We start from the raw sequence: 72,089 nt of genomic DNA on the forward strand, positions 1-72,089 counted from the left end.
TTATCATAGATCAGCCTCAAAGATTGGATTATTAATTATGTATTACTGTCCCGAAATAACCCAACAAGGAGAAATGGTTTCTGCCGTGATTGTCTCAAATCACAAGGTTGAATGAATCTCCGAATATTTTCAGATTTAGTAGGAATTCAGTGGACATCGAGCAAAGCTATTGAGAACTTAATTAGCGCAATAAGTGCTCCAAAGGGCAATAAATTGGGGATGACATTAAACATTGTCGAAGACTTTTAAATCTAAATGGTCGGAAATGAAGCCAGCCTCGGATCCGATGGGCATCTGAAGTTTTCAAAGGTTTCACGGACAACTGCGAAGTGCCAACTGAAGTGAAAGGAGTTTCTTGAGATCAAAACAACTATTTTGCAACATTCAAAATACCGGCACATGACATCACCTTAATTGACTTACTAATCAATGATACGACTGGTGCTGATCATATCAGGACAAATGCAGTCAGTGCATAGATGTAATTTGGAATGGAAAACGTAGGGTTCCCATCATCGCCTCTTCACACATTTAGGGCAATTGGTATGCCAGATATCAATGCATCACTATCGTGAACACAGTTTTCAAATGGTGGCCCCTTTTACTCTCACTCTCTCTCACTCTCTCTCACTCTCTCTCACTCTCTCTCACTCTCTCTCTCTCACTCTCTCTCTCTCTCACTCTCTCTCACTCTCTCTCACTCTCTCTCACTCTCTCTCACTCTCTCTCACTCTCTCTCACTCGAAAGAGCTCTTTAAATTCCCGTTGGCACTTTCAATACAACCAGCCAATATACAGCAGGTGTATCACTTCTGTATTACTAAATGCGTTTGCCAACCCCGCCCAATTAAAGATCGGACATTTATTCGGAAACAGGCCGCAACATTGCATTAATTTGTTCCCTCATTTGAGACATAGAAAGAAGGCGGATGAGGAGTGGTTTAGAGGTTTCATATAAATAGTAGAAATTTTAGCAAACAACAAATCAAATGGTTTACTGGTTTGCTTATCTAGTCCAAGGCTCACAAAAAAGTCTGTGCATTTTGAATTTTACACTGTATCTAAATGCTTAACATTACAAGGGCCTTTTCAGCACGGCCCTTTCCCATAATTCATTCACTCAACTAAGGCAGGACACTTTATTTTCATGTTCTTTGAGCTTCAGAGAAATAACAAGATGAACATCTTCACTTGCTCTCCAGTGGACTATGATAGCTCAAAAATGACTCCAATTCAAACTTCAAAACAATGTACATTCATTATTAAAGTTTGTACATAATACTGTATACATCCTTGAGATTCAAAGAAACCCAATAGAATCCATTAAAAAGCCACAAAACAAAGAAAGACTTTCAGACACTCAATGTACAAAAACAGAACAAACCATGCAAACAATAAACATTAAGCAAATAACATTCAGAACTAAAGTTCACGGCCACGAAAGCCATCATCGTTGTAGTCGGTCCAGGAGCCAATTAATTGCAGGCCACAGCCTCAGTTCAGCGCAGAGACGAGTAAACGTCGCCGAGCAGCAAGCTGAGCCCCGGCCCGTCCTCCTGCCCCGACACCCTGACCTTTACAATTTGGCTCGGCGCTTAACTTGGTCAAACATCGGCTCGTTCCTCGCACCGGGGCCCGCAGACGACCCGCACCTTCGAGACTCACAGCGCAAAAATGCTCAGTTTCGAAAGACAAGTTACAGGCTATTTATTGGTCGTAGTCAATTGCAACCTGCAAATAACTCAATCTCCATCCTCATTGTAGTCGGTTGAGATTAGTTCCAATGACTCGAGTTATTAGAGTGACTAACGTGGAAAACAACACGTTTCTGTGGGAGCAGGTGTGACCTTAATACAACGTGCACCTTTCCGGGAGAATTCGGTTTTCCTCGGAATAGCTTCAGCTGCACAGTAATATTTCGGCGTCTCTAGGCGGAAAGTTTATTTCAAACAAGAAAAGCAACACAAACAAAATGCTGAAGGAACTCAGCAGGCTAGGCAGCATCTACGGGAAAAGGTACGGTCGACGTTTCGGGCCGAGACCGTCTGGCAGTCATTTATCTATTTACTTCAACTCTAAAGCAAAGCCCTGTGTTCCTGAGTGTGGGCACTGGGCCCCCTTTGGTGTGTGAAAGGCAAGAAGATTATAAATACAATATTCAGTTTATCTCTCACCCCCAGTGCGCAAACTATTGACCATTTCTCTTATCCTGTCAGGATCATAAAATCTGCCTGTTGAAATTACGCTGAAAATTACCTAAATTTTCTTTTGGGTTTTAAGAGAGGAACTTCAAATTGCAGATGAAAGGGACCTATCCAACGTGTTGTCTGCACGGTCGAAATTGTGCTTCGTTTTATTGAGCCAAACTTTCCATGTCGTGATGTTAGGACCGAATCTCCCATATTCGATTGACATTTAGCTCGCATTCACTGGAGAATGGCTTGGGACTCAGTCTAAGCTGAACTGTTAGGATTCATGCCTCCGAGTCAGTCCATGACAAGTGCATGTCCCATATCAGCCACTTCCACAGCAATCTCGGTGCTCTGCTGGGGAAATGGAGTTACGGTAACATAACGGCAGACATCCCGAATCCAGCCGCCTTGCTCGTATGGGCATGATGATTCCAGGCTCGCTCCATCTGGAATTTTACCTCGGTGGTTCAGGCCAGATTTCATTTCAGTGGATCGTTTGGCTCATTTAACACTTCGCCGACTCCGGGGGCTCGCCCTGTGAAAATTACCTACAGAGTTTCTTACCTCCCAATAGTTACCACCCATCAATTGCAGTAAAAATGCTTTGGAACGCTCTGAAAGACGCTATTTAAATGCAAGTTTATTCCTTCTCGTTAATACCTTTATTCCCTTTCAGGACTTGAATGAGCTGGCAACAAACTTCCATGATCTTTTGTGATAAAACGCACACTGCGAAGCTGGGGGAAATGCGGGCTCAATGGGAACGAACTTGATTCAAGAGAAGTTTAATGTGCAGAGGTTACTGGAAAACGTGGACTAAAAGTAATCTGCGCCTTTTCTTTCCGGCGTTTCCCGAGAAACAAATTAATCGTCTCCATTACAAAATCTGGCATTTGTCGAGGACCTCGGAGCTCTAAATTTTTAAAATAAGGTGTCATCCTATTCAAATGCTACCCTTGAAATGGCGCTTGTTTGGTATTTGCACGGTGTCGATTTATTGGGTGAAGCAGGCATCAATAGAAGGAACTCCCAGAATATGCAAACGTTGATACAAAAAGGCAGGGGTAGCGGAGCGGAGCCCACTTCCATCTCAGTGGATGGTGACTTTGAGATGTCATTGACGCTATGTAGATGAGAGTGTCAGGCTGGGCGCCGCACGCTACGTTGTTGCTGGAGTTATTAGCCAGTTGCGCGGGAGTCTCGATGCTCCCTTCCCCTCTCTGCTCCGTTCTCCACATACTCGGAGACGAGCTGTGTGGGGAGAAACTGCGCCGTCTCATCTCTTGAGCTCGTGGAGGACAAAAAGCAACGGCGGTAACAAAGCAAAGATCTGCTTCTCGACGTCAACTTCCAGCAGTAAACATCACCAGCTTCTGTCACCGGGGGCTTGAAACAGTAAGTGTGTGGTTTATCTGTGTAACATTTCCAGAGAGCAAGCAAGGCTCTTGACAAAATAGGCAGGAAACAGAGGCGATATGCCTGTAAGCTTTTTGAAACTGGGAAACAATCGCACTACTTCGAAAGAATTTTAGGATGGTCTTACAACAATGCCCCCCCCCCCCCCCGTACTGTCAGCGATAAAATACAAGTTTGAATCGTGTAGTGTGGGAATGTGATGGAGCGGTGGACTGGAGGAAAATCAGACGTAGATATCTCTTATTTTAAAAGAAATTATTCTCTAGGTTCAAGACGTCAGGCTGTCTCTTCTTTAGAAATTATGCAAGCGACTTTGATCAATGGAAAGCGACACGAGATATTTTTATGCACACCGGGAATAGACAGTCTGACGGATAAGGCTCAGAGCTTGAGACGACGAGTTCGCGCGAATCTGCCGATGCTCTCTGTTTAAATGTGATCGCTATCACATCGTGACCGTGTTCGAAAGTGTGCACCGGGATTAAGGAAAAGACAGGTCTGTTGCACAGTGGCGCAGCTGCTTCGAAGCGGGTGTCAGTTCTGGTTTTCGGTACTGTGTGTGTGGAGTCTGCACGCTCCTCCCATGACCGTATGTGTTTCCTCCGGGTGCTCCGGTTCCGTTAAACATCCCAAAGACGCGCAGATTGGTAGGTCAATTGGCCTCTTCAAAATGCTCCTAGTGTATTGACAAGTGGTGGAATCTGGGGGGCGAGGGTGACGATGAGAATCTGGGGTGAATGAAAACATGGTTGATATTTTGCTTGAAATCAGTGGGGTCGAAGTGTATTTCTCTGTGACTGTTCTACTTGATACCAAACGGACCTACTTCATTGCATGAAGTGTTGTGTGTGTGCCGAGAAGTGATCAACAGTTGTATTAACTTCTATATTTTCCATTTCTTTATAAAGGTGATATTTACATCGAGATTTTCTTGTAAGCAAAGTTAAAGCCGTCAATACTTAGCCGGAGTGAGATGGTCGTGCGCGGTGCTGGGGAATCATAGATGTGTTGATTTTAACCTAAGTCGAAAAATGACGTGACATGTCCCAATTCCATCAATAGGACCAAGTCAATCGCGGAATGAAAGCACGTGCCTTTGGGTGTTTCTATCGTTACCAAAGCTAGCCTGCATATCCTTATCTCTTTGCAGCATCTTTCCCCCTGGTTAAATACGAACCCTTGCCTGATCCAACACGAGCTGACAACTACCCCCATAGCAGGACCATCGTGCGCCGACTCTCCACATATTTTTTTCTGCCTGCGCCGGTCTGACTGAACCGCAAAGCTGCTTTCCACGTGGTCTGGTGCTGAAAATTTCCGATCAACTCCCAGGCGCTGGGCGCCTAAATTTAAAATTATGGCCACCAACGGAGCAAAAACGCCCGACGGGCAAATTTCCACCGAACTACACGACGCCCCCACTTCGAACGATAAACCGAAAACGCTCGTGGTGAAGGTGCAGAAGACCAGGAAGATTCCCGAGAGAGAGAAATGGGGAGGAAGATTTGACTTCCTGCTTTCCTGTGTTGGATATGCAATAGGTCTGGGGAATGTGTGGCGCTTTCCGTACCTTTGTGGGAAGAACGGCGGAGGTAAAAAAAATAACTTTAAAATATACTTGATATGTGCTGTACACGATAAAACAACAGTTTAAACAACGGCGAAATCAGAATGTTTCCCGCGTACCCCTTTTGGATTTCAAATTGCTAAAGTCAATCGCGCGTTAAAGATCAATTGCTCCAGTGATGCTAATGTGGAATACGAGCGGATGATTGCAAAATTGTTTTTTTCTGCTTTTAAAGTTCGAATAATGAACAACCATAATTTTTAAAAGAATACAATGGATTTTATCGGGTCCATTGTGATAAATGACTTGCTTAGTCCCTGCACTTGACATGTAACTCAATGCATTCATTACACCGATCTGTCGATTTCGCCTGGATTTAATGAACCTGAACTTCCCATGAATTTCTAACATGCTGCTTATTGTTCTCTCCAAGGGGCCTTTCTCATTCCTTATTTCATGACACTGATCTTTGCTGGAATGCCCATCTTTCTGCTGGAATGCTCCTTGGGTCAGTACACCTCTGTCGGTGGGCTCGGCATCTGGAGGCTGGCACCAATGTTCAAAGGTATGGTGTAGAGTCAGCACCGTGAGCGGGGCCGCCGCACGTCTCTCGGCGGGCAATGGTATACAGCATAATAAACATTGTCACAAGGCGCAATCTTCGCCGTGTAGAGACTTCCTAGCCTTTTGAGATCTGTACAGATAGTGGCCGTATCAAATATTCGCTTACAAGCACTGTCATGTGACTTTGCATGTTCATTTTGAACGGGGTTTTATAAACGTATTGCAATTCCTCGGTGAATATTCAGTCTTAGATCTAGGTCGCAAGCATTAGGGTCAATATAGCTTGGGTATCCACAGATCTGGGCGCGGCTGGGAGGGGGCGGAATGTCTTGTGGACGGTCATGTCCAAGAAGGCATGACAAGCGGAATTAACACCAGGCTTCACAAAATAAGCAGTAAGAGTCCCGTTGACAGAGGTGACATTTGTTAACGTGCCTTTAAGTTGATACTCTTTGAAACCTAATCGGTGTAACGCTCTGGGTTCTTGGATATTCCCTCTGTTTACAGGTGTGGGTCTGGCAGCCGCCGTCCTGTCTTTCTGGCTAAACATCTATTACGTCGTCATTATTGCTTGGGCCATTTATTACTTGTACAATTCTTTCACATCAGTAAGTTCCCTTTTTTTCTGCCTATTTGCGTAATGCGTAATTAACGTAATTCGTTCTCGAAAACGGTGATCAAAACGATAAAGCCCTCTACGTAAATCAATAAACTGCTACTATCGTGACAGGCCGAGACACGAACACCAAATGCATCTATGATGCTGTGTGTCTGCACCTGTTTGGTTCGAAGTGGCAAATAATGGAAATACGCACAATAAAGAATAGTAGATTAGTAAAGGAGATCGAGTGAAAATTACAAAATAATTGTAATTTTTCACAAACAGGAACTTCCCTGGCAACGCTGTGGAAATTCATGGAATACGGAGAGGTGCTTCTCAAACTACAGTATGACCAATTCAACCAACCTCAGCAGCCCAATCGTGGAATTCTGGGAGTAAGATGGTTTTTATCTCTTTCCATTTGTTTGCCTTATTTTGTGAGCTAATACTTAAATTAACAACCGTTGGACCGGAAACAGCGTGTATTACTGATAGAAATGTGACTATCCACAGACGGAACATGCATCAGTTAACGGACGGGCTGGATAAACCGGGGCATATCCGAGCGCCGCTTGCAGTAACACTGGCTATCGCCTGGGTTCTTGTCTACTTCTGTATTTGGAAGGGCGTCAAGTGGACGGGAAAGGTAAAGTCCTAACACATTTCATGAGAACAGTCGTCGGACGCTCGAATCGTGTGACGGTACAGCGGCTCGAGTTTTCAGCGAATCCAGAGTCGCTCTTTAGAGTCCCGGACTTCCCGCTTTGGTTTTGGCCAATGACATGGAACGTGCGGGAAGCTAACTGTGTAATCATATGCACCATTTCACAGAGCGAGATTATTCAGCCCATCGTATCCGGTAATATTTTGGTTTTGGTAAAATAAGTGTCCAGCGTTCTCTTTGTACCTAATTCCCCTCCCCTCACTACCCCCACCCCCTCCCGTTGATTTTAATAGATGCACTGGACTCAACTAACCCGGTGGCAAAGTACATCCTGTTCACACAGAGTCTTAGAAAAGTGCGGCCGAGAAACACGCCCCTCGGCCGATCTAGTCCGTGCCAGATCGTTTAAACTGCCTACTCCAAATCGACGTGCACCGGGAACATAGTAATTAGAGAGGAATAATCAATGGCTCAATGGGCCATACCAAAACTTGAACTCTGGAAACTATCGCCTGGCACTGGGAGGCTGAATGCATGCATGGTTGTGGGGTGTTATTTACTTAAGTTCCGACCATATTCTTCTTAATACTAAAGGTATACAGGTGGCCTGGCAAATGATGATAGTCTAATAAAGAAGCTTGTTAGAACACTTCAGCTTAAAGAAAATTGTGCGAACAAGTTATCCATGTCTTTGTGCACCAAGTTAAGCCTTCATAATCCTTTTCAAATGATCGATCATATCCTCGGTGTGCCAAGTGTATACAGGACAGAATCCAATATTGTAATCTGTCCGCGCTTTCCCCCCCAACAGGTAGTTTACTTTTCTGCAATCTACCCGTACATCATGCTCCTTACCTTGTTTTTCCGTGGAGTGACACTGCCGGGCGCTAAAGAAGGAATCCTGTTCTACATCACCCCCGATTTCAGCCGCCTTTCTGATTCGGAGGTACGTCATTAGCGGCCGTTTATGGTCGGGGCTGATAACACGTGTGTGAATGAAACCGCATTCGTTGCCGCTGCTCATGGACCGTCTCAATCCCTTCTTCCTCAGGTTTGGCTGGACGCCGCCACGCAGATATTTTTCTCCTACGGTCTGGGTCTCGGCTCCCTGGTGGCACTCGGCAGCTACAACACATTCCACAACAATATTTACAGGTAATCATTGCCTTCGCATGCCACCTTCGCGTATCCCACTTGTGCTGGCGGTGCTCTTCCTCCCAAACCTGAAAGGCTTCAGGGTAATCTGGGCGCGAGGCCGATCGGCCCGTCGCATCTGTGGTTCCTCTTCATCCAAATGAAACCTGCAAAGTCCTGAAAGACTCATCGGGTCAGACAGCACACACATGGAGAGGGAAAGATACGTGGAGTTAGCATTTCAGGTCGGGGCCCCATCGACTTCATCAACAAGAAGTTCTGATTAAAAGTCTTTGATCAGAAATGTTAACTCTTTCTGTAGATGCTGCCTGGCCAGCTGAGTGTTACCGGCAATTTTCTGTTTTTATTTCAGATTTCCATCAGCTGCATTTTTATTGCATTAATTCTGGCTCTTATCCCTTTTTTTTCCATTTGATAACAAAGGCAATCTTTATTTTGTAGCTTTAGGTAAACCCTTTCCTTTTTAGTTTGAGTCATCCAAGTTTGATAATGGCATTTAAATGTAGCAATACTCCTGAACTCTCATTACTTGTTGACCGAAGATAATGGGTGTGTTGTAGAAGGGAGAGTGTAAACTGATTACGTGCTTTACATAATCACCTGCTGAATTAATCATGCTCTGTGATAAGTCTAATTACAATTAACTAGGCATTGACAACTTTCCTCAGTAGGGTAACGTCCAGTGCCACTTATGGCTATACATTGAAACTTGCTTTAATATTTGACACTGCATGGGCATTGTAGGAGAGGAGGATGCATGCTCTTTTAATCCACTGGAGATTCAAATATAAGACCAGAATCGAGAGGAGCAATATTAGGTCATTGTTCCATCTAAATGATGAGTATGTTTTCAAAATGAGAAAATCTAACAATCCATCCATAAAACACACCAGGACTTGGTTTAACAACATAGGCACCATTGCATGTTTCACCCATAAATGTAACAAAATATAATAGATAGTTCAATTTTTGAGGTTGGGATTCACCTCTATGCAGCCTATTTTTGGAAGCTTATGGTGTATTATTTCTTGTCAAACTGTCCCATTGCATTAATTTGGATTTTGTAGGTGATTTATATTTGAAAATTAAAGCCATCTAATATCAACCCATCCATTTCCTTCTTCCCACGAGTTATCTTGCCGACTATGCATTTTCAAAATAAGTCGGCACCAGACATCAAATTAGAGGAGAGAAGAGATGTGGAATTGCTGCTCTGCTTCAGTCACTAGGTGTACCCACTAGCTCTCAGGAGGTGCACAGGCTGAGTGAGACCTGCCCATGCTGGGATGCTAAGAGGAAATGCATACCTTCCCAGATACTGACACCACATATCAAAAACTCAGCATCAAGCGTGTGAATCCAAATCTCACCTGGTGCTCAAGAAACGAGTCCAATTAGGCACCACAGACAAGACAACCTGGCTTAGAAACATAGAAATTCTACAGCACAGTACAGGCCCTTCAGCCCACAATGCTGTGCCAAACATGTACTTTAGAAATTACCTGGAGTTACCCATAGCCCTTTATTTTTCTGAGCTCCATGTACCTATCCAAGAGTTTCTTACAAGACCCTATTGTATGCACCTCCACAACCATCGCCGGCAGTCCATTCCATGCACTCACCACTCTCTGCATGAAAACCTTGCCCCTGACATCTCCTCTGTATCTGTTTCCAAACACCTTAAAACTGTGCCCTCTCATGTTAGCCATTTCAGCCTTGGGAAAAAGCCTCTGACTACCCACACTCTCATCATCTTGTACACCTTTATCAGGTCACCTCTCATCCTCCATCACTCCAAGGAGAAAAGGCCAAGTTCACTCAAGCTGTTCCCATAAGGCATGCTCCCCAATCCAGGCAACATCCTTGTAAATCTCCTCTGTACTCTGTGTATGGTTTCCGCGTCCTTCCTGTAGTGAGGTGACCAGAACTGAGCACAATTCTCCAAGTGGGGGCTGACCATGGTCCTATATAGCTGTAACACAGAGAGTTTCTTCTTCTTTATTTCAGAGACTCGATCATTGTCTGCTGTATAAACTCCACCACCAGTATGTTCGCTGGGTTTGTCATCTTCTCCATCGTTGGCTTCATGGCCCATGTAACAAATAAGCCTATCGCTGATGTGGCTGCTTCAGGTAGGTCCTGCCTTTCATTGGATTAAAGTGAAACACCTAATGCCTACATTCAGCACCCTTCATACAAACTCTTCTCCCTCCTGCCATCTGGGAAAAGGCACCGAAGCATTCGGTCTCTCACGACCAGACTGTGTAACAGTTTCTTCCCCCAAGCCATCAGACTCCGCAATACTCAGAGCCTGGACTGACACCTTACTGCCCTATTGTCTTGTTTATTATTTATTGTAATGCCCGCACTGTTTTGTACACTTTATGCAGTCCTGGGTAGGTCTGTAGTCTAGTGTAGTTTTTTGTGTTATTTTACGTAGTTCAGTGTAGCTTTTGTACTGTTTCAAGTAGCACCATGGTCCTGAAAAACATTGTCTCATTTTTACTGTGTACTGTGCCGGCAGTTTTGATCGAAATGACAATAAAAAGTGACTTGACTTGACTTGACAGACTTGTTTGTATTTGCACAGTGTGATGTTTTTCGCCTCACCTCTGAATAATATTAGCATTTTTCCAAACATCGCATCCTTTAAACAAAATTTGGAGCATTTGATGCAGCTGACATGTTTAATTGGCCCCTGTTAGATCACAAAAAAACTTAGATGTTTGTTTCTCTAACACAAAACATTACTCCCGAAAGCATACATTACTTAAGAGCTATTCTTGTGAGTTGCAGCCTACATTGTGCCAAAAGTAGATAAAGACATTGTCCTAGCACATGCATACTCTGACTCACACAGATGTAGGTCTACAGTACACTGCAGGATGATCTGTAAAGTGTATCTGGAGTGATTTTGCCACACAATTAACCTGAATAGCTTAGATGTAATCTGCCAGCCTCTCCTCAGCAACAGAACCATGCCTACACTGGAATCTGACTTTACTGATGGACCACTATTCAATATTCAGTATGGAAAAATGGACCAAGATATGTGCAGCTGAATGGAGAACTAACATCGAAGTCCTTCGCTCTGCTGTGAACAAAAGTGCCAAATGTTCAAATATAAATTTGCCCAATATATAAGGTAGTTATAGCTTGTCCAATGCGCTAGGAAAGTTTCACGTGCCATATTTCTACACCATTCCTTGTAGCAAGTAACTTGCTGTGAATCAGACATTGTGGGTCATCACAAGGGGGGGTATTGGGGTAGTTGGCTTATTTGCTGGTTGAAAGCCGCTTCTGTTATGTTAGTCATTCATTGATTGGCCTGTTTAAATGTTGCGGCTGCTCTTTCCCATTGGTTGGCTTGCGTGCCACAGCACCAACCTTCAGTTCTGGGTGCCTCGGGTGTATAAGAAGGAGACTTGTCCCCCAGGGCTCGCTTCACAGAACCTCTGTCGAGGTAAGCTCCAGGCGGGCTCTCTTGGCTAAGTATCTGTTTATTGAATATTTAGTTTTGTAGTTGTTGTAACTTGGGGAAACTTAAATGTTTGGTCGAATCTTTTACTGCTTGTGATTAATATGCTTATTCATAGTGTTTTCTATCTCACTCTCCAAGCCTGTGAACCTGCTTCCCCATTATGCTGGTAGAGAAGCAAATGCCTCTATTGGCCAATGTTGCTGAACAAGTTGCTCCTGAGGGGCTGGAATTTATTCTAAAGTGAGCTGAAAGAAGGGAAGTTTTCCCTTGATGGGAAGAAGGGAAGAGTTTCTCTGATGGTTAGGCAAGATCAAGCAACTGTAGCATGAGCATAGTTTGCCATTAGAATATTTTGCAACACATATGTTTGTGGAGGGATCTGAGCAGCTCAGTTTATTATCCCAAGGCTAAGTGAAAACATTACAGTTGGCATTATAAACACACTTAGATTAGCATGATGATACAATTACTGGCCCAGATTTTGTATATTGGTGGTGTAGTCACATGCTGCTACTTGTAGGGCAATCTGTGGTGTCCAATAACCTCAGTGAAATGTTTCTGGACAGCAGAACAGTGAGAGAACAGAAGTATTGCGAATAACTTTTTAATGTCTCACAGAGAGTAAAATTGGAACTCACACAAGGATGAAAGTCAATGTGGAAATATGATAAATGGATTCTTAAAAATAGACTTTTGAAATAAGCAATTTGTGGTACATTGAGCTTAGAAAAATTAGAAAAATAGAGGGCTATGGTAACCCTAAGTAATTTCGAAATTAAGTACATGTTCGGCACAGTATTGTGGGCCAAAGGGCCTGTATTGTACTCTAGTTTTTCTATGTTTCTATAACAGTCGTATGTTAAATGTTGCCTTTTCAAGGCTGGAGAACCTGTCCAGCAATAGTTAAACACCATTTAAAACTCATGAATTAGCAGTGTATTTTAACAGTGCAAATAGTTCATTAAAATTTTAAGTTCTTAACAATCCACTGATTCTACACTGATTGACTTGGCGAAAAGGGCAACAATTTACCCTCAGAAGGAGCAGCAACATCAAGATTTCCATATTTGACTTCTAGAAGCCACTGGCAGATTACATTAACTGTACACTGAACTGACAGTTTCTTCATGGTTCCCATTATAAATTCCACATCTTTAATTCTTTTAATTAAAACTTGGCAAGTGTATGCATGAAACATGCACTTAGACCCATGTGCTGAATTTGGACACATACAGAATTGTATTTCCACCAAGAGAAAGAGTGGGAAGAAGCCCAGTTGATTTTTGATAGAAATACAAAATGTAACCATTCCTAAAATCCTACTGACAGCAACTTAGAATGAATCATATAAAAGCATTTTGAAAACTATCAGAGTTTTAAGCTCAGAGTATATTAACACAGAAGGTCAAGAGAACGCAAAATCATGTACTTTAAATGAGTACAGTATTTGCCACATATAAAAAATATAATTTAATATATTTATTCAAACTAATACTATGATATAAAAATAAGTGCATTACTAATTAGGCAAATGAAATAAAATACAAATAAATTATTGACAGAATAACAGTAAAAAAAATGGCATATTTTCTCTCTATTTTCATATTTTCTGTAAATATTTCCAATTAACTCTCTAAAATCTGTTACTGGTGGTTAAAAAGGGAAAGGCCAGAGAATTATGCCATTCTGTAGGGTCGTGGATATGCCATGTCAAAACAAGACAATAAAGCAAGGAAGGGTAATGTAAGATGTTTAACGCCATGTAGAGACCTTTGCACCACTTTATCGGGTGATGTTGAAATAGACATTGATTTTGGAAGGATAACCTTTTCACATTTATTACTTTTGTATGCCTCCTGTACTGAAAATATAGTTCATAAATTAGCATGTCACTTTGCTTACTATTGTAACACTTGTTTTTATACATAACAAAAAAGATCTAATATTTCATCCCAAGTCATATTTCGACAAATGTGTTTTTTTAAAGGTCCTGGCCTGGCATTTTTGGCATACCCTGAAGCAGTGACACAATTACCAATATCTCCATTATGGTCTATTCTATTCTTTTCCATGTTACTTATGCTGGGAATCGACAGCCAAGTAAGTAAACATCGTTGTTGCTGTATGGTGTTTGGTGCAGGGGTGGCTGCTGTTCATTTCTTGTATTGATCTAATCATTGGTTCTTTAGTTTTGCTGAATAACATTTCATCAATATCTTTAAGAAAAATAAAACAAGTGTGGCATGACTTTTTGGGAGTGGTTATAATCAGAATTTTTCGTATCAGTTATTGAAAGCACTTAAAATTCAATATAATTCGTATTCTAAATGTGTTCAATATAGTTGAATATTTTTAAAAGCCAATTAAATGAAACAGAATTTTAAAGATTACAGTTTATGGAACATTTTGTATTATACATGAGCAAAAATGCTTTAATGCAACACAGAATTGCGAGGTTACAGTTACAGAACAAATGGGTTTAGCTAGAAATGTGTTCTGCCACTTTTAATCTAGCACCGTAAATCTAATAGTTTAAGGACTGAAATAAAACCTTTCAAGAACGCCATTATTGATTGCATCTGACAGGTGCAGGCATACTGAATCCTTGCCCTAGTCATACATCAATATTGAACAGCATTCTGTTGCTAAGGGTAACACTGCTGATTAGCCCTTGACTATAACATTGCAATTTTGGATTGTATTGAAACGTATACTCCTAAAATGTAAGACAAAACATTCCATACAATGTAAAAATTTAAATTCCATTTCATTCAGTTAGCATTTTAACGTCATTCAACTATTTGAGCAAATTTAAATCTTATTTGTATCAGATTTTAAAGTCCATCAATAGCAGATCAGAATCAGATTTAATATCACTGACATACAGCCTGAGGTTTATTGTTCTGCGACAGCAGTACAGTGCAATACATAAAATTGCTATAAATTACAAAAAAATATATAGTTAAATTAGTGTGCAAAAAGAGAGCATAAAATAGTGAGGTTCATGGTTTGGTTCATTGTCTCTTCGGAAATCTAATGGTGGAGGTGAAGAAGCTGTTCTTAAAAGGTTGAGTGTGTGTTTTGAGGCTCATGTACTCCCCTCCAGTGGTAGTAATAAGAAGAGAACATGACCTGGGTGATGGGGGTTCTTAATGAAGGATGCCGCCTTTTTGAGGCATTACCTTTTGAAGACGTCTTCGATGTTGGGGAGGCTGGTCCTCATGATGGAGCTGACTGTGGTTACAACCCTCTGCAGCTTTTCCCGATCCTGTGCAGTGACACTCCACACCAGACAGTGATGCAACAGGGTTGAATGCGCTCCGCAGTACCGCTGTAGAAACTAGTTAGAGAAGACAAACTTCTAACAAATCACATTCCCTCAAACTCCTGATGAGATTCAGGTGTGCACAATTCCTATTATAACCACAATCTTAAAATCTTCCCAAACCAGAAATGATGTTCAGTGCCTGTTTTTTTTTAAAAAATCACATTTCTGGAAAAAATCAATTTTCCTTATGTCAACATATGTCGTCAAAGAATCATTCTGTTCTCAATTTGGAGAGTCATAATCATAGGGTTAGTCAGGCCCTTCAACCTAATTTGTCTGTGATAACCCATTTGCCTCGACAACTTGGTCCATATCTGTCTAAATCTAACTAGGCTTGAAGACTGCTAAATCATTGAATCATAGAGTCATTCAGCATGGAAAAGGCCCTTTGGCCCAATTAGTCCATGCTGAACAAGGTAGCCATCCAAGTTAGTCCTGTTTGCCCACACTTGGCCCATATACATTCAAACCTTTCTTATCCATACCTTTAAGTCGTCCTTAGCTATCATGGAGTCTGGATCACCAGAGATTTAAAAAGCAGGTAGATACATTTTTGACAGGCCATAAGACCATGAGATATTAGGAGCAGAATTAGGCCATTTGGCCCATCATGACTGATCCATTTTTCTCTCAGCCCCCTTCTCCTGTAATCCTTGTGCCCTAATTACGAATCTATCAAACTGTTCCTTAAATGTACGCAATGGCGTGGCCTCCACAGCTGCCTGTTGCAATAAATTCCACAGATCTACCACCCTCTGTCTAAAGAAATTCCTTCTCATCTCTGTTCTAAATGGACATCCCTCTACTCTGAGGCTGTGTCCTCTGGTCCTACAGTCCCCCACCACAGGAAACATCCTCCCCATATCCACACTATTAAGGCCTTTCTAGTCAATAACTTTTTGTCAGACTGTTTTTTAGGCCTCTTCTGAAGTACAAGAGCCTGAAGAGTTCGTGGGTTAAGGGTGAAAGGTAAAATATTTAAGGGAAACATGAGGGGGACCTTCTTCAGTCAGAGGGTAGTAAGAGTGTCGAGTGAGCTGCCAGTGCAGGTGGTGGATGTGGGTTTGATCTTAGTATGTGAGAGAAATTTTAAGTACATGGATGGGAGAAGAATGGAGGGCTATGGTTTGGTTGCAGGTCAACGGGACCAGGCAGAATAATAGTTCAGCAGGGTCCTGCTAGTCCAAAGGGTCTGTTTCTGTGCTGTAGTACTTCATGATTCTAAGACCCATTCTCAGCTGTTCAGGAATAGCTTGTCTGCTCTGCCATCAGATTTCTGAACTATACCTCAATACTTTATTTGTACTATTTATTTATTTTGAAGTTTATAGTATTATTAAAAGATTGTGTAATTGAGGCCCATTGCAAACAGGCACCAATGGTCCCGACGAAGGGTCTCGGCCCGAAACGTCAACGGTGCTTCTCCTATAGATGCTGCCTGGCCTGCTGTGTTCCACCAGCATTTTGTGTGTGTTGTTGTTTGAATTGCCAGCATCTGCAGATTTCCTCGTGTTTGCTCACCAATGGTCTAAATAAGCTTGTACTCACTGCGCAGGCTGAGGAGCTTGAGCTAGTATTTGACAATTGGCAAGTGCAGCAGTGTGTTCAAAGTTCAAAGTACATTTCTTATTGAAGTATGTATAAATTATACAACCTTGAGATTCGTCTGCTTACAGGCAGCCACAAAGCAAGAAGCCTGAAAGAACATTATTTAAAAACAGGCCTAAACCCAATGCACCGAGAGAGAAAAAAAATACACATTGTACTTGCAAAAGCATATCAACATAAAACATCCAGAGTGACCCAGGCAGTTTATTACAACATATTCCCCTTATTTAATAGTTGCCCAGGCTACTGTGGGAGATGAGAGAGAATATGCTGAGCCTCTGGCAATGATCTTTGCATCATCAATGGGGACGGGAGAGGTTCCGGAGGATTGGAGGGTTGTGGATGTTGTACCTGTATTCAAGAAAGGGAGTATAGATAGCCCAGGAAATGATAGACCAGCAGTCTTACTTCAGTGGTTGGTAAGCTGATGGAGAAGATCCTGAGAGGCAGGATTTATGAACATTTGGAGAGGCATAATATGATTAGGTGTAGTCAGCATGACTTTGTAAAGGGCAGGTCATCCCTTACGAGCCTGATTGAATTTTTTGAGGATGTGAGTAAACACATTGATGAAGGAAGAGCAGTAGATGTAGTGTATGTGGATTTCCGCAAGGCATTTGATAAGGTACCCCATGCAAGGCTTATTGATAAAGTAAGGGGGCATGGGATCCAAGGGGACATTGCTTTGTGGATCCAGAACTGGCTTGCCCACAGAAGGCAAAGAGTGGTTGTAGATTTTAGCAAAAAATTTATATTTTAGCATTTTGTATGGAGATCAGTCACCAGAGGAGTGCCTCAGGGATCTGTTCTGGGACCCTTACTCCTCATGATTTTTATAAAGGACCTGGATAAGGAAGTGGAGGGATGGGTTAGTAAATTTGCTGATGACATAAAGGTTGGAGGTGTTGTGGATAGTGTGGAGGGCTGTCAGAGGTTACAACGGGACATTGATAGCATGCAAAAATTGGGCTGAGGAGTGGCAGATGGAGTTCAACACAGATAAGTGTGAAGTGGTTCATTTTGGTAGGTCAAATATGATGGCAGAATATAGTATTAATGGTAAGACTCTTGGCAGTGTGGAGGATCAGAGGGATCTTGGGATCCAAGTCCATAGGACACTCAAAGCAGCTGCGCAGGTTGACTCTATGGTTAAGAAGGCATATGGTGTATCGGCCTTCATCAATTGTGGAATTGAATTTAGGAGCCGAGAGGTAATGTTGCAGCTATATAGGACCCTGGTCAGACCCCACTTGGAGTACTGTGCTCAGTTCTGGTCGCCTCACTACAGGAAGGACATGGAAACCATAGAAAGGGTGCAGAGGAGATTTACAAGGATGTTGCCTGGATTGGGGAGCACTCCTTATGAAAACAGGTTGAGTGAACTCGGCCTTTTCTCCTTGGAGTGGTGGAGGATGAGAGGTGACCTGATAGAGGCGTATAAGATGATGAGGGGCATTGATCGTGTGGATAGTCAGAGGCTTTTTCCCAGGGCTGAAGTGGTTGCCACAAGAGGACACAGGTTTAAGGTGCTGGGGAGTAGGTACAGAGGAGATGTCAGGGGTAAGTTTTTTACTCAGAGAGTGGTGAGTGCGTGGAATGGGCTGCTGGCAACGGAGGTGGAGGCGGATACAATAGGGTCTTTTAAGAGGCTTTTAGATAGGTACATGGAGCTTAGAAAAATAGAGGGCTATAGGTAAGCCTAGTAATTTCTAAGGTAGGACGTGTTCGACACAAATCTGTGGGCTGAAGGGCCTGTATTGTGCTATAGGTTTTCGATCTTTCTATGAACTCTAGTCAAGTCAGTTTTGTTAAACAAACACAAATACAGTTGTGAAATTTATTTTTTAAGGGGAAGTGTCCCTTTTTCTGCATATTACTGAACCTAGCAAACTCGATTATATTTGTATCATGGCAGGTTCCTTCACCCATGGCCCACATCCACAATGTGTCAACTTTTACTCGCATACACACTTAGCTGTGTTTACAGTAGCAGCTTAGTGAAGGCCAGAAAACATTCTGCCAGCCAGAGTAATCTGTCACCTCAGCTGACGTTTGAACATCTCCCTACATCCATTCCAGGGAAGTGGAATTTTCAGGAACTGAGCAGAGAGGGGCAGATTTCTGAATAGACATTGGGCCCATGAACACTACCTCACTATTTAATTTTACTCTTTTTGCTCTACTAATTAAATTTAACTTTAAAAAAAACTTATCTTACTGTAATTTGCATATCTAATTATATAGTGTACTTATATCTTGCAGTACTTACTGTACTTTACAGTTTTTATCATTATGTATTGCAATATACTGCAACAGCCAATTTCACAGCATATGCCAGTGATACTAAACCTGATTCTAAACACTGGAAATAGCCAACAGCTGAGGAACCCACATGGTGAAAAACAGGTTCAGGTTGATGATCTTCAACCAGAATTCTCCCTGCTAAATTAGTCAATGTTGTTTGCAAGAAATGGTTACTAAAAGTGGAGGAAGATATTAAAGTAGGCCAAGAGCTGTGAGTGAATATCACCAATAGCCTGTCCTGGTCCAACCACATTGATGCCATGGGCAAAAAAGCATACCACCACCTGAGCTTCCGAAGGAGGATAAAGATATTTGGCATGTCCCCTTTGACCCCCACCAAATTTTTGTAGATGCACCATAGAAAGCGTATTTTCTGAATGCATCACCACTTGGTATGGCAAATGCTCTAAACCGAGTTTGCAGAAAAACTACAGAGAACATAAAGCAGAAAACATAGAACAGTACAGCACCATATGGACCCTTTAGCCCACAATGTTACGACAGCCTATATAATCACTCCATGATCAATATAACTCCATCCTACGCAGCCCATAGCTCTCAGCTTTTTTTACAGAAAGCTGTGGATACATCTTAGCACATCATGGAAACCAGCCATCCCCCCCCCCCCCCCCTGGACTCTTACTCATCTCATTGCCTTGGTAAAGCAGCCAAAATAATCAAAAATTCTAGAGGCTTTTTTTTTTAACACTCCCCCCCACCCCACTGGGCAGAAGTTACAAAAGCCTGAAATACATACTACAAGGGTCAAGGACAGCTTTTACTGCAGAGATATAAGTCTATACACAGTTCCTTTCTATGATAAGATAGTCCCTTGACCTCACAATCAACCTGGTTATGTATCTGCACCTTATTGTCTACCTACACTGTACTTTTTCTAACTGTAACACTATTCTGTTATTGTCTTCCTTTGTGCTACCTGAATGCACTGATGTGATGAAATTACCTTTATGGATGCTGTGACAAAAAAAAGTTTTTCACTGTACACGTGACAATAATAAAACATTTTACCAATTTAATATTTATACAAAATGTTCCTTAATTTTCAGTTCTGCACTGTGGAAGGTTTTATTACTGCCCTGGTGGATGAGTTTCCCAAACTGTTACGAGGAAGAAGAGAAGTCTTTATTGCTGTAGTCTGCATTATTTCCTACTTGATAGGACTGTCCAACATAACCCAGGTAAGATATATAATCAATCTCCTTGAAACTATATAAAATCTTCTGATGCATATTGATTTCTACCTGAAAAAGTGACAGGTAGCTTTTAATACATTACCATTTGCTATGTAACATGATTTGTGCTTGTTCAATCATGATTTCATCTGAAAATAAATTTAGAAGGAAATCAATACCTATAAGGAGTTTCTCCCTGTGACTGCGTGGGTTTCCTCTGGGTGCTCCGGTTTCCTCCCACAGTTCAAAGATGTACCCATTGATAGGTCAATTGGTCATTGTAAATTGTCCTGGCTAGGATTAAACTGGGGGATTGCTGGGCAGTGTGACTCAAAGGGCCAGAATCTCAATAAATAAATATCTGTATATAAGTGTTACGATTATACAATTTTGATATAATTTGGACAATGACAGGACCATTACTCTCTGCTCATCCTGGTCTACCTGAAGTGGCGGCCACCTAAAATTGTATCAAAACATTTCCTGTTTACCTATACAGCATTCTCACAGGACACTTAGAATTATTTTAAAATAAATGTATCCTAAAGGATGCCTATCAGAAAAAGTCCTGTCCAGACTAATTTACTTTTTCATTGCATAATGCATGGAAAACACCATGGAATGTCAAAAGTTGCATCCAGGCACATTGAAATGTGATGAGCATTCCTGTTTTCAGCATCCTTAAAGGTGGCAGATTCCATGGGTAAAACATGTTTCCTCAACTCCCTACTGATCTTTCTACCAATTACGTTCATCAGTGCCCTTCTAGTTGTCAAATTGGTAAGGGAAATGGACAGCCAGGGTACCTACACTTTTTTTTTAAGTTGGAAAACATTTTGCTCTACAAATTGAGACTGCAAGAAGCACAATCGACTCGAGCTACAATTTTCTTTTCAAGTCGGACAGAAAGCGCAGGTGGGAAACCACGCAGTTCTTCTCAATTACTATTTCCCACAAAACTGCCATTTCACACCCTCCCATCCTTGAAGTTCTGATTTTTGTTAGACTGGTGCAAATGGAACCTACACCTCAGCACAAACTGGATTTCTTGGCAGGAATAAGGAATGCTCTGGCTCCAACACCCCACACTGTGCAAAACGTTAAAAACCATTCTGCAATTCAAAACATTAGATATATTTATATTTTTACAGTAGTGCGATTATTTAAGATAGTTTCTTATTAGACATTTTTAATGTTAAATGCAACTCACTGGGCTGCAATGATTAATCTCTGATTAACCTCATGAACTGGTTAATATACTGTATGAGACTTTACATGGCCCTACCTTAAAGTTAAATATGGCCAATGCACCACTTATCTGAAGCTACACTGATCATTCTGAGATTCTATTTCAAATGTCAATAGAATTGAACAGTTTAAAAAAACATAACTCTATACTTTATCAAAATTGTGTTTCTTTACCCTTATTAAAGCAACACTTACCTTGCACAATCTATTAAAAATGAAATAATTTTTCACTCCCTGCCCCCCCTTTTAATATTAAAAGGGAAAATCATGTTCCTTTTCTTAAACTTCTACCGATCGATATTGATGGCAACTAGTTATCAACTATTCTGTCCAACTTGAGGTTAACAGCTGGGACTGTAGCTTATAATGTTAATATGAGCTGAGCATGTTACAAGAAGTGTTACTAAAATTATTTCAAAAATATTCTGATTTTAATTTTAAAAATTCTATTGCTCATTATCTATTCCTAGTTGAGCTTGATGTTAGTTTCAACTTTATATTTATGTCTTTAATTTATATTTTAGCCAGTGTCAAAATTTTGATAATTTCCTTTACATGTGGATTCTAATTGAAAATAGCTTTATTTTCTAATGGGAGTTAACCCAGACTACAAAAAATTGGTAATTATCACTGAGTTGAAAGTTCAAAAATTTCATTTGCAGTAGAGGACAGATTTAGCTGAGGGTGATTTGCTAAGACTTAGTTTTGAGGTTCAACATCATTCCTGCATCAGATATGATCAGATAGATTGAAAATATGGGAACAAATTGCATTACTTATCTTAGACATCTGCAATTTGAGAATTAAATTCCAAGATGAAATCAGTAACAATCGTTAAATATTGAATTTATAGCTATTGCATTTAAGTGAAGCATAGTATATGCCCAAAGGGCTATTGTAATTATATATGAGGGATATGTAGAATTACAGTCCTTGACATTTCTCTAACCCTGCCCCCTTCCATTTGCTCCTATGTAGTTGTAAATCATCAGATGTGATTTCGTAGTGTTCTCTTTAGTTAGGTCAGGAACAGCTGATCAGGGAACAATCCTTTCATTCTTTGTATATTGTAAATTTGTAACTATAGATATTCCATAACTATATTCCTATTCAACTTCTTCTTACGCCCTTAGCTCCCGGTGGAGCATCGAACATCGATGACCACTTTGGAGTTGATCAATGTTTCTGTAATCCATTATATCCACTGTTCAGGGGATTGGCCTATACAACTTCACCTGTTAACCGGCCTTGTCTGTTTCCTCCTATCACAATGGGGACATAGGGTTGGACTTTGAGGGGTCCGATTCAACCTAATTTAAAGCAATTAGCTTTCTCCCAGGGAATTTTGTGGTAACTTCCCCCACTCATATCGTGTTGTGAGAGTAGAAAGTCATTAATTTTCATTGCCTCATTTTTCTACTTATTCATCCAATCTTCATCACAACCTAAAGACATTTAAACTTGGTTCATCCCTGATATTATTCATAACTCTTAAACCTTAACCTAAGGTTGTATTACAGACAATACCTATTTTGTTCTTTTCTGAACTTTCCAAGCACGCCCAGTGGCCAATGATAAGGAGGAACTCCCCTCCTCCCCTACACTGAGTAAAAAATTGTTCTTGGAATCAATTTGCAACTTTATTGAATATCTGAAATATTTTCTCACTGTTCATCTTTTTAATCAATTACACATATTAGCATTTTTTCCTTAAATAAAATAAGGGCTTCAAGCAAATTAATGCAGAATTTCAAATTGAGAAAATTGAATTTGTATACTATCAATGCAGAGAGAAGTTGTCAGTTACACTTATTTTTCACCTCAGTACAGTTAATTCAGCTCCGCATCTTGGTATATCTACCTTGATCGTTATTTCCATGATCCCAAAGACAGAAGTCACTTATTGTATTGAATGCCTTCACTGGATGAGCTAAATCGACTGATTGAAGCAGATCAAATTACTTTCTCTGTAGCTAAAAATTCTTTTTAAAATACATTATATGCTCCATAGAATTACTGAAGCTCCTGCTTTATTTTCTGAACTGAATTATCAAACTCTATTTCATTATGTTTTGGGCGAGTTTGTAATTTTAACAGGTGCTTCACTAACAAAGTATAACATACTGGAGCCATGATAATCTACAGATATAATAACATCATTTCAGCTAGTAAGGTATCTGTTGCACAGGATAATGATTATGTGTGATTGTTAAGTTAACTTTATCAAAGAAAAACTTCTCAATTTTCTTTTTGCAGAACTTAAATATTTTCTTCAGGACAATTTTTGCCAGATTTCATTGCAATCAAAAGCAATGCTCTGACAGCTCTAAGCCACATATAACCTAGCTAGCTTTTAAACTGATATACAAAGCATCAAAACTTGATTACTGATTGCATTTTCAAACTGAAGTTGAATACATGTACCAAGCCTGCTAGTAGAAGCTGAAGCACAGTACAGACCATTTGGCCCAACAAGCTTTTCTTCCAATTTCCTTCTCTGCAAGAAGCAGATATACTAATCCCATTTTCTTTTTGTGCTTTTCTTTATTAAACAATTGCCTAATTCCTGTTTCAAACAGCTATAGATTTTACTTCAACAATTACTTGTTGCACTGGCATTCTTTCAAACTATTAACTAATTAGCTCAAATAAGTCTCTGATGTCACCACTTAACCATCAATTGAAGCTGTTGTTGCAAGTTATATGCTCATTGTTCTTCGGAGCTGTCATTTTGATCAGCCAGTTTTCAAGCTCTTCACTTACACTGAACACAAACCCTAACTTCATGCTTTTTTCTATATAACCATTGTAGTCTCACACAACAAACACTATTTTGTACTTTCTTCAGTTGTCGCTATACCCTTCTTATATCTGAATATACCGCCCATCTTATTTCTGAACATTTGAAATTCTATTTTGTACATGGAACATAGAAGTTTACACCACATTACAGGTCCTTCGGCCCACAATGTTGTGCCGACCATGTAACCTACTCGAGAAACTGTCTAGAATAAGTACCAACTGTGGCTTTCAATCTCCTTTGCCTTTATATTCAATACCTTGGTTTGTCCTTTCATGACTTTATCCTTTTATGTCAAGGAGTTACTTATGTATCCCAGGACCTCAGTATAGCTTTTCTCCTAGGTCATGTTATTATGAAAAATAACCAAAAGTGGTAAGAATTTAACTTCAGGCAAAATTGAAAAGGTAGGTGAATACAGGACAGAAGGTGTTATACTTGAATGCACTCAGTGTGTGCATTATCTTGTAGCGCATTTAGAAACTAGCAAGTACAACATTGTGGGTATCACAGAATTGTGGTTGAAAGAAGATCACTTCTGGGAGCTTAATGTCCAAAGACATATAACGTTTCAAAAGGACAGCCTTGTGGGCAGAGAGGGGTTGGTGGAAAATGAAATCAATCCTTCGAAAAAACTGACACAGGATCACAAAATGTAGAATCCTTATGGATACAGTCTAAGACCAGAGGGAACTACCCCAGATGCCCCTTTAGAAGAGATGAGGTGGAATTTCTTCAGCCAGAGAGTCATGAATCAGTGGAATTCATTGCCACGGACAGCCGTGGACACCAAGCCAATGGGTATATTTAAAGCAGAGGTTGGTAGGTTCTTTATTAGTCAGGTTGTCAAGGTTACAGGAAGATGGTGGGGATTGAAAGGGAAAATAAATCAGCTTTGATAAAATTGTGGAGCAGACTCAATGGGACACACGGCCTAACTCTGCTCCTGTGTCTTATGGCCTTATAAATCATGTAGTTTAGGACCATTGACAGAACAATTTTTCTTCAAATCATTGCACTTTGTAGACATTCTGACTCCAATTTAACACTTTTTTTGTGGTTGATCTCTGGTTTTTCTTGCACTGAGCACACATTTATAAAACCAGCTTTGAACACCAAAATATTTTTTAATGAAAACTGATAAATGATATTTATGATTTTTCAAATTTGTATTAAAGACAAGAGTAATTAAATTTAAATTGTCAGCTTTTTAATCAAGTGCATACTTGATGCAGAAAATGTTAGCTGGCAATTAAGTAAAGAAAAATTATAAAAAATAGTTCTAAATGAGTTGATACCATAATATTAATGAAAAGAGTTCCAGTAGGAGCTCCCAATAGAAATTATGCACCAGCTTAAATCAAATACTTAAAAGTTTGCAAATTGGGCCAATGGGAGCATGATTCTGTTGGAGTTTTCCCATCAGTATCCAATGTAAATAAATAACCAGAGAGCTGGTTATTATTAGCAGTAGTCAGTCACAATGTATCAGAATATGTAGGGGAAGAAATGCACCCTTAAACAATGAGATGTCTGTATAAATACACACACACACACACACACACACACACACACACACACACACACACACACACACACACACACACACACACACACACACACACACACACACACACACACATTGAAGATAGGTGCCTTAATTAAAGTGCAGCTCATTTAGCTATCAGAGATTGAATGTTAGCAGTAATTTCAGTTTTGTGATATGGAAATGATGCAATTTTGATTTAAACTAGTGAATCAAAATTAATTCAACAATTGTCAGGTCTTCTTATTTATTTTTAGGGCAACTATGAATTGAACATGCAGTTAGAATACAAGCAATAACTAAGACATCTTAAAGTATTATGTATTAAAAATCATATCTAAGCAATGTATTCTTTTTTTCTCTAGGGTGGTCTGTATGTCTTTAAGCTTTTTGACTACTACTCTGCTAGTGGAATGTCTTTGCTCTTTCTTGTTTTCTTTGAGACCGTCTCAATATCTTGGTGCTATGGTAAGAATTATAACAGTAAATCTTTTGTTGATTTTATGCCATGAAACTTCTCTGCTAAAAGTGTTTTGAGCCTATAGAACAGGCACTAATGTCCTTTTCTTTAAACATATCCATTGCAAAGCCACAGTATTTTGTCTTGCCAAGTAGCTCAACTCCGTAAATTAAAGAGAGAAAAAAACATCAGTTTTACACAATAGTTCGATATCAGGTCATATCACTGATGGCTTTACTCACATATATTCTGCAAAGCATCAGTAGAACCTTTTAGAATCAACGTTTGCCCAGGCAACTGGCTTTACTTCAGAAATGGAAATTAGATTCAATTAAACACCAGATATTTCAGGTTGTAGGATCCCATGTCATCCGATAAGGAGAGAATATTTACAAATATAACGTCTAGGTTTAACATCAGAATATATTCTTTGCAATTTTCCAGCAAACATTTATATCTGTGATTACATAGAAGTTGTACTAAATAAGTTATCACTGCTTGTCGTTACCTAATCTATTAGAAGCAATTTATTCAAACCTTTTAACAGTTAAGCCAGATGTTTATGCAAAACTCATATTTTTAGATCAAAATCAGAATGCATTTCTTATGTATTTGCTGTTTAGTGTGTGTTGGTTGGCTGATATGAAGATTGTTCCGTGTAAAGGCAAAATTGCAGACCATGTTACACTTTAGTTGAGTAGCAATTATGTTGACATATCCTTTTTTTGGAACACTTCTCAGATACAGAATAAGGAACAATGAACATAACACACAGCATTGTCAAAGCAGAATAAGTGGGCTGGTGTTCCCTCCCATCACAATACAACTATAGACCAGATAGAGCCAGTTCACTGTTTCTTTACAACTACACAAGCAGCTGATTTACACTAAGAATGAGGAATCAAAATCAAGTTTATTATCCCTGAAATATGTCAAGAGTTTTGTTGTTTTGCAGCAGCAGTACAGTACAATACATAAACTATACTATATGTTACAATAAGAAATGCTATTAAAAATATATGGTGCAAATAGTGATGTTGTGTCCATGGGATCATGGACTGTTCAGAAATCTGATGGTGGTGGGGAAGAAGCTGCTCCTAAAAGATTGAGCGTGGGTCTTCAGACTCCTGTACCTCCTCCCTGATGATAGTAATGAGAAGGGGATATGTCCTGGGTGATGGGGATATTCAATGATGGATGCTGCCTTGATCAACATGGAGGGCAAAGTACATGATTAACACCAATGCTTGTTTGTTAAGGGCACCCAACACAGCAATCATCACTTCCTTTTGGAGTATCACTGAAAATGGGCAGCTGTTGGTTTAATTGCTGGCTCAGAATCATCATTTTGCCCAGACCTAACCATATCAGACTATCATTATTAAAGGCACCAATGTTGGGTCACGAGTTATCCTTTTCTCAGTTGGATTTATTAAAGAGGGTTGACACATAAATTTGTCAAATCAAAAGATTAGATTAAGTTAGAATATAGACAGGCCACAGGATAACAGATAATTTCCTCATTATCACATTACTGTAGGTAGGATATTGTAATAAGCAATTCAGAAAGATTGTATCTGGTCAGCGCTAAAATTAATGAGGTCAAACTACAGAACTATGGAAGATACAGAGTTTGTCATTAAGTTTTAATGGTTGTACCCTTGGTTTCCACCTTACATCTTACCATCCTTTTAAATGGCGTTTTTCTTAAAGTAACCAGCATTTCAGACTTTGTTCCAGCAGTGATTTAACAATGTTTTATCCTTGGAGATCACATGCACAGTCACAGTGAAAGATTGAAATGTGACCATTGTATTGATTTTTTTAAAAATATAATTCATTCTGCACTCATTTTCTCATGAACCTCAGTCAGACATCTCCTGTCCTGTTTCTGGGAAGGGATGAACCTGCACTGTGGGGAGGAGTGATTATCTTAACTGATCAGAACATTGTGTAATTGGCTGTGATCCAGCCTTTAATGTTTTGACAGCTGAGCCACAGTTAAGAGCTGCCTGTAAGGAATTTGTACATTCTCCCCGTGACTGCGTAGGCTCCCTCCTACAGTCCAAAGACAAACCAGTTGGCTGTACAGTTGTAAATTGTCTCCTGGTTAGGCTAAGATTAAATCGAGGATTGCCAAGCGGTGTGGCTCGAAGGGTGGGAGGGCTGATCCAGGCTGTACCTCAATCAATAAACTAATTTATTTCACAAGTTAGTTGGCGACATGCACCATAACAATAAATGACAACACTTCTATTTGCTGCAGTTCCTATACAAAATGGGAAGTAACATTCATTGAAGCTACTTGCCTGTTACCTTCTGTTCAGAGTACCACAACATCAATCATTCAGCTGAGGGAAAATCTGCCTTGATGCTGAATTCACAGCGGAAAAAGGACAGATCGAACAATGTTTCTTATCTAATGATAATATTCATCCATGAATGCTTTGAAAATTGGGAATCTCTCAATGGGAATTCCAAAATGATGGCAAATGATTATTGACTATATTTCTGAAAATATTTGCCGATATTAAGAATTTTAAAATTGTATGTCAAAATGCAAATCAGACTCAACATATTCAAAAATTATAATTAGATTAAATTTATGGTGCTAAAAAAGGAGAACTAAACATCAATTTCACTTATTATCAATACACAAAGCAAAGGACCAACTTCATATGCTGATTTTATCCCCCATCCCAAAAGCATATCCACAACATAAAGATTTAAACATAGGAATACTAACAAGTATCTGTAACGTTTCCTTCTCCACCTTCAACACCATTCAATTGTCAGCTCTCACAAAGCCTGCGACTTCCTGTGATGTCTATTCCCCATGCTTGTACTGTAACTCAACTGGAGTCGAAGGAGATGAGCAATATCATTTCACTCAAAAGCTTTCAACCCCAGCAATCGGAAAATTGCTACAGTTCTGACTGTCAAAGCAATTGTTGAATAGCCATTGCCAGAGATAGTTACCTGGATTCCAAATTAAAAGAAAGATTGGGAGGGAGAGAAGAATGGACAGAAAGTAAATTCAAAGTAAATTTATTATCACAGTACTTATATGTTACCATATACTGCCCTTAGACGAATCTTAGATTCGGATACTGCATACATACTTTGATAATAAATGTACCTTGAACTTTGATTCATTTTCTTTCAGGCATTCACAGTAGAACAAAGAAATGCAATGCAATCAATGAAAAACTACATACAAAAAAGACTGACAAAAACAATGTACAAAAGAAGACTAACTGCAAATACAAAAATAAATAATAGATAGATAGATAATACTCAGAACATTGATTTGTAGAGTCCATGAGAGTCCAAAAGTTGTTGAATGAGTTCAGCATTGAGATGCATGTTGGTTCAGGTGTCTGGTTGAAGGGTAATAACTGTTCCTGAACCTGGGACCAAAGTCTCCTGGACATCCCTCCCAATGACAGTAGAGGGCGCTAGCGAGGGACCACTCTGGAGTATTGTCTTGCCAAATAAATAATTAAAATTGGGTTACACAACCACCTGACTTTATTTATTTCAAAAGTTGAATTCAGGCTTTAAATCACAAAATGGAAAAGTAATGGTCATATTGGAAGGAAAGAAAGGGAGAAATTAATATTGAGTGTGATAAAAGGGAAATCTGGAGCAAACCCCTTTGGCTTGTCAGTTAAGAACAGACAGGAAATTCCTCTGAAGAGAAAATAAAAGATGGAAACACAGACCATGTTACACTTCTCCAAACCAATTCCAAACAGCATAGTGGGTATTGGATCAAATCACAGACTAGCCTCTAACTCTCTGCTTGCAATACCACACAAAAACCAGGTTTGTGAAAGGGCAAAAGATACAAAAGTTGAGGAAAACTATTTTTGATTACCATTTTGTAGCAATAATACACTTGCAAGCAAAACTAACTCTTGCCATCGAGGCTTAATCCTACAATTCCAGTCCAAATTTCTATGCATTGTCCCTAGTTAATATTGTCAGCAATAGATTGACTACATTATCTCATAAATAAGTATATGTAATATGTGAGGTACTTACTCTTGAACCCTTTATGTGAGGTATTTACTCTTAAGCCCTTTGATGTTATTTCTGGAGAATGGCTATACTCCAGTTTAAAACTGAGGAGCAAACGTTTCCTGCAACAGTATTGACTTGGCTTTGTGCAACTAGCATGTGGATGAAGCATGTTAGTAATCTCTTTATTTCCTGCCATCCAAGTGCTCCAGGAGCTGAAACAATTATGTGATCCAATTAAAACATAGCCTAACCTCCAAATATAACCCCCTCCCTCCCTGTATCGCATGAAAATCTAAATTTAAATATTTCAGGAGAAGTATTGTTCCAAGTATTAAGTGAAATTTTGACGCATTAGATTCAGGGAGTCATAGAGAAGCACAGCACAGAAACAGGCCCTTTGGCCCAAGGGGTCTATGCCAAACCATTTAAGCTGCCTACACCCACTGACCTGCATGGGGACTACAGCCCTACCATCTATGTACCTATCTAAGCATCTTAAATGTTGAAATCGAGCTCGCATATACCACTCTTTCCACGCTCTCACAACCCTCTGAGTGAAGAAGTTTACCCTCATGTTTCACTTAAACTTTTCACCTTTCACCCTTAACCCTTGACCTCAGGTTGTAGTCCCACCCAACTTCAATGAAAAAAAAGTCTGCTTGCATTTACCCCTCCTAATTTTGTATACCTCTGTCAAATGAAATTCAAGAAGAGCAGTGTAGAAAGTGGGAAGGACTCCTTCATGTGTATGATTCTTGGGTTTTACAGTGGCAGGCAATGTAAATATAACAAGCCATTATTGCAAATTACCAGATTACTATCAGCTGTAACCTGATAGATTTCTCAAGCTGAGTGGATTCAATCATGTTTTCATTTGATAAGGTGTGTATCTAAATGAAATGACTTACCACTAATAAGCAATGACAACAATGTCAAAAAATTGTTAGAAACTGTAACTTATGGATAGAGGATATATATTGATCAGAGAAATTCAGCATGAAGCCAGATAATATCCACTATACGTTGATGAAGTCAATACAATTCATGGCACTGTCCAAAAAAATGTTAAGGTTACGTGATAGGGTATCAAAAACCTGGTTATACTTAACAGAAAGCAGATGTCAATGAAGATAACTTTAAGAAGACCAACAAGATAAATAATTTGCAGTGTGATACATTACTACACAGGTTAGCACATTGAACCCAAAGTGACATAGAACAGTACGGATCTCAGGATTCTGTCAAGTGATGCTAATCAAGTAATATTGATGCTATAGTTGAATCTTTTACAAAGGTTGATGATATCCAAAGGAGAATGTGCTGACAATGAATGGGGAATGGGGAAAATTAATGTATCAATTTTTTGGTTGGTCCAGCTGTCTACGTGATACACGAGCCAGTACATAAGCCTGGGCAATACAGTATGGAAAGAAAGCTGTTGCCCACGCAACAGACTCCCCTTCTCTGTGCAGCTGGTGAATCCAAAGGAATGGCAGAAACTAACACAGTTTGGTACCAGTGATGTCGCAGGAGTTGCCAGTCAGTGTTGAACTCAACATAGGACTACCTTAGGGACTCCAGCTCAGGATTTTCCTTCAGGATTTACTCCCCATGAGTGGGGATAGCCAAAAGGCAGTGGAAGTTTGAGATCAGAGTTTTCATTCTCCTGGATGAGCTGCCAGCCACAACTGATGAACCAGTAACCCGCCTTTGTCCTTTATCCAGTCAGTAGAATTGGTTCTACTGGGCTTAGAGCCTAAGGCACACATAAGGGCCAGGAGCTGGATTTGATTTTCAGAGACTATTTGTGACACATGCCATTGGGAGCATTTAATAGGTAGTGGAAGCTCATCCCCATTAACACCCCTGGCTGTAACAGCCTTAAGGAACCATTTATTCATCAGTCCAATGATTTCCAAAGATTCTGGCTACCTAATCAATCAATCAATCAATCAAATTGAAATTGTGTAATTCTCTTCTTACTTATGAAACATGCAGAGGGAAACCTATGTGAAGCTGTTTGACATAAAATCCATGGGATCTTACAAACGCAACAAATATTGGCTACTGATTGACTTCAAAATCTTGAGCTTTGACAACTTTGACAAAGTTGTTGCAGCCTCTATGATATCAAACTTCACCAAACAAAAACTAAAGCTGGCTTCACAGAGGCTGGAAATTAAGGTTCCAATCCTGAACCAATGGCCCCTTGTGTAACTTCATAGAGGATTGCAAAATTCCCAAAGGGGAAATCTGCATCATAGTGTGAAGAATTGAATAATACAAGCTAAGCAAGTGGAAATGCACTTGCAATGTGCTTGGGAAGATTTGTGTTTTTGGGAAACAAATAAATGGGCTGAGCATGGCTAAAAAATTAATACATGGAGATATTACTGTGAAGATACATGAGAAAGATTCATAAGCATAATATCTCAACATCTCAGTGTGAATGATATTTCCTCATCTTAAGAAAGCCAAGTGTAACGCAGAATTCAACAAATCTATCTCTGCCTATTAGATTCCATCAATCTCTCTGAGCAGCCGCAAAGCAAGGCAATATGCTGGCCGAAGCAAAACATCTACATACAAAATCTCATTTTAAACTAAGACTTCTTACAACATAACCAGATTTTTGTTGATTAGAGGTCAGGGAGTGGGTGCACAGCAACCTGGTTTAGACATACTTCTATTAGTTAAAATTGGTTGAGATGTAAATCAATGTCACCCACTATAGCAAACTGATGATCCATCTCATTGAAAGAATACAAAAGTAAAGCATCTTCCTATAAATCTTTGACAAAGACCTTATGCAATAGACAAGATTTATTTTTTTTTTTAAAAAAAGCTCTAGACTGATCTAAAACCAAATGTATATACTGCAATGCTGCCTGTAAGGAGTTTGTACATTCTCCTCAATACCACATGCATTTCCTCCAGGTGCTCCAGTTTCCTCCTACTGTCCAAAGATGTACTGGTTGGTAGATTAATTGGTCATTGTAAATTATCCAGAGGTTAGGCTAGGATTAAATCAGGGGATTGCTGGGCAGGGTGGCTCAAAGAACCAAAAGGGCCTATTAGGTGCTGTATCCCAACAAAACATATAACCATTTCAATTCTGCGTGTAGAAGCTTGCTACATTTTTTACATATTTCAAATTTCTGCTTTGATCATGTTATAAGATGTAGCTCGATCATTATGTGCCGTGTTGTATGACATGGGTGATCATGGTCTGTCCATGACCATGGTTGTTCTTGGCAAATTTTTCTACAAAAAAAGTATTACTAATACTCTTCAGAGATGTCTGACTGGGGTCAGTGGACTCTTTACCAAGACTTGTGACATCAGCTGCTCACACAACCATCCACCACCTACTCCCATGGCTTCACATAGCCCTGAGCGGGGGGCTAAGCATGTGCTACAGCTTGCCCAAGGATAACCTGCAGACTAGCCGAGGGAAGCGGTATTTTCCTTCTCCGTTGGTAGAGATGCATCTCCGCAGCTGCTATTCAGAGAGGTGAGGTTTTGGAAGTTCATCAATCTCGAAGTGTTGAAATCATCCAGGGGTCAGTCTCACATTTGAGCGTGTACAAGGAACTGCTGTGAAATCTCGATCAAAAAAATGTGCCGGAGTGACTTTACCATTCTTTGTTTCTTTACAAACTTCATAAATCCAGTTTCTAGCAGCAGTGTGAATCCAGAGTGAAGGCCAAGGTGACACATTGCGTCATCAGTATGAAGCAAAGCCTCTTTATATTGACTCTGGTGTAATCTGAGTGTAATCTCACACTGAGCTGGGGTTACAATGATGTCAGAGTAATCTGGAACTACCTGCTGTGTAATCATTACCTTCCTTGGGGAATTTGTAGCCTTGCAGCCATTTTTTCATTATGATGATCTTGAAATTCCTTGTGGGATACCAGGTGTGTGAAAATGAGAAGGGAATTATACAGCAATGAGGAGGGATAAAGTGAGTTTGCAAAGCAATGACAACCGAAGTTATTGCAACATCATGTAATTTAGACCTAGGAAAGAAAAATGGAATGTTTTCTTGATTGTGGAAGCCCAGCAGCTGTAAGTGAACATAGGAATTAAAGTGGTCTTTTTCACAATTTGTTAACAGTTGTAAACAGTAATCAAAAAGGCACCAAAAACACAGCTGTCACAAACATGAGAAAATCTGCAGATACTGGAAATCCAAAGCAACACACACAAAATGCTGGAGGAACTCAGCAGGCCAGGCAGCATCTATGGAAAAGAGTAAACAGTCGACGTTTCGGGCTGAGACACTTCTTTGCTGTGTTTGCCTTTATTTCGAAGTGTTTGTGAACTAAAACTGTGCAGGAGATGCTGGATATATGAAGAAGAACCAGATTCAATCTGGAATTTTGCACTCAGATTTGGAACCAAATATTTGGAGAAGAATATTACATTTCAAGATGAAAGAGAAAATGCACTTTAAAACTTGCCTTTTCTCAAACAGTTCTGATGAAAGGTTGTCGACGTGTTCCTTTTTCTACAAATGCTGACAGGCCTGCTGAGTATTTCTGGTACATTAATGATTTTGATTGAGATTTCCAGCATTTGTTGTATTTTGCATTTCTACACCGGTGTGAAAACAGGTTTAAAAAATTCAATAAGGAGGAAACTGTTTATGTTTCCGTAAACACAAGAGATTCTGCAAATGTTGGAAATCTTGTGCAACACATCCAAAGTGCTGGAGGAACTTGGAAAGTCAGGCAGCACCTATGGAGGGTAATAAACAGTGGAAGTTTTGGGTTGAGGCTCTTGGTCAAGTTTATCCCTCTATAGATGCTGTCTGACTTACTGAGTCCCTCCAGGAGTTTGCATGTGTTACTCTACATTTCCTGAAGTTTACCAAGATCGAAGTTGATCCAATCTAAGTATTTTAAATGATTTAGTGTCTATGATAATTGCAAAATAAATCATTTAACTGGCAAATGAAGAAGACGGTGGTATAATATTGAAACGAGAGAACATTTTGGAGAAATACTGATGGCAATTTTTCCCACAAATTGGGAATGCTTAAGATTACATTTGATTGATTTCTATTGAGCAAAAGTATCAGGAAAAGTACAACAAACTCATTGGAAATAAAATATAGACCAGCATTAATATGGCACCGAATTCAGGGCTTGAACAACCTATTATTATCAACATGTTTACATTAAGAAGGTTGTCACTTCCAATAAAATAATGGAAGCTGGAATTCACCATGTATATTGTTAAGTATAAAATCAATTTAATATGTAGTTATCCGTGGTTACTGATCTCAGTATGCCCAGAGACACTGCAATTCTGCTGTGGCTAACTGGATATCACACTGTGTAACTAATAACATAGTAATATAACTCAAGGCTAATATTCCTAGAAAATACCATTTAACATTTGGATTAAATATACTGGCAAAATATTAGTTATTTTGCTGTCTAATATAACTTCCATTATTTTATACTGTAAATGAGGAGATCTATTACAATTATTTTTGAAGTATTTCAGTAATGTCCACTACACCATGATACATGCAACTGTCCTACCTTCTGGAACAATATTTATGCTCTGTTTTAGGTTTGCGGTAAGCTTAGAAGATTTTTCTCTCTATGCTATGTCAGCCCTTATTGTTCATCTAGAGGGATGGCATGGTAGGATAGTGGTTAGCACCACACTTTACATTACCTGTGACCTGAGTTCAATTCCCGCCACTGCCCGTAAGGAGTTTGTACGTCCTCGCCATGACCATGTGGATTTCCTCCGGGTGCTACGGTTTCCGCCCCCTGTCCAAAGACGCACCGATTGGTAGATTAATTGGTCATTGTAAATTGTCCTGTGATTAGGCTAGGGTTAAATTGGGGAATTTCTGGGCAATGGGGCTGGAAAGACCGGAGGGTCTATTCCTCACTGTATCTCAATAAATAAATAATGCATTTATTTTTCATGAGACGTAAGTTTCCATAAGCATTCTTGTCCGTGCCCAAGTCAGGACAAAAGGAGGAAGCACCCCCAAAAGAAATCTATCAACAATTCTTGCTCTTTAACTTGACAAACTGAACTAATCCATCATCCTCCATCTATTACTGATCAACTCTCCTAACACAACTACTGAGCTTTCATATCAGAGCTGTCAAACGTCACAGTGTTCAGTCCAGGATAAAGCAGTGTATGGTACTTCTAATAGGAACAGTGTAAAGTTTCCAATCAATTGTTTGTAGTTCTATATGAAAGGTTAGTGTTTATCTGGAAGAGAACAGAACAGTTGACAGAAAGAATCAATAAATATGGAAATTGCAACTGAACAAAAAGCATTTGAAGAATTTTTAAAAAAGAACAATATATTCACCAGATGATGACAGGATAGATTTGCTTTCATGAATAATTGAATTCAAAGGAAGAAGATTGGAAGAAAGAAAAATTTTTGCTGGGAATACAAGTCGGGGAAGAGGCAATAATTAGCCAGAAAATTGACAAAAGAAAGGCAAATGGCAACTTCAAACGAAGAAGATTTACTGAGCCTGAAACTAAAAATGTCAAAATGGACAAATTGAAAATCAGTACTGATGAAGAGACTGCCAATATCCTTAGGAATGACAATGAAGCAAATTCACAGCTGCTGGAACAGTAAATAAGAAGCTCTGATAGCTCTCTGGAGTTACGTACATCTAGCAGTGTCTAGAGAAATTATTTTTCATTCATTTAAACTCGAAGAATCATTAAATTAATAACAAGGAATCAATTGATTGGACACTCAGTAGCTAGTTTATTTGGTACATCCTGTACTTAATTAAGTGGGCATTGAGTCTTCTCCATGGTCTTCTGGAGCAGTAACACTTCAAGGTTCAACATGTTGTGCACTCAGAGATGCTCTTCTGTAGCACATGGTTATTTGAGTTATTGTCGCCTTTCTGTCAGCTTGAACCAGTCTGGCCGTTCTCCACTGACCTCTCTCATTAATAAGCTGTTTTCTCCCACAGAACTGCTGCTCACTGGGTGTTTTTGTTTCATTTCTCACCCCATTCTCTGTAAACTCTAGAGATGAGTGTGCATGAAAACCTCAAGAGTTCAGCAGTTTCTGAAATACGCAAGCCACCCCATCTGGTACCAGCTATCATTCAACAGTCAAAGCCACTTAGAGCACATTTCTTCCTCATTCTGATGTTTGGTTTGAACAACAACTGAACCTCTTGACCAAGTCTGCGTGCTTTTATGCATTGAGCTGCTGCTACATGATTGGCTGATTAGATATTTGCATTAATGAGCTGGAGTGCAGGTGTACCTAATGAAATAGCCTCTGAGTGTTTTGACCACAGCTCTGATGAAAATCTTACTTGCTACTTTAGCACGTTCATACTTTGTGATATATTTCATTTTACAAAGACACTCCCAGTATTCAACTCCAATTATTTTCTACAACCCAAATATTTCAACATGATATCAAAATCCCTGCATGTTAAATGTATGTAATATTCCTGTTACTCAGTTCATTGCAAAAGATTCTGCTGATATGCTGTTTTTTTCCAGAAGAGTATCCAAAATTATCACGCAAACATGATTAAAAAAAAGAGTAATGTTAGATTATCCAATAATCTCCCTTTATGTTGCCTACTTAAAAATTTTCAGTAAGGGTCATTTTCACCAGTACACAATAGTAAGATTCCAAGAAGAGAGGAGGAAAAGTCATTTTCACTTATTTGTCTTAGTGAAATATGAAATGGATATGGATACGTTTTCTCTTTGATCTGTTGCACAAAGCTCGAAGATACAACAAAAATAAATTGATTGATTGATTGATGTGCCATAGTCCAGTCACAACTAATGGAAGGTTGATATAGATCCAAGTGAATTTGTGGGTCTGTCACTGTGAAGCTGCTTCTATCTACCTGGAACAGGACTGAAAGTAATTACTGAGCAATACCAGTGCAGTGACTAGAAAAACTCTATCAATAAGACGATAAGTAAAATCTGTTCAAGGTCACAGTTGTAAGTGTGAACCATGCATTTTCTACTTGCAACTGAGAAATATATTCACTGACACAAAATATACCATTCAATAGAGCTCTATTTAGGGAAAATTAATGACAGAAAATTAATCCATTGTAAATGTATTGAGCAGACGAACAACAAACAAAATCCAAAATGAACACGTTATCTCTGACCGTCAGGCCAATTCACAGATTCTATCCTTGGATCTAACAGCAACTCCAGCCTATTCAGTATTAATGCAACAACTCCATGAATACATTAAGAATATATCTGTTGATCTGTATAGCAAACATTTTCAGATCACATCAAACACCAACAGAGTTGGGGAGACAGAAACACAAAAATTATCACTTGTAGTTGCAGAATATTTTGCATTTGCAAGGCTTTAATTAAGTATTATGTTCTACATTCCATACTTAAAACCTAGTCCTTTCTTTGTTACGTTGATTTAACTAATAATTTTAAATAATATGATTCAATGGTTAGTTAATTAATACTTGATGTTATTATGTATACATGCCCAGAATTATGGTTCATATTATAATTGCTTGAATAAGACTAATTTTCCCTTTCTTCAGGTGTGAACAGATTCTTTGGTAACATTGAAGAGATGGTTGGCCATAAACCTTGCCTATGGTGGAAACTTTGCTGGTCTTTCTTCACTCCAATTGTCGTGGGGGTAAGAAAGAGAGTCTTTGCACACAATATTTCATTATTTAATGTCAAAAGCTAAAAAATGTTAGCACAAATTTCCTCATTGAAATTACCTGAGAGATGCTTATAATCTTATGAGAGTGATTGATAAGGTCATGATCATCATTGTCATCATTATGCGCCGCATAATGTGGGCAATCGTGGCCTTTGACTATGATTGTTCTTGGCAAATTATTCTACGGAAGAATTGTCTTCTTCAGGGCAGTGTCTTTACAAAATGGGTGACTCCAGCCATTATCAGTACTCTGCAGAGGTTGTCTGCCCAGCATCTGTGGTCACATAACCATGACTTGGGATATGCACCTTCTACTCAAATGACCATCCACCACCTGCTCCCAAGGCTTCATGTGACCCTGATTGATAGAGGTGTGGTAAGCAGGTGCTACACCTTGCCCAAGGGTGATTTGCAGGCGAGCAGAGAGAAGGAGCACTTCGGTAGAGACGTCTCTCCACTCCATCATCCAATTGGTAGGATAGCCATTCAGTACCTTTTTTCCCAGGGTTGAAAAATAAAGTGAGGACAGAAAGTTGAGAGGAGATGTTCACAGCAATTTTACTTCAATGGAGATGGTAGATGTCCAGAAAGGGTGTAAGTTGTGCTGGAAGTAGATATTATAGACAATAGACAATAGGTGCGGGAATAGGCCATTCAGCCCTTCGAGCCAGCACCGCCATTCAATGTGATCATGGCTGATCATCCACCATCAGTACCCTGTTCCTGCCTTCTCCTCATATCCCTTGACTTCGCTATCTTTAAGAACTCTATCTAACTCTTTCTTGAAAGCATCCAGAGAATTGGCCTCCACTGCCTTCTGAGGCAGAGCATTCCATAGATCCACAACTCTCTAGGTGAAAAAGTTTTTCCTCAACTCTGTTCTAATGGCCTACCCCTTATTCTTAAACTGTGGCTTCTGGTTCTGGACTCCCCCAACATCGGGAACATGTTTCCTGCCTCTAGCATATCCAATCCCTTAATAATCTTAAATGTTTCAATCAGATCCCCTCTCATCCTTCTAAAATTATAGTGGTGTTTAAGAGACAGATTTATGAATATACATCAATATGGATTCTGTTCAGGTAGTTTAATCCAAGATCGTGTATGGTGCAGATCCTGTGGGCTCAAGGGGCTGTTCCTATTCTCTATGATGGTCTAAATCAGATCAACTCTCTATTCATCTCATTTTGGTGTCTCAGATTTTCTTAATCCTTCTTATATAGTTTTTAATATTTCACCAATAACTATGCTTGAAGTAATTCACTGATTTGAAAATAGGTTTCGAAAAGTCTGTTAAATAAAATAACAAATGAAGTCATTTGTTTTTTCTGTCTTCAGGGTGTGTTTCTCTTCAGTGCAGTTCAAATGAAACCACTCACAATGGGGAGTTACGTTTTCCCCAAGTGGGGCCAAGGTGTGGGCTGGTTCATGGCTCTGTCGTCCATGATGCTGATTCCTGGCTACATGGGTTATATGTTTCTCACTTCAAAGGGCTCTTTGAAACAGGTACATGTGAACACTTGAAATGTTTTATTTAACAATTTTATATGGCTGCCTTCTGACCACCTTTGATTCGGCCAACACCAGTGGTATTATCCACAAACTTAAATGTGGCATTGGAGCTGTGCTCAGCTTTACATTCATAAGTATAAAGTGCGGAGAGCAGGGGGCTAAACACACAGTCTTGGGGTGCTCCTGTGTTGACAGTGACTGTGGAGGAGATGTTGTTGTCTATCCGAACTGACTGGAGTCCACAAGTAAAGAAATTGAGGATCCAATTGCACAAGAAGGTATTGAGGCCAAGGTCTTGAAGCTTATTGATTTGTTTTGAGGGGATGATAGTATTGAATGCTGAGTTAGAGTTGATGAAGAGCACCCTAATTTATGTACCTTCACTGTCCAGATGTTCCAAGGTTGAGTGTGGAGCCAATGAAATGGCATCTGCTGTAGATCTGCTGTGAAGGTAGGAAAGTTAGAGTGGAATCAAGTCGCTTCTCAGGCAGGAATTCATATGCTTCAATGTTCAATGGTTTGATGTTTCAATTTAATGTCAGAGAAAGTATACAGCATACAACTTGAAATCCTTACTCTTCGCAGACATCCACAAAACAGAGAGAAAGAAAATCCCAAAGAGTGAATGATAGAAAACATTTGAACCCCAAAGCCCCTTCCCCCCCATACACAAGTGGCAAAATACTGTTATTTCCAACGCCTCGACATTGCAACAAGCTCTCTCTCTCTCTCTCTCTCTCACTAACAAGGGGAGAGAGATATCGCTCCTGCCACAGCGAGAGAGAAGGCTAACAGCTCGCTGTTTCGATGTTACAGTCCGTTGTGTTGCTCGTTTCGAGTTGCACTGACTCAAGCATCAGCAAACCCTCTCTCTCCATCGAGACAAAGAGAAAGCAATCATACGAGTGCAGGGGCTTCCAACAGCTGCATCCTCAGTCTCGATGTTTTGATTTCCCGCGATGCTTCATTCGGTGACATCACTGAGGCAGGGCCGTGCACCGTAGGGGCACATCTTCCAAGCCATTCCTGGAGATACTGAAGTGCAGGCCACTTGCCGACTTCCAAAGAGCAAGAATCCATTGTCCGTGAAGAACACAGTTTGAGCACAGCTGTAGATCATGGACTCCAACAGGATCCTTGCCAACTTGAAAAGGGAAAAAAAGTTATGAGGACAGAAATCTAATTTGTTTCACAGATGAATTCAAAGAAGTCACCCAGGTCTGCTAAAACCATGTTTAGTTCCTCCCACCAACCACTCAAAGCACTTCATCTCACTGGATGTAACTGCTACTGGACCATAGTCATTGAGGCAGCTTGCCATGTCTTCTTAAGCACCGATATAAATGGAACCTGCTTAAAACTGGTAGTTACTTCAGACTGCTGAAGTGTGAGGTTAAAGATATCTGTGAATACTCCAGCCAGTTTGTCAGCACAGTTCTTTAGTACTCAGTCAGGTACTCCATCTGGGCCAGATCCTTTCCGTGGTTTCACCCTCTAGAAGGATGCTCAGAGACTGAAATCATGGGGTCATCAGGAGCTCTGAGAGTTCATGAAGTTCTGATAGTCAAAGAGAGCAAAGAAGGCATTGAGCCCATCTGAGAGCAAAGCCTTATGGGCACTTGGTTTCACTTTATGAGAGGTGATAGCATTCAAACGCTGTCAAAGCTGTTGAGCATCCTTCAGTGATTCAGGTTTGATCCAGAATTGCCACTTCACATGTGAGATGGCTTTCTGCAGATTGTACCTTGTATCCTACTAGGTTGTCAGACCTGGAAGTGACGGGTCTGGCCCTCAGCAGATTGTGGATCTCATGGTTGATCCAGGGTTTCTGGTTAGGGAAGATTCTGAATGATTTTGTGGGACACACTGAACCATGACTATTTTTATAAAGTCTGTGACAACTATGGTGTATTCATTCAGCTCCTCTGAGTTCTTGAACACAGCTCAGTCCACCAACTCAAAGCAATTATGCATTTGCTCCTCTGCCTCTTTTGCTGTCCTTATCTCTGGAGCCCTGCTCTTCAGCCTCTGCCTGCATGCAGATAGCAAACAGACAGCCAAGTGATCAGATTTCCCAAAATGTGGCCTAGGCATGGAACAGAAGGCATTTATAATTACAGTATAGCTGCGGTCTAATGCTTTGGGACCCCTGGTGCTGCAGGATATACTTTGATGATAATTGGGCAGAGATTTCTCTAAACAAGCCTAATTGAAACCTCCAACAATAATTTGAAAGGTGTCAAGGTAAATGGAAAATGGATGAAGATCTTTCTGGAAATATTATGTATGTTCTTATATAATAATCCTTCGATGTCAGACATTAAGCTGTGTTAATTGAGGTTTCTTTCTCATATCTTTTCCAACTCACAAGATGAATTCCAGTTGTGAAAACTATGGTCTTGAGATTCCACTGTATATTTGATGAACACACCAATCTCACCTTCTCCAGGCATAATATAATTAGGCCATAAGACCATAAGAATATAGGAGCAGAATTGGGCCATTTGGCCCATCATGTCGGCCCCACCATTTCACCATCGCTGATCCATTTTCCCTCAAATACCCAATCTCCTGCCTTCTCCCCACATCCCTTCATGCTCTGGCTTATAAGACTCTGTCAACCTCTGCTTTAAATATACCCACTGACTTGTGGCCTGTGGCAATGAATTGGCCGTGCTCGTGTCATTAAGCAGAACTGTTAATATTGTTTTGAGATTAGTTCTTGGCATCTTCTGCCTGGCCATTGTTATCAATATTCCAAGCATTTAAAGCTGTTTTTGTTCTTATGCTTGTAGCGCCTTCGACTTATGACTCAACCAACTGAGGACACGAAATGTCGGGAGAATGGCCCTGAACAACCAGAGCATGGCAATACCCCAAGTGATGAAGCATATATGTAGATTATTTATTAAGTGTACGATACTAACACTGCCCAGAATATAAATCTTACAATGGTTGATCGAGACCAAGGACTGTAGTTACATTATTGTGCACCTACCTCCTATCACAAATATGACCAATAGTTAAAAGTAAAGGCTATAAACCTTTGTTGTTGGACATCAAGTAAAACTCTTAACTCAAAAAAATCATTCCAGGTTTTGATAACAATGTAATTTTGGCAAACCATCAACAGAGGCAGACTGTTAGCATTTTTAATTCATGGTTTTCTCTTCTGAAGAGCAAGCACAAGCATGTTGGGCCTCTTGGCTTCCTTGTGTCCTGCATGGGGCTAAGATTTTGTGATCATGTGGACGTGATTATAATCACCGTCTTACTGTATGCACATCAACATATTCAGTCTAGTCAAGTTGATAGCACTAAGAGCATTAATCAAAATTATGGTTTTGCAATAAAACTAAAGAATTTCCTCACTTACTCTTTAATTGTCCGGTCATACCTTCCAGAATCTACTTCACTTTACCTGCAACCTCTCCATTCCCATAATGAATGAGACAATGGATAGGAATCCTGTGTGTACCTGTGGCCCACTTTTCAGACTTTTGTCTGGGCACACACTCCAGTTTCTGCTTCACTCGAGCAACGTTGTCAAATGCCGATGTGGAGATTTGCTACTTTTATCCTGTGAGAGAAAGCAGATTGTTGATATTAGGAGAAAGAATCAAAGTAAAGAAATTCTTTATATAGTTGATAGAGTTTTATAATTTAAATTAGTGTTCAAGATAGTCACCTTTAATTCTGTTCCTTTTGCCATCTCTTGTGAGAATGAGAAGTACTAATTTATCCATAATTGACAACATAAGTCGTACAGACTGGAATAAGGAGGAGGATGGACTGGAGGAAATTAGGAATGAGGAGAAGATGCATAGGGAAGGGAGTGTTAGTGAGTGGACATGGAAGAATGAGATACGGCTCATGAAAGTTCAGAAGAGAAAAGGGAATTAGAAGGTGGATCAGTAACCTCCATTTTCCAGCTTCTTGCTCTTAAACTACTGGCAAATGTTCAGCATTCTTTTCTCAGCCTGTATGCTCAGATATCTACAACTATATTACCACTTCATTCATTAACTCTGAGTGGCTTCAACTAAATAGATTATCATGTACACTCTTCCAAACCTTTACGGTCAGAGGCCAAACTATAGTGGTTAGTTTGGTAATTTAAATATAACCTACATATTTGTGTAAACATTTTATTCACTAACCATTACCTTCCATTTCATTTATATTAGAAATAGTTGCAAAAATATTATGGCATTGCTGCATTTATCAGTTCTGATCTGGGAATAACAGTGTACTTTATAACCCAGAGGCTGATAAATGATTATTGATCTCATAGCACTGGGTAGCAGCAGATCAAGGTAGTGCTAACAGTTTTCCACTTTGAGACAGACATCAGCTTGTGTCTATGGCAGCTAAGCAATTGTGACAGGGAAACAGAACCACGGAAGAAATTTTAACTATATTGTATAATGTATTCTAAGTAAAGGCATAGAAAGTATATGTGCATTGATTAAATATTGGTTGCTTTAAAAGATCTATTACAACTATATCTGTCAAAATGTTGTTGTATAGCAAATGTGTAAAAAAAAAGTATAAATGTCTACATCTTATTTAATGTAGTTTTGTCAGAAATAATAATTCTTCCATCATAGACCTTAACACTGCAATAACTCATAACACAAAAAACATAATTAAGGTGTTACTCTTTGAGCATCAGCTATGTATTTAATTTGTATAAAATACATTCAATATATAATGAGTCTAGTAAAAAGAGTATTGTTTTGTAGATTTATAAATGTTAAATTGATCAAATGTACAGTTTTCAACGTATATATTACATGGCGTAGTTCAGTTCTAAATGGTGTTATTGATAAAAGGGCATGATTGTCATATATATGTTGTCAAATTTTTGGAAAGCAAATAAAATCTTTATCTTACACCATGTATACAAGAAGCTGTGCCTTTGTTAAAATGATGCTTACTTTAATAGGAAGGCAGAATATTTTTCAGAGCCCATGATATTCAGCTCAAGATTCATGATTATGCACAGTATGTGATGTATTAGGCATTTCTTTTCCTTATAACACAACAGAGAAATATCAGGACCTCATTAATGCAAGAGATTCTGCAGGTGCTGGAAATCCAAAACAACACACACAAAATGCTGGAGGAACTTGGCAGGTCAGGGAACATCAATGGGAATGGACAAACCCAGTTGACATTTTAGGCAGAGACTCTTCTTCGGGACTGAAAAGGAAGGGGGAAGATGCCAGAATAAAAAGGTTTTTGGGAGGGGGAGAAGGAGGACCAGCTAGAAAGCGCTAGGTGAAGCCAGTTGGGTAGGAAAGATAAAGGGCTGGAGATGAAGGAACTTGATATGAGGGGAGAGTGGACTGTGGGAAAAAGAGAAAAGAGAGGGGACCCAGGGGGCCATCATAGGCAGGTGAGATGAGGCCAGAGTGGGGAATTGAAGAAAAGGAGAAGGAGAGGGATTTTTTCTATCGGAAGGAGAAATCGATATTCCTGATGCAGGTTGGAGGCTGCTCCGACAGAATGTAAGCTGTTGCTCCTCCACCCTAGGATGACCTCTTCGTGGCACAGGAGGAGGCCACTGAACAACATGTTGGACCAGGAACGGAAGTCAGAATTAAAATGTTGGGCCACCGGGAAGCTCCACTTTTGGCAGAGAGAGTGGAGGTGCTCCCCAATATAGGTCTCACCGATGTAGAGGAGGCCGCATCGGGAGCACCGGACACAATAGATGACTCCAGCAGATTCACAGATGAAGTTACTCTCATCTCATGGAATGTAGCCCTTATATGATTTATTATCAGATGTATAATCTTTCATAACAGGCTATATATATTTTATATGGTAATGTAAAGCAAATTCCTGGGAGATTTCCCCTTCTAACTAAATCATTATTCCTTTATTGCTGCTCACTTAAAAAAAATACTGGACAATACAGAACACAATACAAATCTCATATTTCAACTTTCGTAAGTACCAAATTATCTGACCTTGCTTAACATAGCGCTGGACATGGAGATACAGTTGAACTCTGTAAGCTTAGAGAAAGTTGGAAGTAAATTTAGGCAGGTTTACTGCAGCAAGCTTTATGAAATACCTACTGTACCTCTGAATCATGGAGCACACATAGATGTAGAGTGATGACAGGATCGGGTTTGGGATTGGACTAAATTTGGAGTATTATGAATAAATTTGACCCCCCCCCCATATCTAAAAAAAGGATGTGCTGCCTTTGGAGAGGGCCCAGAGGAGGTTCATGAAAATGATCCCAGAAATTAAAGGGTTGACATATGGGAAGTGTTCGATGGCTCTGGAGTTTTGTTCACTGGAGTTCGGAAGAATGAGGGGGGATCTCATTGAAATTGACTGAATATTGAAAGGTCTGGACGCAGTGGACGTGGAGAGGATTTTTCCAGCAGAGGGAGAGTTTAGCACATGAAAGCACAACCTCAGAAAAGAATAACATCGCTCTAGAACAGAGATGAGAAGGAACTTCTTCAGTCAGAGATTTTTGAATCTGTGGAATCCATTGCCATAGACAGCTGTGGATGCCAAGTTATTAAGTATATTTGAAGCAGAGATTGATAATTTCTCTATTAATGTCATTAAAAGTCATGGAGAATAAGCAGGAGAGTGGGATTGAGAGGGAAAATAAATCAGCCATGATCGAATGGCAAAACAGACACATTGCGCTGAGTGTCTTATCCTACTCCCATGGTCTTATGAAGAGTACGTGGCTCCTTTGAGGAGTATGGGCATGATAGGTTACCATCTGGGCTGATCATGCAAAGACACCAGTGATGCCAGGTGTGAAATTCCACAACGCAACTGTGTACGGGCTTCCTCCTCCAGTTAGCCGTCACGCTTTATGCTATCGAATGGTTGCCGAGTTTGTTTTCTGCCATCGGGAAGAAGGTGCAGGAGCCTCTGGACTCACATCACCAGATTCAGGACCGGTTATTACCCCTCAACCATCAAGTTCTTGAACCAAAGAGGATATCTTCATTCAACTTTGCTTGTTCCATTGCTGAAATGTTCCCACAACCTATGGCCTCACTTTCAAACACTCTTCATCTCATGTTCTCGATCTTTATTGCTTATTTATTTATTTGTTTGTTCGTTTATTATTTCTTTTTGCATTTGCACAATTTGTTATCTTCTTAACTCTGGTTGCATGTGCTAATTTGGTGGTTTTTTCATCATTATTATTCTGTAGATTTATTGAGTATTCCCATAAGAAAATGAACCTCAGGATTGCAAAAGGGGACATATCTGCACTTTGATAACAAATTTTTCTTTGAAATTTGAACTTTGATGCTAGACCTTTGGTAAGCAGCATTGAGCAGCACATAAAGCAGATATCTGCTTTGTTGGTTCATTAAAACAAGAAGTAGATTACCGAGAAAAAAATAAAACATGATTGTTCAAACCAGGATGGCGGATTGAGAATAACTTAGAAGAAAAGATGTGTGTTCCAATGGCTGCAGTGATATCATGTGCAAAGATGCGCCAGTACGTGATTGGACAGAGCACTGAGCATGTGTGGGATTGCCAGGATGTTCCAGCATGTGGCTGGGTTAAGACATGTTTTTGAATTACTGTAAATAAAAGTTCTCTAATTCTTTACTGTTAACCCATGGTACGTTTAAACAGAAGTAACATAACACTGGCGAGTTCTCTTAAGAGCCCCGAAGCACCACAGCGAGAGCTATACGCTTTGCCCAGGAAACAACTAGCTTTAAAATGGAGACACGAGAGATTATAGAGATGCTGGAATCCTTGACCAACACAGACAAAATGCCGAAGGACCTCAGTAGGTCAGGCAGCATCTGCGGAAGGGACTGAAAGCCGAAACTTCAGACTGGGACCCTTGATCGGGACCCAGGATTGGAAAGAAATAAGAAGCCAGAATAAGAAGACAGGAGGAGGGGGAGGAGCAGGCACTGGCAGGTAATAGGTGAGTCCAGATGAGAAGGTGTAGGTAGGTGACTGGGGAGGGGGATTGAATGGGAATGATGCGAGAACCTGGGAAATGGTAGGTGGAAGAGGAAAAAGACTGAAGAAAGTGGAATCCGATAGGACAACACAGTAAACAGTGGAATAAAGGGAAGGAGATGGGACACCATAGGGAGGTGATGGGCAGGTCCTGAGCCTGAAGGGCAGGGGGCACAGGAATGAGGGGAAACAAAGGGAAGCATTACTGGAAACTCTGTCTTTAAATGTTATGCATCGCTTGTCTTGAAAACTAAATTGAAAAGGTGAACCGACCTTTCAGCACTTCGAGCTGCACCACCACCAGCAACAACTTGGGACAGCTAGAATATTTCCCACACTCTTGAAAATATTGAAGGGAAATAATGAAAATGAATTCACAACTGACAAAGGTTAGAGCTGCAAACTTCAGTCTCATGCTGCTGTGCGAGATGTGTCATGCCTGCACAGGCAGGCACCTCCCAGTCTCCACCCAGCTAATAGGAGTCACCTGCCACTCATGTCCAACACATCACCTGCAGCCTATTTAATCCTAGCTCTCATTCACAGCCCTTGTTCAGTCACCAAACCAGCCAGCCTCAACCAGTTGCTCCTAGCCTCCAGTTACCTTGTTGCCTGAGGTGTTCAGTATCTTCTCTCTCTTATTTTGCAGTTGCTTGTGGCTTGTTATTAAAGTTATAGTTCACCACTGAATCATCTCTGCTGCCCTACTTTTAGGTCAAGCCTCCTCTGCATCTCCAGACATGAAAATTCATCTAAAACTTTCACAAAACAAAGTAACCTGACTGGTTGCATCACAGCCTGCTATGGAGACACCATTACCCAAGAACTGAAATGCCTACATAAAGTAATGGATACAACCCAGTTCATCACATTACCATTCAGCACATCTACAAGGACCACTGCCACAAGAAAGCAGCATCCATCTTCAAGAATCTTCATTGAGGCCATGCTCTGTTCTCACCACTGCCATCAAGAAGAAGGTTCAGGAGACTCGGGTCCCTCTCCTCCAGGTTCTGGAACAATTGTCCACCATGCTCCTGAACAGGCATTAGATAACTTCACTCACCTCACTGAACGTAACCTATGGCCTCACTCTCAAGGCTCAACAACTCACATTCTCAACAACTTAGTTAATTATTTATTATTATTTGTATTATTTGTTTTTTCATTTGCACAGCTTGCTTTCTTTTACACAGTGGTGTTCATCAAGTCAAGTCAAGCTTATTGTTATTCAACTGTATACATGTACACCATCAAAGGAGACAATGTTTCTCCAAACCAGGTTGTAACACACTGTAGTATGACTTATGAAAGTAAGGATGCAATCTACAGATAAATTACACATAAATAAAGTAAAGTGCATAATTTAAATATTGTAAGGCACAGAACAGATTAGTCAGTAACGGTTTGAATGCAATGCGGCAGGGAGTTCAGAAGCCTAATGATCTGAGGGAAGAAACTGTTTCCCATCCTGGCCTTTCTAGTTTTATGAATCGGAGTCCTCTGCCTAATGCTAGAAAGGCAGAGAGGATGCTGGATGGATGGGTGGGATAATACTAAAGGTTTTACGTATGCAGTGCTCCTGATAAATGTCCCCAATAGATGGTAGGGAGTCCACTATGATCCTCTCAGCCGTATTCACAGTCCTCTGTGGAGACTTCTGTTCCAATGCTCAGCAGCTCAAATAACAGGTGGAGATGCAACTTGTCTGGACGCTGTCAGTGTCAGTCTTTGTATGTAGTTTTTAACTGATTCTATTGATATTACTGTGAATGCCTGCAAGACAATGAATCTCAGTGTAGTATATAATGATGTATCCATACTTTGAATATAAATTTACTTTGAATTTTTTGAGATATAGTGTTAACTCTGAGATTGAAAGTTGTTTAGAGGAGTCGTGGAGACTCTATTGACTCTTGGCCATGTGAGGTCCTGGAGTATGAGAGATTTCTGATCCACCCTCATTTGATTCCTCTTTCCTTTGGCTTAATCTGGAATCATTCTTGATCAGAGTGCAGTTTGGCATTGATCTCTGCAGCTAGCCCCTTGCTTCCTGTGCATGCAGCTGCACAGAATTGCTGCCAACGTTTCCTTCGCCTGAAAGTGATCTGCAATGGAAAGAGGACAAGAGCTGTCATTAGCACGGCACTGAATGAGCAATGAGGAAGGGAGAATAAACATCTAAGCAAGCAACAAACCCCCCCCCCACACACACACAAAAAATAAGGTGCAGAAATGTCTCAGGGACAAAGATGTAAGACCAATCGTGACATAAATTAGAAATCGGACTGACTGCAGCACATAGCTAGGGATAGCCTGAAAGTAAATCGAAACGAAATAGAAGAGAGGGTATGGATGGAAAAAGAAACACTGCAAGGGTAATAGAAACATTGAAAGACTAATGAATAAGGGCAAAGGGAGCAGGAGGCATAATAAACAGCAGCTATAAACAAGGGACAATCTTTTAAACTTGTCGGTGTGGGAGCAGTATGATTAACGCGGAATGCACCATTTAAAACCTCAAACTATTGTCAGTGTAACAGAATAATCATTGGCTCTTTTGTAACGATAAATTGTCAAGTTACGCATACAGTTCTGGGCACCACATTGCAGGAAGAGTGTGGTTCATCTACAGAAGGTGCACTGACACTTCTGAGAATGTTGCCAGGACTGGAAAATTGAGTAAGTTATGGTTGCTTTCTTTGGCACAGAGGAGACCGAGGAAGTCTTAGCATTGGAAATATAAAATGATGACAACCGGAGATATTTATTTATTATTTATTTCTTTTTTTATTTATTGAGGTATAGTGTGGAATAGGCTCTTCAAGCCCTTTGACCCATATTGCTCATTAATCCTCTGATTTAATCCTAGCTTAATTAGGGGACAATTTACAATGACCATTTAACCTATGAACCGGTATGTCTTTGAACTGCGGGAGGAAACTGGAGCACCTGGAGGAAACCCACACAGTCTCAGGGAGAACATACAAACACCTCACAGGCAGTGGCAGGAATTGAACTTGGGTCACTAGTGCTGTAAAGCGCTGTGCTAACCACTACATTACATGCCACCCCTATGGTAATCAGAGAGAAGTTTTCCTCAGAAGTGTGGTTAAAAACTAGGATTTAAACTCATTTAGAGAAGGATTGGAAGGTGAATAAGGGAAACAAAATCAGTCTGATCAAATTAGATGTCTGGAGCTCACTGCCTGAAAAAGTAGAAATTCTTGACGCTTTTACAGCACACTTGAGGAGCCATGCCCTGCAGTGCTGTGAACCAAGTGCTGAAATACTGGGAGGCTCTTTCTCAGTCAGCTGGGAAATGGTGGGATGAATGACTTTCTGAATCATAAATTTCCCTGATTCTCTGATGATGCCTTAGGCCAGGGGTTCCCATCCTGGGGTCCATGGACCCCTTGCTCAATGGTTTTGGTCCATGGGATAAAAAGGTTTGGGAACCCCTGCCATAGGCTGTGGTATTGGCAGATATTTCAGTACTATGTTAAAACAACACTATTAGTCACAGAATAGTATCTGTGAATTGAATTGAATTGAATTCCACATCTGAGTTGATGGTATTCCTGAGTCTCCAGCTTGGACGTGAATTGAATTGACTTTATTACTTACGTCCTTCATGCACATGAGAAGTAAAGATCTTTACATCTCCAACTAAATGTGCAATGTGCAATTTATAGTGATTTATAATAAATACTATGTACAACAGTATAGCATAGAAATACAGTTGTGTCAGCATGAATTAATCAGTCTGATGACCTAGTGGAAGAAGTTGTCCTGGAATCTGTTAGTCCAGGCTTTTATACTGCGGTACCATTTCCCAGATGGTAGCAGCTGAAGCAGTTTGTGGTTGGGGTGACTCAGGTCCCCAATGATCCTTCAGGCCTTTTTCACACACCTGTCTTTGTAACTGTTCTAAATAGTGGGAAGTTCACATCTACAGATGTGCTGGGCTGTCTGCACCACTCCCTGCAGAGTCCTGCGATTGAGGGAAGTACAGTTCCCATACCGGGCAGTGATGCAGCCAGTCAGGGTGCTCTCAATTGTCCCCCTATAGGAATTTCTTAGGATCTGAGGACTTATGCCAAACTTCTTCAACTATCTGAGGTGAAAAAGGAGCTGTTGTGCTTTTTTCACCACACAGCCGGTATGTACAGACCACGCGAGATCCTTGGTGATGTTTATGCCAAGGAAGTTAAAGCTGTTCACCCTCTCAACAGGACAGCCATTGATGTAAATAAGGATTGGTCTGTCTCCATTCCTCCTGTAGTCCACAACTAGCTCCTTTGTTTTTGTGACATTGAGGGAGAGGTTGTTTTCTTGACACCAGTGTGTCAGGGTGATGACTTCCTCTCTGTAGGCTGCCTCATTGCTATTTGAGATTAGGCCAATCAGTGCAGTGTGGTCAGCAAATTTAATTAGCAGATTGCTGTGGGTGGCAACACAGTCATGAGTATACAAAGAGTAAAGGAGGGGGCTTAGTACACAGCCCTGAGGGGCACCTGTATTGAGGAGCAGAGGGGCACAGGTGAGGGAACCCACTCTTACCACCTGTTGGCAATCTGACAGGAAGTCCAGGATCCAGCTGCACAAGGCAGGGTGAAGGCTGAGGTCTCTGAGCTTCTTGTCAAGCCTGGAGAGAGTTATGAGCAATGGACTTAAAGCATTTGATTTGATTGTATTTAGGTACACCTGAAATTTAAATCATTCATTATATGAGGGTTCGCCCTGATTCCTACTATAACTGCAAAAAAAAAATCCTTTTTCACTATTTCACTGTTTCCCAAAATATTCTGTTCATAACATGGACGTGGGCCAACAAGAAAACTCTACCAACATTTTTGGATCCAATTATACACCTTATTGTTTTTGCTTAAAACCTATTGAGAGTAGTCTTTTCAGTAATATTGGGGGAAAGCGCGCGCGCGCGCGCACACACACACACACACACACACACACACACACACACACACAAACACACACACTCTCTCTCTCTCTCTCTCACTCTCTCTCAAGCAAGTGCTCAATGCCAGAAAATATAGCAACATTAAGAATCATCAGCAGCTAAATATGTGAACGAGAAAAATATACATATTAAACTTCAAGGTAAGAATACTGTGTTAAGAAAACTTTGACTAAGATCATGGTTGTATTGGGCTGAAGAGCTGTTGTACTGAGATGTTATTAATATTTTCTGTAATTGTTATCTGCTTCAAAATTGCAAAATAATTAACCCACATTGTGAACTCCTGAACATACAGACCAAGTTCTGAACTGAAAAAAAAATGGAAACAGTTTTCACATGGGAATTCTGCACAAATAACAAGAGCTATTAATGTACTTACTCTATTTCCGAGAGACAAGGGGGTAAACCTGATTTATTCACAGTGTTACAATGGAAATTGGCTATGTTCAGTCTTTTGATGTTCTCGCAGTTGAAAGTCCCTTGCTACAGGAATCATCTTTTATTTATGTGTTGTCTTACAGCTACATTGTATTGCAATAGCTGAATAATAGCACACCTTGTGTTACATGTAAACTTTTCCTGCTGCATGAAGCAAGAATGTTGTTATTCCTGACAAGAATTGTAATTCCTAACTTTGAGGAGCAGATTTTTTTCTTCTCTCCTTGGTAATGACCTTCTCACCAAACAAGAGTTCCTGGTAGCTCCACAGATATTTCATATTCCTGAAACTGTTAACCCAGTGAAAGAGAACAAAGTCAGTCAATGATTAATTTAACATCCTTGGGTACAACACAAATAAAGGGTTTTGTTTAATGTGAATTTGATTCTTCATTACCCTCTTTAACATAATTTGGCCTTCAGAATAAAGTATCCAGCTATTAGAATCCCAGAGCCCCCAGATAATAACAGGAAACTTTTTGAGTTTTAATTCATATAATATTTTGATAGTAATGTAGTTACCTTAGGGATAATTTTATTATGATTTATTAATCTTTTTAAGTCTAAATATTTTTCACAGACTAATTGCATTCTACCAGGTACTATTTTATACTCAGCTTTTTTTTATTCTTTCACTAATAGTTACTACATCATTTGTTTTTCATTTTTATTGTTATCATATAAATTAATATTTTTAATATTAAAAACAGTGTTTGATATACACTTCAGAGCTGAGTATAGAAACACAACTTTGATTATTGGGTAAAAAGAAAACTGGCTCTAAATTGCTTTTCCTGACAAATACTAGGCAGGTTATTAAACTTTGAGCCTGTGTTGTTACTGGGATGTAATCTGATAAGTTGTTGATGTAGAGAAAAGGAAAAAAAGATTAGAAAAGTGGTAAAGTGTACCAATTGACTCATAATAACATACACTTTGGTCTACTTTCATTGCCACAATAGTTCTTGTCCATATATCATGCACCTTCCACACTGTGGTGTAGATCTAACTGCTTACTGGAAGTTTCAATTGATATGCATGTGCTGGTGAGTATTTGCTGAACAATTGGACCCTCGCTGTATATGAAACACATAAAGTATATTATTGGTCCAATGCCGAGGATGCTGATGATGTGTTTTAAAATGCACTCCATGGTACTTTTCTAGAAATTTGCCAGAGTCTTTGGTGATATACTAAATCTCCTCTAAGAAGCCATTAGACAGTACTAGATGCTTCTCTGATCTGTAAAAATCAATTTGCCTTGCCTAAGAGAATACAGACTAGTCATGGAATATCACTCCTGGCAGAAGGAGATTTTAGCACCCCAGAATAGTGGTAACTGAAATATTGTCCCATTACAACTGTAGTTTGCGGTTTACCCTTTCCAAGAATTCCAGAGTTAAAGTTTAGGAACCCCTAACCAGAACTCATTCACATGTGGCCCAAAATATTGCTGGGATGGATTACCAACCCAATCCAGCCATTTCTGTAGTCAGCGCAATCTTTCATTCACTGAACAGCCATAAGTCACGTGGTTGGCCATTTAAAAAGCATTTGAGAGAGTCTCTTAAAGGTTGATATATTCTGACTACAGCAGATGTTGCTCAGCATTCAGGACCTTGGAGAATAACACACTATGTGAGAGAGTTAGCACCACTTCTTTTTGTTTGTTGTCCTGAAGGTTGGTGAAGATGTGCACAGTAGACAGGCTGACTAGTGCTAGTGTCTGTGTTCTCCCAGCAGGCAAGAGCTGCAAACGCACCAATGTCCTCATCAACATAACAATCATCATCTTACAGCAAGCATGTGCCCGTAATTATTATGACCAATGTCAGAAGTGTTCTAGTTTCACATATGTGTGATTGAGTGTCAATTTCACTTTCTAAAAGCCTCTGTGAATTGGCAGAAACTTCTCTCTTACATATAAAGCAAATCATAGAGTCATTGAACACTACAACACAAAAACAGGCCGTTTGGCTCACCTAGTCTGTACCAAACCATTAATCTCCCTAATCACATTAACTTGCACCCAGATCATAACCTTCCATACCACTCCCATTCATGTACTTATCCAAATTTCTCTTAAATGTTGAATTTGAACGGACATTTAACACTTCAGCTGGAAGCTCGTTTTAGACTCTTACCATTCTCTGAGTGAAGAAGTTTCCCTCTTATGTTCCCCTTGAACATGTTACCTTTCACTCTTAACCCATGACCTCTAGTTGTACTCTCACACAACCTCAGTGGAAAAAGCCTGCTTGCATTTATTCTATCTATACCCCTCACAATTTTGTATACATCTAATCCCAGCAACATCCTTGTAAATTTTCTCTGGACTTTCGATTTTATTTTTATCTTTGCTGTTGGTAGGTTACTACAATTGCACACAATACTCTAAATTAGGGCTTTACAAACCTACCTACCTACCTGAGATGCCACTTTCAAGAAATTATGGATCTGATATAGAGTTCAGTGAGGTTTTGAGTGGAATGTGCGGCCTGGAGGCCAAGAATCCTGGAGACGGGGTGCAAGCCCATGATTGACTCCGCTTCTTGCCAATTTCACTGATTGAAGCTTTGAGCAAGTTAGAGATCTATGAGGACGAGAGCAGAAGGCAAACGGGTGTCCAGCACCGTCTGCCTGCATTTGAACCCTCTCTCTCTCTCTCTCTCTCTCTCTCTCTCTCTCTCTCTCTCTCTCTCTCTCTCTCTCTCTCTCTCTCTCTCTCTCTCTCTCTCTCTCTCTCTCTCTCTCTCTCTCTCTCTCTCTCTCTCTCTCTCTCTCTTCCTCTCACTTGCTACTGCTGGAGGAAGGTTCCTAAGTTTAACCGGTCTCTCTCTCCATCTTGCTCACTGCTGCCAGAGGAAGGTCCCTGCATTTCACTTGTCTTTCTCTCCCTCTGGCTCGATGGTGCTGGAGTCTTGGGGTTTTGCCAAGGTTTAGTCGATGTGAATTGGACTCTGAAGTTCAGGTTATATGCATTTTAGGTTTCTGATTACTCCTTTTTTGAATTGCTATTTTACACGATTTTCATCAGGGTGGACTGCTTCTGTGGCCTGCAGTCAACAAACGACACAACGTTAAATTAAACTGAACTGAACTAAAAATGAACATTCCAGGACTGTTTCAGTGACTCTGTGGTTTTATGTTCTGTGTTTCTCACTTGTTCTTTTGCCATTTAACGATTTGTACTTTTTGTTTGCATGTTGGGGTTTTGATGTTTGCTTTGAATGGGTTCCATGATGTTTCTTTGTTTTGTGGCTGTCTGTGAGAGGACAAATCTCAGGGTTGTATACTGCATACATACTTTGACATAAATCTACTTTGAATCTTTAAATCTCTTTTTTGGAATTCTTTATTTCTTGCAGCAGTTGCATGAATTCTGGGTGAGCTTAGCACAACCAGCCAAGCACTTTTGAGCCATAACAAACCTCAGATTGATACTTAAAATACTGCACATTTCAAAAACTGTAGTGTTTGGAGCCCTGCCTTGCTGTGGTATCTATAGTACATATCAAAGAGAGTACAATTGTAAACCATTCAAATGTGTATGTGTGGCAGCAATGGACCCTGAAACATTTGAGTCTCACACCCACCTATCATTGTAGACAGGACTACAGCCTTGTAGACATCTGCCTCAAGTTCTATATAATTAAATTTCTCTCACTTGAGATGCTGCCTGACCTGCTGAGCATTCCTGGCATTTTGCTACAGCCTCAAGTCTCATTTTTGAATTTAAGTATTTCATAAAAGTAACGTTCTCTGCTCTTTTCAGAACTGGCCAGTTTCCAGTGTAAAATTGTCCACCTGCATTATTATAAACACAAGAGATTCTGCAGACACTGGAAATCTTGTGCAATAAACACAAAATGCTGCAGGAACTCATCAAACCTGGCAACATCTAGGGAGGGGCATAAACAGTCGGCGTATGAGGCTGTGACCCTGATGAAGGGTCTCAGAATTGAACTCTGAAATCTGGAATGTCCCGAGCTGTAATGGCATCCCGCTAACTGATATTGATCTGTTTTGATATCATGTGACAACCATTGTAGATCCTTAGCTATGATCAGGCTATGATCAAGTTATCCAGACTGTTACAAAATCCTTGAGAAATTGGGAGAACAAAACCATTGCCCAGTACTTTTACTCAGAATTATTTCTAGTCCCACACGATGGAAGGATGGATAGAGGAAATATTACAGATAGAAAAATTACAGAGTAGAATATATAAAACTGGAAGTGTCTGCTTGCGAGATATCTGAGCAGTGATGTCACCAGGGCCTGCATGACTATTAAGCAAGGGCATCAAAAATATTACTGACAATACAAGGAAAAACAGTGTTGAATTTCCTAGTAGTGCCTCCCTCCCTGCTGCTCTAAACAGCTTTTAGCACGCTTTGAGGCACAACCCTGGCCATGAAAGCTACCTGCCTCCCAGATGAGCAGCCACTGTCTGTAACAGCAGCAGACATGAGATGGACTCTGCAGAAAGTTAGCCCCGTAAGGTGGCCAGGCCAGAAGACACTTCAGGCCCTGTACTCAGGCAGTGTGCACGCCAGCACACTGATGTCTTTATGGACATCTTCAACACTTCACTCATCCAAGCTGGTGTTCCCACTTGATTCAAATCAGCCACCATTATCACTGTACCGAAGAACTCTACACCTTCAGAAATAAATAGATTCTTTATCTCATGTTCTCAATATTCATTGTTTTTTTTTGTATTTTTTTATGTTTGTATTTGCTGTGAATGCCCACTAGTAAATGAATCTCAGGAGTAACATACAAAATATATGGTAATGTATATGTACTTTGACAATACATTTACTTTGAAATTGAACTTTGAAATCTTGTGCCTGACATCACTTTATAGACATACAATCATTCTATGTACAGAAGTGTTCTTATGTATTTATATTTATTGTTTTTTTTAATTATTATTGTGTGATTTATCTCAGAGTATCTTTTATATGCTACATTGGATCCACACTACAATTATTTCATTCTCTTTTACACTTGAGTACTGACAATGACATTAAACAATCTTGAAAAATATAGCAACTTATAGTAGAAACAATGTGCTTCATTCAGGTACGTGCAAAGATTTCATCGAATGAAAATCCAGAGAGTATCGTTGGAAAGAGTTTTCTCTAATTATTTGAAGTAGGGCATTATTAGAGTTAATAATGATTAAGTAGTTAGTACTAGTTAACAATCTGAATGCAGAAAGGTATTAGTATGATTTAATTTGATATGGTCTTTTGGTCTGGTTGGTTCTCAAACACTTTTATAATTTGGGGCAGATATATTTGGACAATGATTGTATTACTGGCTATAGTCACATTCTGCAGACAAATACCTTTGATAAAGAGGTTCTGTAGAACCTGGTGTCACTGGATAACAGCCCAGAATAAGAACCTGATGGTTTGCCTTTGAGCATCAAGATGCAGTGGCCATATCTAGTGGTGCTTCAGCTTGCTACCACAATCTATTTGCCATCAGTACACCCTCGGAGGAAGTTTGCAAACTTCCTCAGCAAGCTCCCCTCCCATACTTTTGTGTGATACCACTGACTGACGTTACTTCTCTCATCTCTCCAGTGTTAGGCAGCCTTCTGGAGTTTTGAGATTACATAAAAGTCTGCCATCAAAGTAGAGTAGAAGTAAGGAGTAATTTCATTAGCCAAGTTGTGGTGAATCTGTGGAATTCATTGCCACATACAGCCTAATATTTGGATTTATTTAAAATGGAGGTTGATAGGATTACTCAGAGAGTCAAAGGTTACAGGGAGAAAGCAGGAGAATAGTGTTGAGAGGGATAATAAATCAGCCATGATAGAATGACAGACTGAAGTGGCCTAATACAGTTTCTATATCTTATGGTCCTATCATAATTTTAGATCTTAGAGTGAGAAAAGTATAAAAATATGAATTCTAATTTGTAAGTAAAATTTAAATGTAAGAAATAATTTGATCATCGGGCTGAACTAGGACAACATGTGGTAGATATTAAACAACATTTGTGGAACCATGCAAAAATGGAAAAAAGCAAAAACTTTTATGCTGAATGAAGCTCAACAGGTGAGTAATTTGGAGATGAAGGAAAACTATTATAAAAACAGCTACAAAAGTAGACATTGAATAAGCTGCAAAAATAACAAATAGATTCATAGGAGTTAACATCTCAGGAATACAGAATCAGAATTAGATTTGATATCACAGGCATGTGTCACGAAATTTGTTGGCTTTGTGGCAGCAGTACAATGTAATACATTATAATAGTACAATATAACACATAATAACTATATATATAATAGTTAAATTAGAATAAGTAGTGCAACAATAGAAATAAATAAAACAGTGAGATAGTGTTCAATGAACATTCAGAAATCTGATGTCAGAGGGGAAGAAGCTGTTCCTGAATCATTGCGTGTTTTCCTTCACCTTTGTGTATCTCCTTCCTGGGAACAAGCAGACCTGCAAGAGATAAGAATGTTGAGTTCCTCAAAAATATATTAAAAGGAGAGTGGCGATTATGAACGTGGGGCTTCTACAAATTTTCAAATTTATTGTTAGATGGGATGAAGTTACTTGAATCTATCGTTAGGAGGAATTGTGGATTTTTGAAAAGCACATTAGCCTGGATATTTTAATATTTGGATGAAGTCATTAACGTGCATGGACAGACTATCTTCTAAGGGTGTTACTTATTTGGTCTTCCAGTGATTAGTTGTACAAAGAAAGCATACAGGATGAAACATAACCCTGAATTATTGATTGGCAATTGTTGGTAAAAATCGTAGAGTCACAGAGAGATTCAACAAGGAAACATCCAATCAAGTTTGCACTAACAATCACTTATTTCACTGATCTTACATTTATTCCCTCTGCATTCTACTCAACTCCCCCAAATCTCTACAGCTCATCTATAGACAGGGGAAAGTTTGTTGGGAACAAATATATTTCTGGACTGTGTGAGGAAACAGAGCACCTAGAGCAAGCTATGCCATCCAGGGGAGAACATGCAAATTCCACACAGACAACATCCAGCCAGGATTAGACCCCATGATCTGGGTTGCAGGGCCATGCCTCTCTTAACTGTGCCACCTGGAGAATGGAAGTGTAGAGGGCCATGCCTCCAGACTGGCAGATGGATCTCAGCAATTCAGGCAGCCTCTGTGGGGGGGGGGGGGGGGGGTAATACATATTCAATGTCTCAGGCCAATGTGTCATGACTGTGAGAAAAGGTCTCGTCCTTAATTGGAGACAGTTTATTTCCCTGCTGAGTTCTTCCTGTATTTTGTGTGTGTTGCTCAAGATTTCTAGCATCTGCAGAATTTCCTGTGTGTCTGAGATAAGACAGAAATCTGAAAGTAACCTTTCACATCTTGTTTCACTGGCAATGAAGAAATAGTGAGTATTTTCCAACTAAATTTAGAGACCATGGTAAGAAAGGAGGCATTTAAACTTGTGGTAAACTATGTATACCTGTCTGGACATGCCCCTCTGCTGACTGCTCCTGTGGCTCCTCCCACAGACCCCTGTATAAAGGCGATTGGAGGCATTGCTCCCTCCTCAGTCTCCGAGATGCTGTGCTCCATTTTGCTGCTAATAAAAGCCTATCGTTCGCCTCCCATCTCCGATAGTTATTGATGGTGCATCAAAACTGTATCAATAGAAGCTGAAGATTATAAAGGAAAATAAATAAAACATTAGCCAAACATGGGACAAAGATCTTTGAGTGAAGTTGAAAACTTGGGGACAGTCCTATTGTGTGCCTGCCATGCCTTAAAATATTGCTGTCATGCACAAAACTAGAAAAGGTTTGTAAATCTATAATGGTCATTGATGTAGTCAAAATTAGCTACCAATTGTCAAAATAATGCTCTAATTAAAGTGGAAATTGCATAATGAGAGGTCAATATCTGGAGGATAAATGTTGAACTCTTTGATTCAGTGAACCCTTAACCTCTGTGACAGACTATTAAACTTTGCATGGCTTTATTTCAAAGACACAACTCAGATATACAGACAGGCTTGTAGACAGACGCACACATGATGCGCTCACAATTGGTCATTGGTATGATCAGCTGATTACATATTGCAATACACAGTGGAGTCTGTTCAGATAATTTGAACTGAGATTCCATTGTAATTATTGGAAGAAAATGTGAGATATTGTTAGAAAATCTCCGCTTAAAGGACAAGCAAGGCAGCTAAGTCATTACCTGAAACAGGTATTGACATATTAAATAATGCCATTCCTTTCAAAACCAAGAGGCCTTAGCCGTACATTCTGAATATTCTGTTTCCCTGTTGGGATTACATTAACGTCAAAAGTATTGCACCGATTCATTTTGCCGACAACAATGACTTATTTTACGAGGGGTGATTGATAAGTTCATGGCCTAAGGTAGAAGGAGGCAATTTTAGAAAACCCAGCACATTTATTTTTCAACATAGTCCCCTCCTACATTTGTATACTTAGTCCAGCGGTCGTGGAGCATATGGATCCCTTCTTTGCAGAAGTGGTCCACAGCAGGGGTGATTGATAAGTTTGTGGCCTAAGGTAGAAGGAGATGAGTTATTAACTTCAAACTTTCTGCATTTTCACTCAAAGAGCTGAACTGCATGTGCATGTAACCAGAGTGTCTTGGGCCTCCAGGTGGTCCACTGCAGGGGTGGTTGATAAGTTCGTGGCCGAAGGTAGAAGGACATGAGTTGTACAGATAGTCCCTGAGTTACGAACGTCCGACTTATGGACAACTTGTACTTACGAACCGAGGAAGGAGAACGCCATCCGCCATTTTAAGTCGGACCGCGATGCCGTCTGCCATTTTAAGTCATTGCCGTTGACACTGAGTGTTTAACTTTGTATTTGGCTTAAATTTTTCTTAGTAAAATTCACCCTGACCCTGCCCATCAGCTGGTGGCACAGTGAGATCAGCGCCGGGCTGGAGAACAGCGGTTCCCGAGTTCGATTTAGTGACAGACCACTCCTGTGCCGGGTTGATGTTGATCCAGTGACTCCCGTACCATCCGTGCTGGGTTGATGTTGAGCTCACAACTCAACCTCATAAAAAAACACTGCCACCTCCAGTTTAAATTCCCACGCAGAATATTGTGGATGATCAAATTCTCAAACCCAGCACAGCCCCCACGTCTCATTTAGCCTGTCTCAATGCGGTGGTCCTTAGCAACCAGCAGACCTCGGGAGCCGATGGAGCTCGGGACCCGCCGCCCGCACTGTTTCTGTTCCATTGACGAGGAGCGATCGCGATTGAAAATAAAGTGGAAATAATAAAGCATTTGGAAAGAGATGAAATGCCATCGGTCATTGGAAAAGCATTAGGCTACAGTCGGTCAACGATTGGAACGATTTTAAAGGATAACGGATAAAGTGAGAATAATGGAGCATGTGAAAGGCGCTGCCCCGATAAAAGCTACAGTTATTACTAAGTGGTTTAATTATTGGAATACATACATTTCTTAAGTGTTTTATATGCATAGAAAGGTAAAATATATACTATATACTAAGACAAACGTTTGACTAACTGACGCTAAATAATACTGGATGTACTTGTTCCGACTTCCGCACAAATCCGACTTAAAGATGGACTCAGGAACGGAACTCGTATGTAAGTCAGGGACTGCCTGTACAGCTCTTGGTACATGCACATGCAGGTCAACTCTTTGAGTGAAAATGCAGAGAGTTTGAAGTTAATAACTCATCGTCTTCCTTAGGCCACGAACTTGTCAATCACCCCAAGCCGTGGACCACTTCGGGAGGTCCAAGACGCCAACTTCTACAAAGAAGGGATCCGTATGTTCCATGACTGTTGGACTAAGTGTGTAAATGTAGGAAAAATGAATGTGCTAGGTTTTCTAAAATTGACTCCTTCTACCCTAGGCCACGAACTTATCAATCACCCCTCCTATGCAAAATACACCTTTTAGAAAGATATTATTTGCACAATGGACAGGCTCTTAGAGTCAGCTCTTGCGAAAACCCTACAAAAAATAGTGGACGTGGCCCAGTCCATAGCGGGTAAATTCCTCCCCACCATTGAGCATATCTACACGGAGAGCTGTTGCAGGAAATTAGCCTCCACCATCAAGGACCCCCACCACCCAGGTCATGCTCTATTCTCACTGCTACCATCAGGAAGAAGGTACAGGCGCCTCAAGTCTCACACCACCAGGTTCAGGGATGGTTACAACTCACCAACCATCAGGCTCTTGAATCACATTCACTTCACTCACGTTCACTTGCCCCAGCACTGAACTGTTCCCACAACCTGTGTACTCACTTTTAGGGACACTCCATCTCATCTTTTCAATATTTATTATTTTCCCCCTTGTTTTATTTTTTTTGTATTTGCACAGTTTATTGTCTTTCGCTCCCTGGTTATTTGCCCTGTTGGTGCAGCCTTTCATTGATTCTATTATGGTTATTAGACTTACTGAGTATGCCTGCAAGAAAACAAATCTCAGCGTTGTATATGGTGTGTGCTGTGATAAATTGACTTTGAACTTTGAAATGCTCACAATGATAAGTTGGTATTGCAGCAGATTCTACATTACTCTGATTTGGAAAGGTGTTGCTGCTGTTTCATTGAGTGTGAGCATAAATCTTGGAACAATTTATAATATTTATTAGTGCTGAGAGAGTGCCAAAAGCAGGAAGAATGTAACGTTTGAGAAACTTCCTGTCCCTTGATGCTGTTGGAGGATAATACAGAAGTTCTGCGTCCGTGATTTATGGATTGGACTGTAGTTCACTTGGACTCTTTCAGTTTTATGTTCCTGCGTTCTGCAATTTCACCCATTCTTTCTTGTTGCCGTTTGCACAATTTCTTTTTTTTTGCATGTGGGGGTTGTTGATGTTTTGTTGAACGGCCTCCATGGTTTTCTTTGTTTCGTGCCTGTCTGGAGAAGATAAATCTCAGAGTTGTATACTGCATGCATATTTTGATAATGAATGTACCTTGAACCTTGAGGTGGCTCAGTGCTGCCTTCCAAGGAATGTTAGCTTTGGGCAATAATTTTTTTTGTCTTTCCAGTAACACCAATCTCTCACAAATAAATACAAAAAATTAATACTATCTTTGTTATAAGACAAACCTAAGAGCGTATTTATACTAACCCTTTCTCTGTAATGATAATAGAATTTCAAAGATAAGAATAAAAATATAAACATGATTTCACTAGAAGTGACAGACAGGGAGAATTTTCCTCCACAGGTTCCTGTCATATTCAGTCAAGTCATCTGCAACAGATATCACTGTTGGATAGCCTAGCTGGAGCAGATAGATTCTTACATGAAGGAAAAATATAATTTACTCAGCAGGAATTTTATTCTTGCTGAAGGGAGTTAAATACAAATGTAATCATGGAAATCTTGATACCACCTATTTCTAAGAATGGCTGCTGCTTGTAATCTTTTACACTTTCAGTGAGCATCCACAATACTGCTTTCATGCTTAACAATACTACTACTGTGTATTTTAACAGCACTGGACCGAATCCAGTAATTCAGGCCTAAGAACGAAGGGAATAATTCTGTTTTGTTACAGCAAATCACTTCAGGACTTCTTTTTTTTTGTTCATCAGTCATATAACTTGCATCAGGAACTACTTTCAGTACCCTAAATGACTGCATTGTAAACAATTAGTTTGGATCTTTGCACCTTAATAGGTTTGCTTTAGTTGCCAGACTAAGACAAAACATGGAAAATCATTTAGTCTTTTATTCCGAAGCCATATAAAGTGATGGTGCATGAAGAAACGGCGCAGTAAAATAGTAACTAAACGTTGCACTCACAAACTGTCCTGCTATGGAAACATCATTGCCTTTGAATGGAAAATCCTACAAAAGGTGGTGGCTGCGGCCCAGTACAGCACAGATAAAGCCCTCCCAACCATAGAGCACACCTAGATGAAACAGTGTCATGGGAAAACAGCATCCATCATCAAAGATGCTCATCACCCAGGCCATGCTCTTTTATCACTGCTTCCATCAGGTAGAAAAGCCTCAGGACTCACAACACCAGGTTCAAGAACAGTTACTACCCCTCAACGATCAGGTTCTTCTAAAGAAGGCTAACTGCACTCATATATTGAGATGTTCCCACAACCAATTAGCTCACTCAAAGGACTCTTTATCTTGTTATTACATGCTCTCATTATTGATTGCAATTTATTTATATTTACATTTCCACAGTTTGTAGTCTTCTATACTCTACTTGATCTTTCATTGATCTTGTTATTGTTACTAATCTATAGATTTAGTGAGTATGCCCTCAGGAAAATGAATCTCAGGGTTGTATTTGGTGACATATTTGTACTCAGATAATAACATTTACTTTGAATTTTTATTGGAAACCTGAACTGAAGTTGGTGTAAATGGCTGCCTGTCACTCTCCAGTTGCCCAAATGAGCCTGTTTCCTATATCCCATAGAACCATAGAACATTACAGCACAGAAACAGGCCTTTTGGCCCTTCTTGGCTATGCCGAACCATTTTTTTGCCTAGTCCCACTGACCTGAACCTGGACCATATTCCTCCAAACCCCTCTCATCCATGTACCTGTCCAAGTTTTTATTAAATGTTCAAAGCGAGCCCGCATTCACCACTTCATCTGGCAGCCCATTCCACACTCCCACCACTCTCTGCATGAAGAAGCCCCCCTCAATGGTCCCTTTAAACTTTTCCCCCTTCACCCTTAACCCATGACCTCTGGTTTTTTTCTCCCCTGGCCTCAGTGGAAAAAGTCCGCTTGCATTCACTCTATCTAAACCCATCATAATTTTATATACCTCTATCAAATCACCTTTCATTCTCCTACGCTCCAGGGAATAAAGTCCTAACCTATCTCCTGCCCTCATACAATGCCCCATATTTGTCTGGTTTATATTCGGTCTCCCATTATGCCCTCTGTGAACTCATCCTGACCTGCTCTCATTTTATCAAACTCCTTACAGTCTGTCCCTGCCTGTTTTCCCATCCCCTACACTCAATGGCTTCTTTATTCAGTGCCTCGTGTACCTACTACAGTGGCCTCTGAGTGTATGCTCACGCTGTAACTAATCCACCTCAAAGTTCACCATGCTGCGAATCAGAGATGCTCTTCTGCACACCACTGTTGTAACACGTGGTTATTTGAGTTACTGTCATCTTCCTGTCAGCTTGAACCAGACCGACCATTCTCCTCTGGCCTCTCAATTAACATGACATTTTTTCCCACAGAACTGCTGTTCACTGAACGCTTTTGTTTCTCACGCCATTTTCTTAAACTCTAGAGACTGTTATTCATAAAAATCCCAGGAGGTCGGCAGTTTCTGTGATACTTAAACCACCCCATCAGGCACCAGCAATCAGTCCACCATCAAAGTCACTTAGATCACAATTCTTCCACATTCGGATGTTTAGTCTGAACAAGAGCTGAACCTCTTGACCGTGTCTACGTGCTTTTATGCTTTGAGTTGCTGCTACATGTGTGGCTGATTAAGTATTGACATTAACAGCAGGTGTACAGGCGTACCTAATAAAGTGGTCACTGGCTGTATGTTACCGGTTCTCTCTCCTCAGTAAATGCTCTATCTGCAGTTATCACACCTTCTTAAATAATAAATGTTTGTTTTGCTACCTTTGCAACTCAAGTTCCAACTCTAGTCTTCCTCTCTTTGAGAAATCTTAGAAAATGATGCAGCCTCATCAATTCTTGTTGCCCTGCCTGGTTTTCACTAGTCAGATTTCCAGACCTGGCATAGTTCCAACAGTAAAAGTCACTGCTGCCTTGTTGTATGGTTGTTTTTCTGCAGACTTTGACGTGGTTATTGAACAGCATCTTGCGTCGAATCCTCTTAACTGTCATCCAGCTCAATACGATTTCAGTTATTTGGTTGTGTCCTTGTCCACATTGTAGAGAGTCCTGAGTCGAGGTGTCTCTTTCTGTTTCCTCTAGTGTTAACAGAAAACAGTGGAAATACCCAGGTAGTGTACATGGAGTGAGAAATAAGGTAGTCATTTGAGGTTGATGATATTGTGACAGGTGGAGATACGTCTCTACCGAAGAACGTGTAAGGTGTTCCTTCCCTGCACAAGCCTGCAGGTCACCCTTGGGCTCGGTGTAGCATCTGCTTAGCCCCTCCCCTAAACAGGGTCACGTGAAGCCATGGGAGGAGGTGGTGGACGGCCGTCTGAGCAGCTGGTGCATAGCACAGGTCCTGGCTATGTGACCACTAACACAAGGCAGAAAATCTTTGAAGAGTATTGATAATGGCTGGGGTCACCCATCTTGTAAAGACACTGTCCAGCAGAAGGCAATGACAAACCACTTCTGTGGAAAAATTTGCTAAGAACAATCATGGTCACGGAAAGACGGTGATCACCGACATCATGTGACATGGCACATAACAAACAAATGAATGATGTGTTGCTCCATTTTATGGCTCCATTTCCCATGGTGAAGACATCCTTACCTCATGATCCTGTACCAGCTATGTTTTGAATCGGCAGGAATTTCCTATGATTAGATATTCAGAAGACCAGAATTGTTTAGCTTTTTTTTCCCTTCAAAAACTCCATTCCCAAGCTGTCAACCTCATCCTTTTCACAGGCAACATTTTGAAACTGAGCCACGCTGATGTCAGTGTAACTGTCAGATCTGATATCACTGCCATCTGTAAAGTTCCCTATCTCTACCTCCATTCCATTCTTCAGCTCCAGCATTGGCTCAGCTAATCTGCTGATGAAACGCTTATCCATTTCTTTATTACTTCTGAACTTATCTGGCTTTCCCCTTATCCATTACAGTAAATTACTAAAAACTCGATTCAAACTAACAACATATTTTGTTCACCTACGTACAATTCTGCCACTTCTAAAGCTGGCTTGTCTTTGGTCTTCTAAACCCACTGTACCCTCAGCTGGCAAGGGTCCAAGGCCTTGGACTTCATTCCAAAACCACTAATTTCCACCTTTATTAGTTCTGCTTTGATGCTGCTTAAACCTTACTTTATGACAAACATTTGGTCATCTATGGTGAACTACATATATCTGTCTGGACAAACACCTCTGCAGACTGCTTCTGTGGTTCCTCCCACAGGCCCCTGTATAAAGGCGAATGGAGGCACTGCTCCTCCCTCAGTCTCTTGTTGTGTGGTGGTCTCTTGCTGCTAATAAAAGCCTATTGTTCGCCTCCCATCTCCGAGAGTTATTGACGGTGCATCATCATCTAAGGTTGGTTCCTTTAGTTTGTTATAGGTGGTTGTGGTATTGGGGGTAAGCTGCCATGACCTATTAAATGCTCCCGATTGTGCACATCTCAAATAGCCTCTGACAACCAAGCCCAGCTCCTGGCCTTCACATGAGGCTTAGCTTTTAAGCCTGGTGGAACTGTTCCTAGTAATTTGATAAAGGGCAAGAGCGGGTTACTGGTGCCTTAAGACCAGTCGCTTTGGGCAGATGGGGTTTGTGGTTGGTAGCTCATTTAGGAGAAGGAAAACTCTGATTTCAAACCTCTGCTGCCTTCTGGCTATACCCACTTCAGGAGTAAAGCCTGATGATAACTCCAGAGCAGGAGTCCCGAAGGCAATCCTACATTGAGTTAAATGCTGACTGGCAACTCCTGTGACACTGCTGGTACCAAACTGTATCAGTTCCTGCCGTTGCTTTGGATTCATCAGCTGTGTGGAGAGGGGGAGCCTGCTACATGGGCAACAGCTTACTCTCCATGTCGTACCACGTAGATATGGCAAGTGCATTATGTAGACACGTGGGGCACAACATCCACGGCCAACCCTGACCAATGGGTCATCTATCCTTTCTTCATTCATGGCACAGAATTCTTTTTTTTAGTGCAGTATTGCTTCTATGAAACAACTTGGAATGTTTTTGTAGTGTTAGAGATGATATTTGAATGGAGACTATCCTTGTTGTAGTACTATTATTGGAAGTGCATAGCAGACCTATCACGGTCAACAAGAGATCATTCAATAACTTCAGGCTGCAAAAATTAAATATTATCTGAGCATTCTTTTAAATATTCCCACAGAACTTCAGCATTACCTTTTTTAATTTTTTGACAGCAATAGGTGTCGAAGCTTATGTCTTCTACAGCTGAGTGTGAGCCACCATAGACTGGCTGGGACAAAATGGCCTCCTTCTCTGTCATTAGGAAAAATATTACAGGGCAATTTGAAATGGATATTCCCTTCTTGAGTTGTACAGCATATCAGCCAAGCTCCAGTTGCCCCTCTCCTTGGCGGTAGAAGAATTTAAGGCAGGGAAAGCACGCCTCATCATGACCCTCAAAGACTCCATGGACAACAAGGTCAGTGAAGCAGGAGTCAAGATAAACAGACAGGGAGCAAACGGAAGGCCGCAGAGGCAGTAGAAGAAGCAGAGTCCCAACTTCGCCACGGGGACATTGTCGGAAGATTGTGTAAGGGCAGACAGGGCCTGGGATGTGAGTCAACAACCAGGTGGAGGGAGGCCAACCCCAAGGACAGACGGCACTTGGTCCAGCAGGAGATAAGGAAGGAAGAGGAGGAGGCTAGGTATGTGCGAGCAGTGGAGATGGGGAATCAAGGGATCTGGACAAAGTGGGAAACAGAACAGGGAGTGTTGACATGGGATGACATATGGAAATATACATCCTTCCAAATCCAGTTCTTACTGAGGGCTGTGTACTATGTACTAGCAACGCCAACAAACCTGCGGAACTGGGGTATAACAGAAGACCCAACGTGCCATCTGTGCTGGAAACCAGCCAAACTAGAGCATATTCTGTCTTCATGCCAGGTTGCCCTGTCCCAGGGACGGTACGGATGGAGACATGACCAGGTTTTGAGAGCACTCACCCACACTTTGGAGGCAGAGAGGAAGAAGGACCACAAAAAGGATAGCCAACCAAACTTCATCAGGACCGGGGAACATGCTGCAGCAACAAACAAGCGGAGAGACAGTATCCTGAGCATGGCAAAGGACTAGGTGATGAAGGTCGATCTTGAAAAGAAGCTGGTGATCCCACCAATAGTAGAGGCCACACTTCGACCAGATGTTCTAATATTGTCAGGGAGTGCGAAGAAGCTTGTGGTGATAAGAGCTAACAGTACCATGGGAGACCCGATGCCAAGAGGCCCACAAGAGGAAGCTTGCGAGGTACGAAGAACTGGTGGCGGACTGCAGACAGCAAGGCTGGCAGACGTGGAACTTCCCTGTTGAAATGGGGGCAAGAGGATTTCCCACCATGTTGTGCTGGAAGATGATGGCAGCTTTAGGGATACAAAGGAGAACCAGGAAGAGAGCCGTTAACACCATGGCCCAAGCAGCAGAGAGAGCATGCAGTTGGCTTTGGCTGCGATGGGACAATAGTAGCTGGATATCTCACTGTCGGGGGTCGAAGACTGATCACTTTCTGCTGTCCCACCATCCCAAGGATGTTCGGGGTTAAGGGATGTAAAGTCTGGAGACGGGTGAACCTGGCTGATGACTCAACGGTCCAGCAGCAGAAACATCACAGCTGTTTAAGGTAATGATATCATTAGAAACATACTCTGTTGCCAACAATGTTTTGCAGTAAATACAGTGAGATGCATGAAGGAACGGATCACATCAAAGAAAGCAAAGTCATATTGGCTTGCAGTTCTCAGTCTTAGATTGTGTGAAATTTTGTCTAATATCCACGTTGCACGACCAAATCGTGCAATTTCAGGTGCAAGAATCGATTCAAGGCAACTGAGTTTTCTATGATCCTTCGAATGAATTTAAAAGGAACAGCACAAGAAAGAGATCTTTCTCACATGCTCAAGATGTGCCAATCACAATGTCAAGTTTCCAAAGGTTACTAATTTATAAAATATCTTAATCTGATCCTATTGTGTAATAAGTAACATTTTAAATCTCAGTGAGGGTTTTATTTGTTAAGGAATAACTACTCTACTCTAATTAAACATACAAAATGCATTGTAGGTATTATTTAAATCTAATTGTGGAAGTTTAGATATCTAGTGGTAGGGTGACCAGACGGATAGTGTGAGTAATGTTCACTATTTTTGTGATACGTCTGTTTGTAGCAGAACTGATCAAATTCACCAAAACTCCATTCACACATATCAAGGAATTATTTTCATAATAAATGCTTTTTAAAATTATATTTTAATAAATTGAACTAGCTTATCAAATTGTGCTTTTGGCGATATGCAAATGAACCTGAATGAGCCTGTGAAAGCAAGACACGTTTTTAAAAATTGGAATATAAATTGACAGAAGTCTGCACCTAGTTTGTTTCCATGCATAAACACGGGTGGTTTA

General features: G+C 40.3%; 1 protein-coding gene across 1 annotated transcript; it reads left to right on the top strand.

Moving 5' to 3' along the window:
• Nucleotides 1-4,965: 4,965 nt before the first annotated feature.
• slc6a1b (solute carrier family 6 member 1b) lies at nucleotides 4,966-43,450 on the top strand. The gene is made up of 14 exons (XM_059944855.1): nucleotides 4,966-5,200; nucleotides 5,609-5,740; nucleotides 6,247-6,347; nucleotides 6,626-6,735; nucleotides 6,854-6,986; nucleotides 7,816-7,950; nucleotides 8,056-8,159; nucleotides 10,167-10,291; nucleotides 13,628-13,740; nucleotides 19,948-20,079; nucleotides 26,033-26,135; nucleotides 38,727-38,827; nucleotides 40,196-40,363; nucleotides 43,165-43,450. Exons 1-14 carry the CDS (start codon nucleotides 4,966-4,968, stop codon nucleotides 43,267-43,269), a joined length of 1,797 nt encoding a protein of 598 aa, XP_059800838.1. The 3' UTR covers nucleotides 43,270-43,450.
• Nucleotides 43,451-72,089: the final 28,639 nt, after the last annotated feature.

This window comes from Hypanus sabinus, chromosome 19 (genome assembly GCF_030144855.1).
Source record: "Hypanus sabinus isolate sHypSab1 chromosome 19, sHypSab1.hap1, whole genome shotgun sequence".
In the NCBI taxonomy this organism is placed as follows: Eukaryota; Metazoa; Chordata; class Chondrichthyes; order Myliobatiformes; family Dasyatidae; genus Hypanus; species Hypanus sabinus.

What these genes read in the sequence shown, in the direction of transcription:
- slc6a1b (XM_059944855.1), top strand. Translation starts at nt 4,966, where the DNA reads ATGGCCACCAACGGAGCAAAAACGCCCGACGGGCAAATTTCCACCGAA. An exon ending in GCGTCAAGTGGACGGGAAAG is followed by an intron (nt 6,987 to 7,815) that starts GTAAAGTCCTAA and finishes CCCCCCCAACAG; the next exon opens with GTAGTTTACTTTTCTGCAAT. An exon ending in TGCTGGGAATCGACAGCCAA is followed by an intron (nt 13,741 to 19,947) that starts GTAAGTAAACAT and finishes CTTAATTTTCAG; the next exon opens with TTCTGCACTGTGGAAGGTTT.